Source organism: Ursus americanus, chromosome 21, assembly GCF_024610735.1.
Source record: "Ursus americanus isolate L20-20 chromosome 21, mUrsAme1.1.p, whole genome shotgun sequence".
Classification (NCBI taxonomy): domain Eukaryota; kingdom Metazoa; phylum Chordata; class Mammalia; order Carnivora; family Ursidae; genus Ursus; species Ursus americanus.
In genome coordinates this window covers 35958259-36029330 of record NC_142147.1, presented here as the reverse complement: position 1 = coordinate 36029330, position 71072 = coordinate 35958259, and the positions used below count along the sequence as shown (strand labels likewise).

Sequence of the window (71072 nt, the reverse complement as noted above, 5' to 3'; positions counted from 1 at the left end):
TAGGCTGGAGCTCAGGGAAGACTCCCGAGGAGGTGGTGCCGAGGAGCCTGGCCGGGGAGAAGGGGAGGAGATGCACAGGCCAGGAGAAAGGCAGTTGCACAATATCTCGGGCTCCCGGCTGACACGTCATCACAGCAATCATGCTCTTGGCCTGGCCCCGGAGGAAACACCTGCAGAGGCGGCCCTCCACCGTTCACCGGCGGGGCCATGCATCACACCGTCCCGTGGGAAGCCCTTTGTGTGGCCCGAGCACCCAGGCCCCACTCTGATGGCTTCTCCACTTCTTTGGGACCTTGGGCCTCATATCTCACCCTCTGAGCCTTGGCCTCTCTCATCTCTAAAAGGAAGAAAAATACACACACCTTGCAGGTGGTCATGAAGAACGACCAGGTTACGTGAGAATTACCCGGCCCTGCGTATACCTGGGACAGATCCCAGCAGGGCTACCCAGTCAGCTCAGACAGGCTGGGGAGAGGCTAGGGGGCACCAGCCACACCTTTATGGATTCGCAGATGCTCCTGGTGGTGGGGGGGGGAACGGGTGCCCTTTTCAGACCCCCACCTGTCTGTCCACCAATAGCTATACACAACAGAGGTTGTGTGCGGAGCCTGGAACGCGGGAGGCCAGCCCAGGGCAGAAGCTGCCAGGTAAACAGCCACAGGCATTGTCTACATCCGGGTATTTTTGATTAACCGTCTCCTCCCACCTCATTAAACCTTTTCTTAGTGTCTTGCCTTGGGTGAAGCAAACCTTTGTTTGAGAACAAGGGGTTTATCTGGGGGGTGACCCCTTGAAACTCCGGCAGAGGGAGCAGGGAAATGAAGCAGGGGAGGGAGGGAAGGAACCAAGAACGGGGCCTCGTGGAGCCCGTTGCCATGCTGGGCACCCAGAGCACCATCTTGCCAGGAAACCTTCGACAATGGCACAGGACAGTTGTCCCCACCATGGAGAGTGGCAGATGAGAAAAGAAAAACAGGTCTGCAGAGGTCATGACTCACATTGTGCCCAGGAGCGGGGCAGAGTGGACTTGTCAGCGAATGAAACATGGGTGGGAAAGTGGCCTCTTCCCTCTGTGCCATTTCTGTGCTGCTGGCAAAAGAAATCTCAGCAATGGGGCGCCTGGGTGGCACAGCGGTTAAGCGTCTGCTCAGGGCGTGATCCCTGCGTTATGGGATTGAGCCCCACATCGGGCTCTTCCGCTATGAGCCTGCTTCTTCCTCTCCCACTCCCCCTGCTTGTGTTCCCTCTCTCGCTGGCTGTCTATCTCTGTCAAATAAATAAATAAATAAAATCTTTAAAAAAAAAAAGAAATCTCAGCAAGATCGGGAGAAAAATGCCCATCTTCGGTGGCTGCAGACGAGGTCCGATTCTACACTACAAAACCATCCTTGCAAATGTTATGACAGTTACCATGTTAAGTGTAAAACAGAACAGTCTTAAAGAATCACACAAAACCAAGGTGCAGCCTAATGAATGATTATCAGACACCAGCCAGCTGGGACAGACAGCGGGACATGGTCACCCTTCCTGGGAGCTCTGCCACATGCCCTCCGCCAACAGCAACTGCCCCCCGCCCCACAGATGTGCCCATTCTCCTGACTTTTCATGTGCGAGTGTTTCTGGCTTCCTTACCTGCCCCTCTACCTTGGTCTTGTGCATGTTGCTAACTTGGTGTGTCCTTTGAATTTCTTTAAGCGACAGGTTTCCTACCTGTATTCCTTTCCTGTTGCCACGGTAAAAGACCATCACCAGCTTAGTGGCCTTAAATGACACAAATTGAGTCTCACAGTTCTGGAGGTCAGATGTCTGAATGAGTCCCACTGGACTGACATCCCAGGGTTGGCAGGGCTGCATTCCTTCCAGAGGCTCAGGGAACAATACCTTCTCTTATCTCTTCCAGCTTCTAGAAGCCACTGCATTCCTCTGAACACGAGGCCTCCATCCTCAAAACCAGAAATAGCTGGTCCAGTCTGGCTCGTGCTGCTTCACCTTGCTTCTGACTCTCCTGCCTCCATTTTACGAGGACCTTTTGATTACCCTCGGCCCATCTGGACCATCGCCCTCTCTCAAGAGCCTTACTGCAAGCACACTGCAGAGTCCCTTTTGCCACGTCACGTGGACATCTTTAGGGGCCATTTTGCAGCCTGTCACTCCATCTAACTTCCCCCCTTACAAGTCACCTGTTGGGGAACCCAGGCCGCATGGCTGGAGTCTGCATTTGTCAGATCACACACTCCAAGTGCAGCTCTGCACGGTGCTCTGAACTTCCTGCAAACTGGCAACGTGACTGTGAGCCGGAGGCTGGCTCAGGAGCCATCCCCCTGGCTCCTAATGTCTGCTTGTCTCTTTTTGTGATGTTGGGACTCACTGGCTCTCAACGTCTGGATTCAGTAATTCATTGGGCGAAACCGTGATATTCAAATCCCAACATTTCCTTCAAAGTATCACTGGGAACACTTTCCTAAAGCGATGCCTTCCCTCCTCTCCAACTGGGTTACCCACTGGAACAGCAGAGGCCGAGCCGCCCCTTGATCCCCGCCCTTTACCAGTTTGCAAGGTAACACGTTGATTCTTCATCATCCTCTGAAGAAGATCCGCTAGATTTTTAAAAATATTTTTGTGAACTCATGAATTTAAACACAGACTTTAATGGATAGATTCATAGATCTTTATAGCAAATATAAGTGTATTTTTTAAAGATGTAATTTATTTGAGAGAGAGAGAGAGTGAGAACACGAGCGGGGTGAGGGCAGAGGGAGAGGGAGAAGCAGGCTTCCCTGCTGAGCAGGGAGTCTGATGTGGGACTCGATCCCAGGACCCTGGGATCATGACCTGAACCAAAGGCAGATGCTTAACCGACTGAGCCACCCAGGCGCCCCTAAATGTATTTTTTTAATGAAATTCCTGAGCAAAAATAAATAAGTGGGACTATATCAAACTGAACAGTTTTTACAGTGAAGGAAAACTTCAACCAAACAAAAAGTCAGCCTACTGAATGGCTGAAAATATTTGCATATTGCATAAGGGGTTGACAACCAAATACATAAAGAACTCCTATGACAACATCGAAACCCAAATAATCTGATTTTTAAAAATGGGCAGAGGACCTGAATAGACATTTCTCCAAAGAAGACATCCAGATGGCCAACAGACACGCGAGAAAATGGTCCACATCACCCACCGTCAGGGAAATACAAATCAAAACCACAGTGAGCTTGTACCTCACGGCTGTCAGAACGGCTGGTATCAAGAAGACAAGAGGGAAGTGTCAGCGAGGATGTGGAGAAAAGGAAACCTGCTGGTGGGAATGCAAATGGGTGCGGCCGCTGTGGAAAACGGTATGGAGGTTCCCCAAAAAACTAAAAATAGAAGTACGGTATGATCTAGTAATTCCATTTCTAGGTATTTACCCAAAGAAAACAGAAACAGGAATTGGGAAGATACAGGCACCCCTGTCTACTGGAGCGTCATTTGTCATAGTCGGGATATGGGAGCCACTTGCGTGCAACGGTAGATGCATGGCTACAGAAGGGGGGTGTACGCGGACAATGGGCTCTCGCTCGGCTGTAAGGACATCCTGCCACTGGCAACGACGCGGATGGACCTGGAGGACACTGTGCTGAGTGAAGTCAGTCAGAGAAGGACAAATACCATACGATTTCACTCATACGTAGAATTAAAAAAAAAAAAACCAACCAAAAAACCAAAACAAGAAAACAAACAACAAAAAGAAATAGACTCGTAAGTACAAAGAACAAACTAGCAGCCTCCAGAGGGGAGGGGAGCGGAGGGTCAGCCGAACAGGTGAAGGGGAAATAATGACATCCCAGGTGAGCTCATATTGCGAACCTTCACGATGCCCACACATGGGTCTTACTTCAAAGCTCGTCCTGATGCTGCCACTGGGTTGGCATCTCCCCCTTCGCATAGGTTAAGTCCTGTGACTCTTCTCTCACATGCACGGACGAGGAAACAAGATTTCTATCACTCTGTTCAATTGCTCATTTAAACGAAGGATCCTCTTTAAATCAACAATATGTAACTCATATTTCCAAGCCTCGGGGACAGCCACACCCGGGGCGACTGTCCTCTGTGTTTGCACTGAACCCAGCCTCAGCCGCCTGGCCCCGAATCTTCCTGGAGTCCAGAGCCCCCCTAGGTCTCCTTGTTTGTCCCTGTTTCCCCGCTGGGCCCTGGAGGACTGGAGAACCTTCCTGGGGCTCCCAGAGGCATCACAGCTCATACAGCGGGACGGGCCCCTCCCGTCTTCTCTCTGGGACTCTGGGAAACCTATCACCCTGGGCAACAGTGAGCTCCTTCCCCTCCATCTCTTGCTACGTCACTGCCTTGCAGCCTTCCCGCCTCAGGGGGGTTCCTTGCTTTTCCCAGCAGCCCCCCAATCTCCTTCACACCTCCCCAGAGGCCCACCCCCAGCTCTGCCCCTGAGAATCAGGCTCCTCCTCATCCTATCTTGGCCTTGCCGCCCGTGTTTGGTAAGAACAGCTGGTCCTTCCATAACACTTGCTGTGCACCGGGAACCATTCTAGGTGCTTTCTAGACCTTTCGCCCTTCCCACAGCCAGCCCAGGAGGCACATGCTGTCAGCTGCACATTTTATGGATGACGAGGCTTTGGCCCAGGGTCACCCAGGAAGTGAGGGGAGGAGCCAGATCCCACCCACTAACCATCGGGCTCCTGAGCCGCCAATTCTAACCAGAAAACAACACTACTTAAGACCAGCCCCTCAGCATCCTTTGGGGGCAGGAGCTAAACCTGAATAAATAATAAACCAACAAAATGCAAGTATGCAATCACCTCCATGGGCTGTCCGTCTTTCTCCAGAGCAGAAGTTCTCGAACTGAAGCTGGCCTCAGAGTCCCAGGGAGGGTGTGTTAAAACACACAAGCTGGATTGTTTTCCCAATCTCAGAGTCTCTGGCTCAGTAGGTGTGGGGTGGGCCTGAGAATCTGCATTCCTAATGAGTTCCGTAGTGATGCTGCCGGCCCGGGGAACCTGCTTGGGGACTGCTGCTCTACTGACCTTGCCCACCTTGGTAGAACAGGACTTGGCTGGGACTGTCTGCCGCCTCCTGGGACACAGGGAGTGGTGGTTCCAACACGAACTTTCCCACCTAGTGGTCCTGTGACAATGAGCATATGGTTATGTTAAAAAAAAAAAAAAATCCTCATCTGTTAGAGATGCATTCTGGAGCCTTCACAGGTGAGGTATGGGATGTCCAGGATTTACTTCAAAATACTCCAGTCTCTGCCGTTGCAAAAAAGTTGAGGGTATGGATGCAACAATGGTAGTTGGCTGGTGAGTCCCAAGGGGTTCTTTATACCGCTTTTCTACACCTTGTTTGTATTTGAAGGTGTTCATGATAAATCTTGCTGATTCCATGCAGGAAAAAAAAAAAAAGCTCCGGCTCCCACATGTAGTAACTGGATAAGCTTGAGCAAGAAGCTAGCAGTATCTGAGCCTCCAGTCTTTCTGCTATCAGTGCAGATGATGGCATCCTTCCAACCTGGTGGTTGAGGAGGTGACGGATGTTAGGCAATCATCTTGGCACGTAACTCGGGAAATTACGACTACCCCGACTTACTCCCCTCTCGTACACGCTCCAGCCTGGGCCTAGATGTGTAGTGCCTAATGGGTAGGGGACTCTCCCACCTCAAGGCACCTGTTCAACAGGTTCCTGGGTTGAATATGGAACTTGCCAGAAGCCTGCCCATCTGGAGCAGGAGGTGTGGGTGTGGACTGTGGGGCGGCAAATCACATGCGTGTTCCTTGGGAGGTGAGGCCTCTCACCAGCCTCGGGGGCTGCCCCACAGTACACTTAAACTTGTTTCTTTATGTGGTAACCAAGTCTGGGGAAGGAATTCCCTGGCATCCAGTTCAAAGGCTGTTCCGGTGGATTCCAAGGGGGCTTCGGCTTGCCAAAATGTCCCAATCAAGGTGTTTGTTGTTTTGGTTGGTGTTTCGTATTGCTTTGTTTGGGTTTGGTTTTGATTGCAAATAACAGAAACCCATTTATGCCAGCCCAGGCCAGAGTCAGGGGCAGCGTGCGGCGGGTGACCGGCGGGAGCGGGGGAACCACGAAGTCTTTCCTAGGACCTCAGGACAGGGAGGGCAGCCAAAACTCTTATCTACTGGATTCAAGTCCTGGAACGCCGTCAAGAACCCCTATGGTGTCTCTCTCTCTCTCTCTGGATCTTTCTCCGTCTCCGTCTTCCTCTTCCTCCTCCTATACAACAAGGCAGCAGGTAGCCTCTGCACAGCCCCGAGTCCCCTACCTCTGTTCATACAACCAGCAGAGCCGGCTGCCATTTGCCAGGGATTCCTACATGCCAGGCCTTGGGCAAAAAGCTTCTCCACCAGGATTTCACGGTATCCCGCAGTAGCCATTGCAGAAAGTGCTGTTTTCATTTCCCGGACTTCCAGGGAAGGAAACTGAAGTGAAGAAAGGTTCAAGAAGTTGTGTGAGGACAAACACCCCAGAACAGAGGGAGAGCCCAGATGTGCGGGTCTCTCGGTCCTGAGCGAGGCTCCTAGGTTCCTTCCGGTGTCAGACTCAGGAGCACAGTGGGATAGGGGAGTCTGATTGGTTTATCTTGAGTCAGGTGACCCATACCTGGACCAATCAGCTGTGTCTGGGGCGGGGTCTCGGCATACCAACATGGCGTCCCCCAGACCCAGTGTGAGAAAACCATTCTCACATAGGGTGGTGGGCCTAGTGCCTGGCCGCTGCCTGATCCCACCTCTGTTACCCTCCTCCTTCCTGAACAGCCTTACGTGGACATGCAAAGCTCTGCTGCATTCATCTTCCCACGGAAGGCGTACATGATGCTCGATTTCAAATCCTCTTTCTGACATTTTTCTAATGGTCTGTTCTTGGGTAAATGACTTCACCTCTTTGAGCCTCAGTGTTTTCAGCTGTAAATGAAGATAGCATACTGGCCTCTCAGAGATGTAGGGAGAATCAAATGAGATAGTTAATGACCCAGGCAAACCCTTCTGTGGCTCCCCATTGTTTTCATGGTTGAGTTCAAACTCTAGCAGAGAACTGACTGGCACTCCCAGAGGCCCCCCTTTTCAAACCATGCCCAACTGCTTGAAGTTCCTTGAACTTCTCTGGTCTGTGCCTTTGCACATACTGTTCCCTCTGCCTGAGATGCCTTTCCTTTACTTCCCCAATCTAAGTGAGCTAACTTACTCCCTATAGTTGGTGAAATTGTGCTCCCCCCAAAAAGAGGTATTCACCTCCTAACCCCCAGAACCTGTGTATGTGGACTTATTTGGAAATAGGGCAGATGTACTTAAATTAAGGATGTTGAGATGAGATCCAAATCCAATGAAAGGTGTCCTTACAGAAAAAAGGCGAGGGGAACTTGACACAGAGGGACAAAGACACTGCAGGGAAGGCCATGTGAAGACAGAGCAGAGATCACACGATAATGCTGGAATTTTAGGCAGCAGCCCACAGGTGATTGCAGGAAATCTGTTTTGGCCTGGGTCACTCTCACCTTCTCATCCAGGGGCCTACTCAACTCTTCCCAGGTGAAAGCATGGGGACGCCTTTCCTGGGATTCTAAGATAGGATTTGGTCTACACTATCTTTACCTGAAGGGCCCCACTTGCCTTCTTTTTAGACTATCTTGCTGATCTCTGTGTGAATGTTCTTCTAGAAAAGGCTTGGGGTGGGGGAGTTTGTTAATCCTGGCAGCTCAGTTGGAAAATGGCCCCAGAAAAGACTGTAGCTAAATCGGTCATCCCAAGGAACAAGGGGATTGTTTCATGAAGTTTGCTGTTAAGGAAGAGCCTTCTCAGTGGGTGAGGCCCCTGGCCAAACCCCTGCCATCAGCCAAGTGCCCCCAGGGTCCAGCCACTTCTCAGGGGCCTTGCATGAGACCCTTTGTCTCCCCCCGGGCAAGCCCGCTGTTTCCCAGCTCCCCGCGTCTCTCCTTGAGGCCCTGCTCCTAGGCCCTGTTTGCTGTCCGGAGGGACTCAGCCCTTTCAGAGCCCAGGCCAACCCTGCCCCCGGGGGCAGTGGACCGGTTCTCAGGCAGCCACCGGGGTGGCCGCAGCCTCTGTTGCCTCTTCAATATGGCAAGAGAGAAAACTCCAGACTGGATTCGGAGAAGTGGAGCTGGCCTCCTCCAGTGAAAGAAGGAAAATGGGAGGTGGGGCTCCTGATAGGCCCGTTCCAAGCCTCGGGCCTTGGGCAAGCTGCTTCACCCTGTGGGACTAGAGCAAACCTCCAGAGCCGGAGAGGCTCCGTGCCAGCTTCCTGGTTCCGCTGTGTGCTAATTATGCAAGCTGTCTCCGCGGACGAGGTGGGCCTCCCCATACGCCCCCGTCTCTTCACACGTCCTGTAAATGTACCATTATTTAAAATAAAAAGTGTTAAAAAATTATTTTTCAAAAAGAAAAACAGGCAGATAACCTTAGTATAAGGTATAATCTGACTTTGACAATTAATGGAGGGGGAAAAAAAAGAACAAATGTGTTCTTTCTTTTCTGCAGTCTTTTCCAGAAAGGCTTCCTGTAATTTGTACTTCCAAGGAGAACAACAATAAGTATGTAATAGCTCTCTTCCCTGAATGACTGTAGGTAGGAGAATGTCATAATCAAGTCAACTATTTTATTCAAAACCCAGTACCTGTCAGGTATTCATATAATGCAGGTTATATGAGATATATTCATACATAATATATCATATTATCTATTCATATAATTCATGTATTCATATAACTACACAGATTACAGGCTTAGTCTCTTTGATAAAGAAAAAGAAAAAAATCCCTAGCTCCCAAAGTCTAGAATCAGATTACTTAGGTCTGCGTTCTTACCCTGCCATTTACCAGCTGTGGGACACTTGCTAAATGACTTTATTTCTCTGTGCCTCAGTTTCCCTGACCTGTAAAATAGGTGTTGATAGTGTTTTCCTTGTGGCTTGGGATAGTTCAGATGAGTTGTTTGCAGGCTCATAGAGGTACCCGAAGGCAGTAAGAACTCAGAAAGAGCTGGCCCCTGCGCGGAGGTTGCCGTGAGGAGTAATGTTATACCGTCGTAGGGCAAGGGCTGGGAACAGAACGAGTTCCTCCTAAGGATTCATTGCCCACCTATCACTGCCTGGCTGTGGATGACCTTGGACAAGTTACAAGACATTCTGGGGTCTGCTATCCTCCTTTGTAAAATGAGGTCTCTGGCGTGGACATCTAGGAGACTGCCTGCCTGCCCCTGATGTGTGCATTATCCTTGGACCCCCTCCCGGCGCACCATCCCACCTCTCCCCTCATCACCACTGCTAATGGCAGAGCTGCCAGTTCGTTCATCAGCCTTCCCTTGGCCTCGGTGGATGCGCTCAGAAATGGGTGACTTCCCCAGGGTGCCAGAGGGGCGGCAGGCAGGGGGCAGGTATGTAGGATGGAGTCTGGAGCTGCCGGAGCCACGTCTCACATCATGAGGAAGACGGCCACTCTACCCAGAGAAGACAGAGAGAACTGGGGAACTCTATCCCTGGTTCCTGCCTCCCCTGAAGCCCAGGCGAGGTCCCGTCTTTCCAAGTGGGGGCCATCAGATCTTCCTTAGAGGCAATAATAGTAACAATAATAGCAGGGAGCACTTACACATACGTACTACAAGCTGGGCACTGAAAGCCGCATATGTACTAACACTTTTCCTCCTCCTAGCAGTACCAAGAGGTAACTTCGCCCCCTTTTACAGATGGGGAAACTGAGGCATGGCGAATGACCTGTGCAGGGTCACACAGCCCGCAAGCGTCAGAGCCATCACGTACCATTCTTATGCATACCTCACAAAGAAAATACAAGTGAAATGGATGGAATAAGGTATTTCCTAGAACGTCATCACGTACGGATCCAACTCTTCCGGATTTTTCCACTCCAGGTTGCCAGTGTCCGAGTCTTTCTGCCAGTATGGTTCTGTGCATCCCCAAGAGTGTTGGTGACACAAAATTTCCCAGAAGGCCATTCCTCTGTTGTTCCTGGAAGTTTCCACCAAGCTTGCTTATGCCCAACCTGTACGTTTCGACATACTTGTGTGTGGGCAATGACGCATGCTGACACATCACAACTTCAGGGATGCAGGGAGGTGAAAAAACAGAGCATATTGGATTCACCAAACAAGCATGGTTAGTGCTTGGTAAATATTTCTTGCCAGAATGGATGTGTGAATGAGTGAATGAATGAGGGACAAGCAAGTGGGGAAGTTAGTGAATTTACCTGCACCTGAGGGGCAGTGTGCCAGTGCAATTTACAGATGGAGGAAGGGACACAAATTATAGTCTCATTACTTGGGCTTCCCCAGAGTTCTCAGTGGGGGTCAGCTGTGCTTCGAGGGGACCTCAGTGCCAGGCTGGTGATAAGGAATTATAGCCAGACCCACCAAGCACCTGCTGTCCATCATCTCCCATACGCCTCCCCAACAAGACTGATAGGCAGTGACTCCTACCACGCCCATTCCACCGAAGAAGAAACTGAGGCTCAGACAGGCTAAGTGCCTTGCCCAGGATGGGAACCCAGGCTGACCTGTCTCTACTCTCTGCACCCCTCCTCATGGGAAGTGATGGGGCAATGGGGGTGAGCTCAGCCCCGTCCCCAGAGCCCTACAGGTCTGCACACCAGCAGTGTCCCCTTTGGGGCCTCAGTGGCTGCAGAGAGTGGCGGGGACAGGCCAGAACTGGCGGAGAAGCTGGGTCTCTGGAGCCCGAGCTGTGGGAGCCATGGCTCCAGCACTTGCTACCTGTGACCTTCAGGTGTCTGGCACTCTTGGTCTCTGCTGGTTGTACCCATTTGCTTCCACTGTGTGCGGCCGGTACGGAGCAGACAGTCCCCCAGCCCTGTGCCCTCAGCCCTGATCAGCCTGGCTATTCAGTGGAGCCCCCACCCCCAGAGGCTTCAGCCAACCTCAGGTCCAGGTCCCTTCCAGCCCAGTAAGATCAACCCTCCAGGACAGGGGGGCTACTGGGGATTCCATGGGTGACCCAAGCTGCGAACCCTGCAATCCTGTGAGTAAATTTCACAAAGTGGCTCATGCCTGGAATGGACAGACATGAACCTCTCTCCCCAAAATGGAAACCGGATCTGTCTCTTATCGGACTTGCCATCCTTGCAGAAAGTTGTCCTTCTACTCCATCAATGGGAAAGTCAAAACCGTCACCCTCACCGTGTGACAAAGGCACACTTCATACAGCTTGCGTACGAATCGCTGGGCTTCTTCTCTTTCATGTTCCACACACAAAAACAACACAGAACAGAACAAAACCCCAAAAGAGTTCTTCAGCAATGTGGATGCGCTGAGGCCCGTCCGTCACCTGTCTCCACTTTAAAGTGGGCTTGGAGTGTTTTCTAAGAGAAAGCGTGCATCCGTGGTTGGGGAGGTGCACGGGGCCAGGGGGAGCCTGGGTGTTGTCTTCACACAAGCCCATTCTGGAATTTGAAAGGTCGAGCCCTCCAAATGACTGATGAGTACCAATCACCTCGGGGCTGTTCTGAAAGGGATGAGTTATTGGTCAGCGGACCCATTTCTCTCCACAAGCCTACGCGTGTGTGTGTGTCCGTATTGTGCAGCCACTGTTGAGATGTGTTCTCATGCTCCCAGGGCTCTGCCCACAGCCCCTTGGGGTCCCCGCCCTGGCAGGGGTGGGCTGCCCCTGGAAGTGACCATCCCTCCCCTAGGGGCAGCCCTTATCTTGTCACTGAAGGGTGCCGGAGACTCAAACACACTTGGCACCCATGCCCCTCAACGGGGCCATTTCCACAGTGTGACTCAGGGCTGCTTACACTCTTTGCAAAACGAACAGCCCCACCGCCCTACCCTTCCCCCAGGAAAGTTAGGAACTTTACTAACAAATCACTTTCAATGAATCCTCCTCCCAGGGTCTGCCTCAGAGGGATCCAACCCAGAGCACTGTGCACATGGCTGGATATTCCAGGGTTCCAGAAGCAGAGCTGAGAGGACACCTCATCCCAGGATCCCCTACCCCCACCCACCTCCAGGGTTCAAGGGCTTCAGCACATGCAATTTAAGATCATGGGGGGTTAAAACTATGAATCCGCCTGAGTAGCTAAATTTGTCTCCAATTTGTAAGGAGCAATTTATTTTGAGAACATTTGGAATGGGTACATGGCTCCCAGAGACAAATCTGGAAGAAATGTATAGTAAACAAGATGTTGAACTCTGTCTGAGAAAGGGGCTTCATACAGCTCACAAAGGCAGTGACCTCTTCCCGAGGTGGGGTCTGTGGGGCCGTCAGATCAAGTGGGACTGCTAGGTGTGATAAGGCAGGGACCTGGGCTGGTAAGGGGCTCCCACAAGATCACCCAGCCAGGCAGGTCATGCTGGCATTGAGAGCCAGGTGTCTTGTATCTCTGCAGTCATGCTCTGTCGAGCTGGGCATGACCTCCGGGGATCAAATCATGTTTTATCCAACTGTTTCCAAGACTTAGCAGAAAAATGGAGGAATGTTCTCACAATTGGCTGGAAGAGAAGCAGAGAAGGAAGGAACATGAGCCATTGCTGGGGCAGAACACGAGGTCACAGTCCGCGTCACCTACTTCCTTGTCACCCCCAACATACACTAGTAAGATGCCAATTTCCCTAAGACTGAATTCTTAACTTACTTTCAGTCCCTCTGGGTATCGTCTTGTTTAGATCCTAACACATCCTTCCCCATCATTCCCATTTTATAGATAAGGAAACTGGGACGTGGAGAATTGAAGGCATTCGCCTAAGGTCACATGCGGTGGGTCAGGAATTTAAGCCCAGTTCGGCCGGCCAGCAGCTCCCAGATGCCAGCGCAAACTGCCTCTCATGCCCGGCTCTCCCCTGCCGGCCCCCAGCGCTTCCCCGTGGAAGCTCGCCATCCTCAGTGGGTCAGACCCACTCCAAGGACGAGTCCTGTCATCAGCAGGTAATAGACATGTTGGCACCCATCCCCAAGGGCTCAAGGCTTTCCCAGGGGACTCGCACCAGAGTATTCTGGAATCTGAAATCCGATGTTTGCCTTTCAAGGACATTCTGGGGAAATCAGCTGCTTTCAAGGGCCTTTGTTTGCTGTGTGCAGATGTCTGGCTTTCACCAGGGTGGGGTGGGCATTCGGGTTTTCCTGGCAGACATGCTCCCAGTCTTTGGCATCCACAGGCATGCATCTCGCCCTGGAGAGTGTCTGAGAGCAAGGCCTGTGTCTTCTCTAGGACCCCCCTTCTGGGGCCAGCCTCACCGCCATCATTCTGTTCCTACCCCAGCGACCTCCCTGTGGCTCGTAGCCAAGATCTCTCCTGCTTGGAGACTTCTGCTCTTCCAGCTCCTTCTGCGTGGACCCCGCTCCCCGGGTCTTCCCAAGGCAGCTGCTTCTCCTTGCAGATCTTCACTCAGATGTGACCTCTGCATGGTCCCTCCCCAACCTGGCTACTCTTCCTCATGCCCCTGTCCGTTTCCTGCACAACACTTATTGTGGGCTGATTTCCTTGTTGACTTGTTTAGCCTCCCACAAAGAGGTGAGACCCTGGGAGCAGGAACTCTGGTTGTTCACTGTTTGCCTGTCAAGGAGTTGGCACTTGAGAGTATCATGTGACAGAGGGAGAGACAGAGGGATAGACTTCAGGGGACAAAGGAGAACTCATCTGCTGTTCATGGAGGCATTAAGACAAGGAATGGAAAGGAAAGTTGCAACCTGGTCTAGTGTTTGCGTTTAGGTCCAGATGGTATAGAAACTTCCACTTCTGGCCACACACCAAGTTCTCATATGTTTACTTTGATATTGTAAGAGAGTTTTTAAATTCTGCCCCCAGGTAAAACCCCAGTCTCTCCTCGCACTGGTTAACTTGGTGATTAAAGCTCCCGGGACACCTGGCTGTACAAACCCTTCCCCTGCCATCGGCCACCACTCCTCCCACTTACCAGCACCGCAGCCTTATTGAAAGTGCCTCTGGGGTCCTTTTCCAGGCTCTGCCACATTCTTGGAATCACCCTCTGCAAAAAGACCAGGGCTCTGTCAGGGTAGGCATGCCTTCTGTTGCTCAGATGCTCATAGCTCATCAGCCACTGCCAAATGAAGTCCAAATACTAGGTGCCCTGGCCCTGTCCCCTCTTCTCCCCCAAACAAGGTCACCCAACCTGCAGCCTCTCCACTCTCCTCACCATGGCCACATGTGCGGTGTGTTCCTGCCTGTGTTTCTGGCCCAATCTACTGCCTTTCCCCCCTTGCTCACTACACACCAGCTGCAGTGATGGCCAAGTTGCTTCCAACCTCAGGATTTTCACACTGGCTCTTCCTCTGTGCACTATTTCTTATTCTCTAGGCTGAGCTTAAAAATCCCCTCCTTAGGAAGCCTTCCTTGACATCCAAGTCTAAGGTGTCCTTTTCATAGTGTCCTATATGTGACCTCAATCACCCTAATCACTATTATTACTAAATAACTACTTGGGGCTATTCATGTTTGTATTTCCTGCTTGATATTAGCTGCCTGATGGCAGGGATTGGGGCTGCCATGATCACAAATGTAGTCCCAACTTCTAGCACAGAATAAAGGGTAATGCTTGATAAATGTATGGTATAATTTCTTAATAAAGATATGATGGATGGAAGGATGGATGGATAGAAGGATGCATGGATGGATGAAAGGATGGAAAGATGGATGGAAGAACAGAATACTGGATGGATGGATGGATGGATGGATGGATGGATGGATGGATGGACAGATGGATGGAAGAATGGAATATTGGGTGGATGGATGGATGGATGGATGGATGGATGGATGGATGGAAAGATTGGTGGATAGATGGGGGTGGATGAATAGATGATTGAAGGATGGATGAAGAATGGGTAGATGGAAGACTGGATGGATGGGTGGAAGGATGGATGGATGGAAGGATGGATGGATAGAAGAATGGATGGATAGATGGAAGGATGAAAAGATGGATGGAAGAATAGAATAAGGTCTGAGCGGATGGATGGAAGGATGGATAGATGGAAGACTGGAAAACTGGAGAGATGGATCAATGAATGATTGGATAGAACAGTGTCAGCCACATTATCAATACCCTGAATGAAAGTAGGAGGGACTTAAGTATATCTGGTCCCAAGTTCTAACATCTAACACGAAGCCATTTTTCTTATATGAGCCCCTCTTTGGTTCCCACCTCCTCTGCTCACCATCAGGAAACAGGGCTTCTACTTTATTTTCTAATCGTAGTTCTCATTTTGTCCCCAGTGAGACATCCCTAAGCTGCTGCCTCAGTCCTGGGCTGCAGCCTAGAATGGCTCCTGCCCATGTCAGATGCCACCTGGAGGGCTGCTCAGGATGGAGGAGAGATTTTCACACCAAAAGCATCTTGGCATCCCACCACCCAAGGGCCATTTCATGGCATAAAAGCGACTGGGAAGAATATGGGTATTTCTCCTCACAGCTGCTTCAGACTGTAGCTCTCGAAACAGTCAATGGGATTCTCTTTTTCTTTTTCATCCAAGAAATCCTTACTGTTCCTTTTAGTGCGCTCTGCAAGGGAAGAATGGTTTCTTCTCTTACCTGGGTATTCTTTGTAAAATTTGTGTCGGAGGAATCGCCCATCTGGAAAACACATGAGAGGATTAAACTCCTTCCAGTGAGTTCATACGGTCAAACTGTTTCATAATAACACCAAGGAGTTATTTGTGTTTTCATTCTCATTCCCTCCCAAGTGCGCATGGAGTTTCCAGAGGCTGTGTGACATGTGATGTCACGGCTGACTGATTGCAGAAGCAGGCGTGAGAATCTCTCTTCTCCTCACGCACACATTAGAACTGCAGAACAGTAAACCAATGCCAGTTTTCCATTTCTATGTGTGTTGGAAAGTATAGTCACTTGTAAAAAAAAAAAAAGTTATTTCTGTTTAATGCATAAGGAGTTTATCATTGTCATTCTTAAATGAATTAACACAGAAATATTTTTAATGCCTTGGCTTTAGTTTCTAATATGGTAATTACCCAGAGCCACACAAGGGAGACTCTGTGGGGTCCCTGAAGTTTTTTGAGTGTACAGGGGTCCCCAGGCCAAAAAAGTTTAGGAACCACTGTCTTAACAGATGAACTGGAGGCAGAATTTCAACGTATTATTCAGCAAGTGTGATTACAAGCTATGCAATTCACACGCGGAACACAGGGTACTTTTCTGAGTCTGTTCAAAGGAGTCCTAAATGTCCTTACTACATGTGACCAAGTAATGAGTAGCAATCTCACTGCACTGCTTCACTAAGCCTCTCTGGGCCTCAGTTTGCTCACCTGGAAATGGGCATAAAATTAGCACCTCATGGGGCACCTGGGTGGCTCAGCTGGTTAAGCCTCTGACTCTTGGTTTCAGCTCAGGTCATGATCTCAGGGTCCTGGGATTGAGTCCCACGTCATTGGGCTCTATGCTCAGCAAGGAGTCCGCCTGAGATTCTCTCTCTCCCCCTCTGCCCCTCCCCCCTGCTCGTGCACTCTCTCTCTCTCTCTTTCAAATAAATAAATCTTCAAAAATTAGCACCTCATAAAGTTATTATGAGGATGAAGATAAACAATTTCATGTAAACTACCAATATGCAAATAAAAGGAGGAAACACACGAAACTGCCATTTTTGTACGTGAAAAGTGGTCGACTCTTGGGACCTTCATAGTCTGGATTACTAAGGATTCCCACTGTTGGCTGTCATCGACCCCATGCCACCCCCTCTGCCCCCAGCCTATCACTGCGGTGAACCATTTGTGCCTGAGAAGCCTGGCCAGGTCACGCAGAAGTTTCTCGGGCAACACTGCCAGGGGTGAGCTCACTCCTCCACCTCAGCACGTCAGCCTTGTCAACAAAGACAACAATGCACCGGAAACTCATGTAAGGTTACAGGTCAGTTACGTCTCAGTTTGTAAAGACCGCATGTATGCAACAGCTAGACATTTTGTTTCCTTTTGTTTTGTGGTCATCCTAAAAAACATCAGGGTGTTTGGGGTCAGCACCGACATTTATAGTACAAGGTGCTAGAACCCAGCGGGGCTGATCCACACCCTCGGCCTGAGAACTTATCAGCAACTAGGGCCACAACTATTTTCTCAAGCAAATGGCTCGGTTTTTCCCAGCTGGCGGCAATGAAGCATTCCTGTGCCCTCCTTCTCTGGACGAAGGCTGGTGCCGCAGGAAGGAGACAGAGGTCTACGTGGAGTTGGACACCCCCCCCCTCACACCTCCACGTTTACCAAACATGATCACAGGTCATTTTAACAAAATAGATTTCCCTGCTCAAGGCTGCACGATCCTCTGTTCTTCCCATGCAGTGTCAGCAATGTTGCTCTGTCGGAGGCAAGCCTGGGGGACACGGGACGCTCAGCCTCTGAGTGACCCCAAACCCACTCAGAGAAATGCACTGACTCCCCGGACCCTGCTCTCCAAAGAGGCAGATTTACTGCCTGTGTCAACGCTCATTTTCCTCTTGGGAAAGACATGAACCCCTCAAATGTTGGGTTCCAAGCTGATGGCCCATAAAACCTGAACAGTCACTGGCACCCTGTAGACGCTGGCTCCCGGAGGAGACGCTGGCATCCCGGAGGAGACTGGCATGAGATCTGCAACCTATTCTCAAATAGTCCCCAAAATAAATATGCTGATTTATACAGCCAGACAGTGGGGACTGGGGAGAGGAAGAGAGAGAATGGTAAAGCCAATGTGACCATATTTTAACAATTGATAGGTCATTGGGGTGGAGGGCTCAAGGTACTAATCTTGCCACTTTCTTGAAGTCTGAAATTATTGCTTTTTAAAAAAAATTTTTTTAAAGATTTTATTTATTTATTTATTTATTTATTTATTTATTTATTTATTTGACAGAGAGAGACAGCACAAGCAGGGGGAGCAGCAGAGGGTGAGGGAGAAGCAGACCCTCTCTGAGCAGGAAGCCTGTTGTGGGGCTCAATCCCAGGACCCTGAGATCACGACCTGAGCTGAAGGCAGTTGCTTAACTGACTGAGCCACCCAGGAGCCCTGAAGTCTGAAATTATTTCAAATATGTAGTTTGAAAAGATAAAGCTTAAATAAAAGGCTTCTTTCAAGTTAACCTGGGACAAGTGCCCCTGTTCCTCCCTGAGGCTATTGTTCCAAGGAAGTTCTTGGAGATCACAACATGTCCAAACTCCCATATAATTACCAACAATTGTTGCTCCCCGACAGCCCCTGGGACCAAGGCTAGGAGGAATTTCGCTTACATTTCCATCTGGAGAGCTCCAATCACTCCTGAGGGAGGGGAGAACACACATACCCACACACACCCACAGGCTCTGCAGCCCAGGGACAGGCTCAGAACTCCCCCTCTGCTCCTTGTTAGCTGCGCACACTGTAGCAAAGTTCCTCTTCCGTAAGAAAGATGACAGCATGAAGTAGCCTATTATGAGCCCATTTTACAGGTAAGGAAAATGAAGCCCAAAAAGGTTAGGTTATTTGCCATACGCAGCCGTGAGGGGCCAAGTGGCCACTGGAGCCCAGGCTGCCTGGTTAGAGAACGAGCTCATAACCCCAAACAGCAGGTGGCGCGTAGGAGAAACCACCAAGATGCCTACTATGAGCAATTTTTTTGAGGGAGAGAGAATGGGGGAGAGGGAGAGAGAGAGAGAGAGTGAGAGAGCTCAAGTGTGGGGGGGAACAGAGGGAGAGAGAGAATCTTAAACAGGTTCACGCCCAGCACAGAACCTGATGCCGGGCTCAATCTCACCACCCAGAGATCATGACCTGAGCCGAAATCAAGAGTAGGATGCTTAACCGACTGAGCCACTTTTTATGGGCAATTTTTTCGAAGCTCAGCTTTCCAGGAACCAGACTTCTAGAGACAGTAGTAATGTGTCATAATTGTGTTCTTGGCAGTCATGATGGTGCTAACTGCATGGCTCTAAACGTGTCCTTCTTGAAACACTTCCGGGAAATACATTCTCCCATCAGGAAAAGAAATGCTCCCGCAGATCACGTGCCCTGTTGCGTTCTGTGGGCCTCAGTGTTGACCCAGGGTGCCAGCCCCAGCTCTCCGGGCTGCGAGATGCAGAGGGGGGACTGGACCCTGACTCTGGGCTCTCAGAGTCCCAGGAGCTCATCTGTGACAAGGCCAACTCACATCTCCCTGACAGTCCAGATTCTTCACTTGTCACGCATTTCTTCCAAGTCCTGTGGACATTACACCTTGCATGAGGCTCAGGGGGCTTTAGTTTGCTATCACCAGCAGTCTGTGCTCTGTGGTCCTGGCTCTCCTTGGGAAAATCATGCAAACTAAAGCAATGCCATTCATGCCCTTCCCTGATCGATTTGCTATTTACTATTCACGTCCAGGGACAAAGACGAGTTAAGTCACACCGAATGCTCCCAGCAGAGACCCTGGGAAGTCAAGGGTTCTCAGACAATTTAAAATATATATACATAGATGGATATAAAAATCTCTGATGTTTGCTGAGCACCTATTATTGCTTGGCTCCGCCCTGAGGGCTTTACATGTATGACTTACATGAATTCCCATAACAGCACACAGTGGCCCCATTTCACAGATGAGGAATACTGAGGCTCAGGGATTTGAAGCAACCGATCCCAGCTAGGAGGTGGCAGGGCTCAAAGCCCTGTGTCCCATGAGGCAAGGAGGGAAAGGGTGGGAGACTCAAAGGGAGAAGCACGAAGTAGGAGGACAGGAGGAGCTCTCGGCCAGGCTTGGGGGGCGCCGGTGCTTTTCCCTGGGACAGGTGTCCCACGTGGGGTGATCTAGGGAGACGGGGGCAGGAGCCAGGAGCACGGCTGGGGCGCCCACACTCACCTGCCTGCCGGCGCTGCTTGACACACTGCCCGCGGTTGGGGATGCCCTCAGCCACATCCCCAGGGCTCAGGATGTGGCACTCGTAGCCTGAGGGGCAGAGGAGGGGTTCCGCCCCATCCTCTGTGGTGCTGCAGGCCTCAGCTGTGGGACGGACATGCGCCTGGGTGTCAGGTGGAGGCAGCGAGCCAGAGGGCCTGCCTCTGATCGGCACCCCACCTTCCAGGCTGTGCCTCGGGTCTCACTCACAGCAGCGTGAGTGCACGCACGCACATATGCACACACACACCAACACACGGGGCAGCCCAAAGTCACACGATCCCAAACACCCTCATGGGCAGAGCGACCTACATACACGTTCACCTACACACATGCTCACACTTACTTACAGTCGTGTGTTCACGCACAAAAGGCTGACACACGCACACACTCACAGATACACACATGCTCACACACACGAATCCTGACACACACACATGCACTCACATTTATAGCCACAGGCGTACACACACATTCATACACAAATCCTGACACACACATTTTCACCACCGTGGCTCTTAACACACACATTCACACCTGCAGTCACACACGTCTGCATGCACGCAGATGCACCAACATTCACACAGCACAAGAACAGCCACACGCGTGCAGGCACAGCTGTACACCCTCATAGATGCGGTCGTGCTCACAGATGTGTGCAGAGTCACGGGCAGAGCCACATACACACAAGTGCACACACTCGTACTCCAATTCTCTACACCCCGGGGCGGCCTGCCTGCTCTCCACCCACCCAGAGAAAACCTCATCCTCAGGGAGCACTGAACCACTGATGATGATTGTAGGCATTTGAAAACCAACCGCAACCCCCTCCCTCTCAAGTCTCCAACCCGGTGTGGTCAGCGGGGGGAGTGAGGTTCCATCCGTAGGGAACGTCAAGCCCTATACAGTTCTGCGCATTCTGAGAGCCTGGCCAAGCCCCAGCCACCACCGTTCTACATCGGGTGGGGAGGGCTGAGTATTTGAGATATTTGAGTGCAGACGGCCTGCTGGAGCAGAGGCAGCCTGAGAAGGAGGGCCGCTGGCTCAGACGTCAGGGTGGGCTTCACCCTGTAGGTACCTTGCAACACCTCCTCAGGGCCGTCCAGAAGCCAGCCGTTGCCACCAAGCCATCGAGGTTTCGGCTGCACGAGCCAGTCTAAAACTAACAAAATAATACGTGGTTAAATTGAGCCCTCCCCTGCTCTGCCCCGGTCAGGCAGCTGAGAAACGCCCCAGCCTCTGGGACTGGGGGAGCCTACACTTCATGAACCCAGAGGCTGCCTGCCATGCATTTGCCCCACCTTTCAGCAACAGAAGTTTGAGTCTTCTCGAGGCACTGGGTGGCCAAGCTGGAGACTACATTTCCCGGCCTTCCTTGCAGCTAGGTATGGCCACATGACTGACCTCCAGCCAATGGGATATGAGCAAAGGTGATGCTGCGTCTTGCCAACGCATAGATGCCTGTTTGCTCTCCTCCCTCTGGCTTTCGCTCTTCCTGCAGCTGGGGAGCCACTTGGATCATGCAGAACAATAAGATGGAAGGAACCTAGGTACCTGGAAGACTGGTCTGGAGCCAACTACCTGCCACGGGCCACCTGTCTACACTGGCCTATTAACCAAGAGAGAAGTAAATGCCTAATAGGTTGAACTCCTGGCTTTATGGGTCTTTTTGTCATAGTGGCATAGCCTGCTCTGTGGCCAATACATTTTTAACAAGAAGAACAACCCACATGGTAGACTGTAAAGTGTTCAAAATCCCAAAGCAGGGGTGAAGAGCCCAAATGGTTCCAGGGAGCAGGGAGGTAACATAAATAAGAAAAGCAGGTCAAGGAGGACCATGGCAAACTGGAGACAGTCCCTGCCTCAGTGGGTCAGCTGCTGGTCAGCTCTGGCCAGCCCTTCCCCATGTTCCTACAGCCCGTGGTGGTTTTTTTTTTTTTTTAACTTTGTAGATATTTTTAAAAATACGAACTCCTGGTTTTTAAGTGTTGGCAATTAATTTTTAAAAATTTTATGCATTACAGGGGCACCTGGGTGGGTTAGTCAGTTAAGTGTCCGACTCTTGATTTTGGCTCAGGTCATGATCTCAGGGTGGTGAGCTCAAGCCCCACGTCGGGCTCCATGCTGAGTATGGAACCTGCTTGGGATTCTCTCTTTCCCTCTCCTTCTGACCTTCCCCCGTCAAAAAATCGTTTTATGCATTATGTAGATCAAATAAAACTGGTCTGGGATCACATTTATTTATGACCTCTGCTTTTGTTGAACTCCAAGATATGACAAAAGTAAAGAGGTTGCTGTGCTGTCTAGCGTTTTTGAAGTACGTAGGTGGATACTGGTAAAACTGCTGGTTAGCCTTTTCTTTAGAAGAGCACAAGATGATCGTAAGACAGTGGCTCACAGCATGCAAACTGGAACAGAGGAGCAAACGAGCAGTTTTCAGCTTCCAGGTGGAGGGATGAAATGAGGAGTTTCTGTAGGCTGATTTCCAGTCTTCTGCTTTTTCCCTCCTCCTTCCTACCACCTCGGACCATGTGATAGAAAATGTTTTCAATGCTAGTTTTTACCAAATAGGAAACTGTATTACTATTTCCTATTTGTATTCTTTGCCTTGGTCAAAGGCTTCTGAGTAGCAGGAGATGTACAGACACTGTGCTGAATTTTTTGAAACTGAAACTTGGTCAAGGTCTCCCCTTAACTTGCAGACTCCCAAAGGCCTGGAGGCGCGGGGTCTCCCCTCTCCGTGCCTCAGTAGAACCTTCTGGGATCACCTGCTAAATGAACTCCCTGCACCCACATCCTTATCTCAAGATATGCTTTGGAGGGAACCTACCCGAAGATTGCCGTGAAGTGTGTAAGCTGCTTTGAACAGTGCCTGGTGCATTTCAGGTCATCTGTTCACGTTAGATCAGTGGTTCTCAATTTGGGGTGATTTTGTCCTCACGGAACATACAGCAAAGTCTAGAGCTACTTTTGGTTGTCACAGTGTGGGGTGTGGGACTACTGGCATCTCGTGGGGGGGACGTCCAGGGATGCTACTCCACATCCCACAGTGCCCAGGTCAGCTCCCACCCCACCCCAAACTAGAATTATCCAACCCCAAATGTCCAGGGTGCCAAGGGTGAGAAACCCTGTGTTATATGTTATTATTATAATTGTTACTATGACTAACGAACAGCTGGACTGCTCTGCCTGGCCAGTGAAAGCTAGTCATTCACTGATTCATTGATTCATTCAATATTCATTGAGCACTTTTCAGGTGTCCAGAGAATAGTTCAGATGGTAGGCATACAGCAGTGAATGAAACCGACCAAAACCTGCCTTATGGGGCAGGTCAGGGGAGAACAGTCAATGAACAAATAAAACACAATGTTCTAGATTGTGCTATAAAGAGAAATTAAGCAGGGAAAGGAGGGTAAGGAATGGCTACAATAGGGCGTGCCATTTAGAGAGGGAAATCTTCCCTGAAAAAGTAACCACCTCTTGAGAAAAATCTGAAGGAGGTGAGGAAGTGAGCTGTGTGGGTGTCTGGGGGAAGGATGTTCCAGGCAGTGAGGGACCCCCATGTATGGGCCCAGATGCTGGAGTAGAACCCCACGTCCCTGCCCTCAAGGCCTAAAGCACTGGACACTTATCCACAGTCAGAAGATGGATTGAAATACCAGCTTTGCCTGTTGTGTGATCTTGGGCAAGCAACTCAGCTTCCCTGAACTTGTGTGTCTTCAGCTTTAAAATAGGGCTGATAACAGTCTCTCCACACTGTAGGGCCGTGTGAGCATTAAATGAAATGATGTAGGGAAAGGCTATTGGGAATGTCATGAACAGTTGTATAGTTCGTGCACTGCTCAAAAGCTCCCGGCATAGGTGGCGAGTGAGGCTAGAATCCTTGCTCACTGTCACAGTCTAGAGGAAGGGCCACCTTTTTTGACTTACCCACCCAGAGGGAAGTACCTTTATGTGCTTCCTCCACGAGGAGGGGGTGCCATGTTGTCTTTTTTTTTTATATATATAAAGGGCTCTATGGAAGCCTTCCTGGCCCTGCCTAGCCCCTGGCCAAGAGACAGTGCTCAAACGCAGGTGGACTGTAATTACCACCATTATTGAGGGTGTTGACTACCTTGTCCCCGCTGTGACCTCATCCCAAAGAAAACAAAGTGCGGTCATTCTTGCTTCGGCCTTGGGAGGAGGGGTTGGGCCTGCCGTCTCAAGCCGCCTGCAGCAATCTAGCCCGCAGCACCTAGAGGCCTCTCCCTGAGAGGTGCGTTCCAAGCAGGCTCTTGCTATCGAGAGGCTCAGCCCCAAGCAGAACTGAGAGGGGAGGAGACTTTACTGCCCCCATCCCACCCACTTAGGAGTACCTTTTCTCCACCCTCCGGTCGCCCTGCCACCCTCTCCCTCAGTATCCCCACAGGCTCCCTTCCCTCCCCTCCGACACCTCTCCAGAAGGATCTAAAACTCCTTCCCTTCAAAGATGAACCAGTCCCTGAGGGCTGTTTCTCCCAAAGAAATCGTCATTAAGATTCCACAAACATCTTACTGATGATCTGCTGCCTGCCATCGCCGAGAATGTTCAGAGACCTCCAGAGGCTGCACGTTCTCGTTTCAGTCCTGTTTCACCGCTGGGAGGATTTCAGGGGGATGACCTGCTAGCCAGTGGACTTGAACCCAGGAGCCTGCATCCCGCCCTGCCTCTCGGGGGCACACTGCATCCAGACTGCTGACGTCCCATGTCTCCAGCTCACATACTCCCGGGGCCAGGAGCGCGAGGGAAGTGGGCCCGGTGGGGTCGGGGAAACCTGGAAGACCCGCTGCCACCTAGGGGCACCTGGAGTCCCAGCAGATGGTGGCCCAGGGAATGCGGTCCAGGGTTTCTGAGAAAAGCCAGAGACCTGGATTTTTGTCAATGAGAAATCTCCCCCATCTTCTCAGGAGGGGGCATCTTCCCCGGAAGGGGCCTCTCCCGGGCTGTGCGCGCTCCGGTCGGTGGCGGACCGGCAGGCGGTGGGGTGCCTGCTCCGCGGGCTCCTCTGGCACGCGGCACCCCCCCCTCCCCCGGGGCCAGGGTGCCTACCTGGCGGGGGCGGCACGGCCTCCAGGCAGGCGTAGGCACAGCCGTTGTAGCAGCAGCGCCGGTGCCGCGGGCACTCGGAGTCGGCCTGGCAGCGCGCCACCTGGCAGGCGCCGGGGGGCAGCGAGCGCGGCGGCGGCGGGCAGCGGTCGGCGCGGGGCTGCCGGGGGCCGGCCGCCTCCTCTGCCTGCGGGGAGAGCGCGGTCAGCCGCGGGGAGCGGGGCCGGGGCCGCGCGGGGGTCGCTCGCCCCTGTCTCCGCCCGTCGGCGGGGGGCGCGCGCCCGTCCGGCCTCGCGGTGCCGCGTGCACGCTCGCGTCTGCGTGTGCGCGGGTCTGTGGACGCACGCACACCGAGACACACACACGATTTCTCTGTGTATCTCTTACAATCCCTGTGTTCGCGCGGCGCTGGAGGATTTCCCGATCACAGAGAAGATGGATACATCCGCACACTTGGATAAATCTCACACACAGAATACTGGGCGGGGGGGCGGGGGAGGCCAGCTCAAAAGACAACACACAGTGTGATTCCATTTACACTTTTAGTTCAAACACTGGCACAAGTGATGTCTGGTGTGAGAAGTCAGCAGAGTGGTCATCTGGTGGGTGGGGACCAGGAGGGGCACCCCTGGTCTCTGGGGTTCTGCTTCCTGATCGGGGTGCTGCCTACACCGTGTAGACTTTGCGGCAAGCTGGACACAAGATTTGCCCACTTTTCGGTATTTGTTCAATAAAAAGTTAAAAATCAGATACAGTACTTAACATGTAGGAAAGTTGGGCACATGGCCAATAAAATAAGCATTTTAGAGGTGAGGTCGGGGGCCTCTGTCACACCAGGCAGCCCACACTGGGTCCGTCTGACACCAGGCCCCATCCATGCCAGGGACACTGTTCTGCTTCTGGATTTGAACGTGGGCGGTGTGGAGGGCAGCTCTTACACATTGCTACACACACACACAGAGAGAGAGAGAGAGACAGAGAGACAGAGAGACAGAGAGACAGAGAGACAGAGAGAGACAGAGAGAGAAGAGGTTCATTGGGAGAAAAACACCCTGGCTTGCCCTGCCTCCTGGCCTGTGCCTAGAGTGCTCCTGTCATCTAAATCCCTATCTACCCTCTGCCCGCGCTCCCTGCAAATGTATCCGTATTTAAAATTCCTGCCCCTCTGCACACATAAGAGATGCTCGTCTGCACACTGGAATCTTGCGCCCTTAGCCCACTTCTGAAAGATTGCCAAGATACGGTGGCTGGTGAGGGATATAAAGGTGCAGAACAGTTTGCATGCTACGCGCCTAACGACATTTTAAAATAAGCATATGCACACGCATGTAATATGTATAGGGTTTGCCTAGAACATTTTTGGAAAGATACACAAGAATACACTCGTTATCCCAGACCGCCTTTAGGGAGGAGCATTCAGTTCCGAAGCCAAGGAGGATTTCTTTTCATTGCCTGTTCACTTGCCCTGCTTCGATATTATTTTTGCCATGCACACGCTATTTTTTCAATTTAAAGAACGCAATCAAAAATTTTCAAAAACAAGATTAGTACTTACGAAGCATTTTTAATGACAGGAAAAAGACTTCATTAGTTAAAACAACAACAAAATAGAGCAAGGAACAAAATGGCATATGTCTTCTGACCTCAACAGAGTAAAAAGAGGGAAGATCAAAGATGTGTCCACGTCTTCCCCCTGCCCATCCGCCCCCCCCCCGCCCGCTGTTAACGGTGGTTGCCAAGTCCATGCGCTGCTCCCGGGGCCCTGTAGGGGGCGTCGGGTCACCGAGGACAGGTACCCGACCAGGCACATCTTGGTATTGGTGCAAGCATACCGACCGGGTTTTCAAACTACCGCCCAGGGAGCGGCGGGGGCTTAGAGGGAGGGCAAGAGGGACAAGAAAGCAGTGACCAATTGGGGCAGGGGCAGCCTGAGGAGGGTGGGGCTCGTGGCCCCACCCCACCTTCTCCCAGAGAATTCATCTTTTCTCCCATAGATATGTCGGTCATTTAATTTGTGAAATGTAGAAACGAACACAAAGCCAACATTTGGCTTCTAAGGAAAAGAAGGCTTCAGGAAATTGGTGGTTCTCCCCCAGAACAAGGGGGAGACCAGAGCGTGGATTTTCAAACTGGTTCAGCCTTTTCACCACCCCCTGCTCAGACCAGCCCCTGTATTTCCTGTATCATCGAATAATTTTCAAGCTACAAGCAGGGGACATAATCCCATGCCATTAGCTCTTAGTTCATTTTCTTCAGAATTAACAAAATTGGACCCATGTTGGGGCCCGACCATTTTCATTCTAATCCAACGTGACAGCTGCCCGGGCCTCCTTGGGAGGGTGATGAGGCCGGTGTGCACGCGCTCGGGAGGCCCGGTGGGATTTTCCGCCCAGCCTGTTTGTACACGAGGCTTCATTTACAGGTCAGTTACTGTCTCCCCCCCAACCCACGGCGCCTCCCAGTCCGGCTTCCCAGTCCAGGGACATTAGGAGGGGCCCACCGGGGAGGGGGTGCAGTACAGAGAGATCGATTTTAGATGTGTCCCTGCTCTCCTCTCCCAGGAAAATTCAAACGTTGTTGTCTTGTTGTCGTCTCCCAGAATTCGGAGAGAACAAAAGAGATAAGCGCCTTAGAAGTCAAATCTCCCGAGTTATTTACGGTGTGGCCCAAACAACAGATGGTCATGGGTGATAAAGAACTGATTTCACCGAGGGGCCCAGATTAAAGGATTAAATGTTTGGGAAAATATTTCATGTCATACGAGGTGATGCTCAAAGAGGGTCCTGAAAAAGGATGTTTCCCAGAGTTCTGAGAAAAAACTGACTTTTATCAGAGAGATAAACAGAGCACCACCTTCCCGCCCCCCACCAGCCCCGCCCCCGGCCTGGGAAGGACAAAGGGTTAAAGGTCAGATGGAGCTGGCTGGCCCCCCTACCCCCAGCCCCTCCACTTCCCAGACTCACCGCCTCCCTTGCCCATTCCTGTTCAGCCGTCCTGGCCTCTCTGAGGTCTCTGGAGGAGTCCCATCCCTGGGCCTTTGCACGAGCTGTGTCTCCTGCCTGAGATACCAGCCTGGCTCGGCCCTCACTTCCCCCAGGTCTCTACTGACACGCGCCCTCCCCCTGGGTGTTGTTCCCACCTGTGTCCCTGGCAGTCACAGCGGTGCCTGGCACAGAGCAGATGCTCAGCACAGATCTGCGAAGGTTGCACGAATGACGTTGCTGAACACGAGGACCGCTGCTTGCCGGTGGTTCCCCAGGCCTCCCTGTAAGCGCTTCTGTGTGGGGACGGATCAGCCTGCATGCGCAGCGGCCCTGTGAGGTTGGCGCTGCTGTCCGGGCGGCCTTCACTGACCAGGAGCCGTCCCTTTGTACCGCATCCATGCGGCCTCTCTTACCCTGCACCGGAACCCTCCTCCGGTCATACGAGGCCAGCGGGGAAGTCCTATTACTATACACAGTAAACGTGAGGCCCCTGAGGCCCGGAGAAGGAAAGGTCTGCCCAAGGCCACAGGCTGAGAAGGGTCATGAGCCTAAGGATTCCACTCCTCTGTCCCAAAGCCCAAGTAATGGACCCCAAGTATAAATCTAGAATCAGCCACCTGGATTTCAGAAGGTTTGCTCAGATCCCTTACTCCTCCTGGCCTTCAGGCCTTCCACACACTGTTCCCCCACTCGGAACTTTCCCCAGCTGACGCCTCCTCTTTCTTTGGGACAAGAACTTCAGAGCTGCGTCTGACTCTCGAGTGTATCGAGATGGATGGGGCCAAGGCCTGTGGCCTCATAAACAGTACAGGCTGAGGTCAGCAGGGCTCTAACTCAGGCTTAGGAACTAGACAAGTCTGGGCTTGTTTGGGGTTTTTTTGGTTTTGTTTTTAATTTTTTATTTAAATTCAATTTAGTTAATATAGAGTGTATTCTTAGTTTCAGAGGTAGAGGTCAGTGATTCATCAGTTGCATACAACACCCAGGGTTCATTATGTCAAGTGCCCTCCTTAATGCCCATCACCCCATTATCTTATCCCCCATCCACCTCCCCTCCAGCGACCCTCAGGTAGTTTCCTAGAGTTAAGAGTTTCATGTTTGCCTCCCTCTCTGTTTTTGTCTTATTTTATTTTTCCTTCCCTTCCCCTATGTTCATCTGTTTTGTTTCTTAAATTCCACATATGAGTGAGATCATATGATAATTGTCTTTCTCTGACTGATTTTGCTTAGCATAATAGCCTCTAGTTCCATCCACATCGTTGCAAATGACAAGATTTCATTCTTTTTGATGGCTCAGTAGTATTCCGTTGTATATGTGAACCACATCTTCTTTATCCATTCATCTGTCAATGGACATCTGGGTTCTTTCCATACTTCAGCTGTTGTGGGCATTGCTGATCTAAACAGTGGGGTGCAGGTGCCCCTTCAGATCCCTACATTTGTATCCTTTGGGTAAATACCTAGCAGTGCAACTGCTGGGTCAAAGGGCAGCTCTATATTTAACTTTTTGAGGAACCTCCATACTGTTCCAGAGTGGCTGCACCAGTTTGCATTCCCCCCAACAACATGGGTCCCCCTTTCTCTGCATCCTCCCAACATTTGTTTTTTCCTGAGTCGTTCATTTTAACCATTCTGACCGGTGTGAGCTGGTCTCTCATACAAGTCTGGGTTTGAACCCTGTAGCTCTGTGATCAGCAGGAAAACTACTCATTTATCTGAGCCTCGGTTTTCCTCATCTGCAAAATGGGCACGAAGGTCACACCTCCTGCAGGCGTTTGTGGTGGGAGCCCATGAGCTCGCACCTGTGTCACCGGCAACACCAAACTGTTGGAATTATGCTTACTTCTCTTATTGTCGACTTGGCAGCCTTGGAGGCCTCTTTCCCCACAGCCAGTGTTCTGTCAGCTCATGGTAGCTTTGGTCTTCACCTCCCCAGGTCTTCCGTTCTTCCTGCCTCCTTTCTGCCCTCCACCGCTCACAGGATGGTTTAGGGCTGAGGCTGAGGCAGATGCTAAAGAAACCTGAGAGCTTGTCCCGGCCCCCGAGGAGTCTGGACCTAGCTGGGAACTGAAGACACACCTCCAGGAGATGTTCGAGCAACAACGCCATGTGGCACCTGGCAGCCTCATTGCGTCTATGTTGGACGAGGGCAAACCACCGGCAGAATTCCTAAAAGGAAGGGGGCATGTGGAAACCGCCATGCCCAGCACCGAGGATGCCCTAAAGTACTGTCTGCCCCTACCCTGTAGTTACAATTGCCGTCCCCATTGTACAGGTGGGGGAACTGAGGCACCCACACAGTCACCACACCGGGAGGCGCCAGGTTCGGAACCTGGGTACTCTGATCCATAATAAGAGCAGGGCAGGCAGCATTTACGAAGCTCCTACTGTGTGCCAGTGCTGAGCTAGGTGCTTCCCTACAAAATCTCATTGAATCCTCACATAAGCCTCCAAGGCTGCTGCTGTTATTAACACACTTGACAGATGAGGAAATGGAGGCACAGAAAGGGGACGGGCACTTGCCCAAGGCCACCCAGCTGGCGAGCAGCAGAGGCGGGATTCACATCCGGGTCTGTCCTGCACCAGGAGTTTGGATCTGAGGAGCGGCTTCCCACCCTTGCCTGTGAGTTCCCTCCTGCTTGGTCAGCTCCGGGGGCCCCCCACGCACACCCCCACCACCTGCCCGCCCGTGGCCAGCCCCAGCTCAGGACGCAGTCATGGAACTGCCTCCCCCAGGTACATATTCTAGAAAGAACTCATCGCAGCCCTCATCCTCTGCAACCCCATCAGCCCTGCCCCCCGCGGCCACTTAGCTGAAAATAAAATACTGGCATGCCAAGTCCCCCGGACAAATGTGGCGGCTCGCCCCAGACTGACAACATCCTTCATGAAAATCCCAGGGCAACCTGTGATTTCCATCTCTTATTTTCGTTCCTGCTCAGGGAGTGAGTGATCCCAAGTCCATTTCCAAACAGCTGCTGAACACACATTTACGGTACAGCGCAGACAAGAACTTACCAGTGCTGTGTGCCTTACTTAGATAAAAATGACTCCCTTAAGGTTTCCCACCTGGTGGCCATGTTTCTCACTCCTCAGGGAGATCGTTCTGGAAGCCTCTGTGGGTCTGCAGAGCCATTGTGCTTCCGATACCCTCAGGAAGCGGGTTAAGGAAACGCCAGGTCTGGACTCTTTCAGTGGAAAGCCCAAGTCTTCAAGTCTGGTTTCTACTGAGGCCAACAGCCTGGTGTCCAACCAGAGGAGGCTGGATAAAGAAGTAATTGCCCACCAGTACCGTGGAACACCACAGAAGCCTTCGAGGAGAGGACAGAGAGCTACCGGGTCAACATATCCACCCTATACTGTTCAGTGAAAAACACAAGGTAGAAAACGCAGTAGCAGTAAGCCAGACTCAAACTCCACAGAGTGTAGGACTGCGTTCACACGAACTGTCCAGAACCGCAGATCCACAGAGACGGAGAGCGGACTGGCAGCTGCCAGAGGCTGGGGGGGGGGGGGGAGTGGGGGAGGGGGTGCCGCTGTCCGTGGGGACCGGGCTTCCTTTCAGGGGGAGGGAAGTGCTTTGGCACTAGATAGAGGTGGTGGTCACACAGCATTGTGGATGTGCTCTGTGTCACAGAACTGCACACTTTAAAATGGTTAATTTTACATTATGGGAATCTCATCCCAATAAAAAACTTCTTCAACAATAGGAACAAATACCATTAAGAAAAAAATGGGTGAGTGTAACTGTTTCGTGGAAAAGTCTATGCGCACGCACACCAAAATGTCAACAAAGCTTATGTCTTGGAGGAAGAATTTAGATCTTTTTTATGCGGTTGTAACTTTCTGTATTGTCTGAATTTCTTTTACAGTAAACATTATTTTTATAATGAGGAAACAATTTTGCACCATTTCCATTTAAGGAGAAAGAATCCAATCTCCAAAGCTGCCCCAATTTACCCGTATCCCTCCCTCTGTGGTCTCCACCCCACTTCATTCCGCATGCAAGAGCTTTACCCTTCTTTGGAATTTCCAGCCACTTAAGGGTCAGACCAATAAAAATGCACCCCAGGACTGATTTGCTCGGTGCCGGAAGAAAGCCAGTTTTCCTCCAAGCATTACTTGCTCTTCCTCTGGAATTTGGACGTCAAAGTTCTAAAAATATGTCTCTCCCTGGAACAGAGGCTTCGAGTTCAGTGTGCCTTGATGAATGCCATTTCCTGACGCCCTGGGACGTCAGCGCTGGGCTCCGGGAGCGGAACTGGGTGCACGGCTAAGGGGACTTCCTCAGGGAGGCACTCAAAAACCCGGATCTCACGCCAGGGACAACCCCATCTCGGTGCATGACGAGAGCAAACTGGCATTCCACGTGCACCGCTGTGCACAGGAAGTCTTCTGGAACTTTCCATCCCCTCCTATCCTGTTCTGGAAGGTTTTAACGTAATTTAATTCATTCACTTCATGGTACATTCATAGTTCCCAGGCCGACTACATGCCAGGCACCAGGCTGGCTCCAAGGGCAGCTGAGCTGAACCAGAAGATGTCCCTGCCTTCAAGAGGCTCAGTTCCAGGACAAGTGACAAACCCCAAACCAGACCTCACACAGATAAAGCAAATGAACTGCATTGTGTTTGTTTTTGTTTTTGTTTTTTTGTCACCTGCAAAAGTAGTTAATGAAAAACTAAAGCCATACTAACACAATAATCACGCAGGTAATAGTAATGCAGCTAAAGGCTATGAAGAGGTCAGGACACCATGAAAACCTTTAAGGGAACAGCCTGAGGAGAAAAGTGTGAAGCTAAGACCCACTATGACCAGGCGATGGGTGGATGCCCAGAGCAAGCACTGGGAACACTCACCTGGGGTGCTGGGGACAGAGGGGACCACTGTCCAGTGCCCTGGCCACATGGAACCCATGGACCCTCAGAATCCCGAAGAGTTACCTTGAGTTTCCACTGTCCCCTTTCTTTAAAATTAATGCGGTAAAATACAGATAATACAAAATTTGCCATTTTAACCATTTCCGAGTGTACGATTCAGTGGCATTAATTCACAACATTGTGTAACCAGAGCGTCTATTTCTGAAGGGCTTACATCACCCAATCAGAAATTCTGTTCTCATCGAGCAGTTCCTCCTCACCCCCTCCCCCAACCCCTAGCACCTCTAACCTACTGTTGGTCTCTATGGATTTGCTGCTTCTGGATGTTTTGTATGTCAGATCATATGGCATGTGGCCTTTTGTGACCGGCTTCTTTGACTTAGCCTATGTTATCAGGGCTCACCCATCCTGTAGCAGGTGTAAGACTTCATTCCTTTTTCCTGCCTGAATAATATTCCACTGCACAGAGAGGTCAGACTTCGTTTCCTCGCTTGGAGCTTCTGGACCCTGGGGCTGTTTCCAGCTGTGGCTGTTCTTGACTAGTGTTGCTCGCACAGTCACGCATTTTCCCTCTGCTTGCCTGCCTCTCTCTTGCATGCTCCCAGATCATAACCACACACGGCCTGGCTGCCTCATCCCTTACTCACTTCCACCTGGGATTCATTTCAGGACTGGAACCCCAGATGGGGAAGTCGGGTCAAGAGAGGAGAAAGTGATTTGCTCAAGGTCACTCCCCAAATCACACTATCCAGCTACTCTTTCTTCTTTCCTTCCATCTACCCACCCAGCCAGCCAGCTCACCACCTCCCCGCCACATTCTTAAAATGTTTCACATGTCTGTGATGTGTGCCTGGTTCCGTGCTAGACACCAGGCCATGGCCAAGCCCACGGTGGGGTTGTCTCACCTCCGCATACCACCTCCCCTCTCCCGCCCCAGGCAGGAGCCACGGGGCCTGAGCCAGGAACACCCGAGGGCCCACGAGCCACACCTGCTCCTCTAGCTGGAGGCACCCTAGAGATCCTGACGATGGGGTCCTGCAGGACTGTGCTCTCACATCTTTCAAGGAGCAAGGGAAGTCCCCAGGACCCTGAGGGTGTACTGATCACTTCACCTATCCCCAGCCAGAACACTCCTCACCAGGGCCTCGATTTCCTTGTCTGGAAATGTCTGTCATCAGGGGTGCTGGTTGCGACCCCAGCAGCTGACCATGTTGGTGCCCAGAAGTAGCCTGGAGGAGTATCCCAGGGCTGCTCTGACAAAGTGCCACAAGCTGGGGGCTGAAAACTACAGAAACGTACGCTCCAGCAGCTCTGGAGGCCAGAAGTCGGAAGCCAAGGTGTTGGCAGGGTTGCTTTCTTCTGGAAGGTCTGTGGGAGACTCTGTGCCACACCTATCTGCGGGCTTCTGGGGGCTCCTGGCGACGTGACATCGCTTGGCCTGTGGACACATCCCTCCGATCTCTGCCTCCGCCTTCACCTGCCTTCCCTCCATGGGTCTGTTTCTGCATCTCTTCCCCTCTTCTCAGCAGCCACATCAGGTTAAGGGAGGGCCCGCCTTACTCCCATACGCCCTCATCTTTTGTAACAACCTGTTTCCAAATAAGGCCAAATTTACACGTAGGTACCAGGGGTTAGGATTCGAACGCTTCGTGTTTGAGAGACACGGTTAAACCCAGAGCTGAGACTAGGATTCTAGTGCAGGGCATATACTCCAGCAGGCGGGGAAGTAAGACAGGGAGGGGGTAGGGAGGGGGCAAGGCCCACTAAGGGGGGTGAGGACGCAGGAGACTGGAGGGACGCCTGGAGCTCTGAGAAACCAGACAGACCGCTCTTCAGAGGTGTCCCACCCAAGGATGAGGTGCTGGGGCCGTCCTTCAGTTCCATTTGCTCCCACAGTGTGAACCCCCAGGGTCATGGCCAGTCCTGGGTGCCAGCGGGGCGAGCCCCCCACTGGAGAGATACAGTCTTCCGACGATGAGAGCAGACGGCAGGTACGCACAGCTCCAGGCCTTCTGTCTCTCCCACTCTTGCTAACTTAGCAAAAAATAAGAGAGGCAATAGAAGGTTCTGGAGCTCACAGAAATAAGAAGGGGAAGGAGAACCAGCTTGGGGAGGGCAGGGCAGGGGCTGATGGCCGACTCCTACAGGGCAAGAGCTACCCGAGCAAAGGGGTCCTGGTGAGGCAGCACGCATCATGAAGCGGCCCCCCTTGCTCCTGCTGCTGCTGCCCCTCACGGCCCCTCTGCTGGGCAGGCCCGCTGGGGCAGGCTGCAAACTGCCCAACTGTTTCCAGCTGCCTTGGGTGGGAGCTGAGGGGATAAAGGAGACTGAGCCACAGAGACACGCAGAGACCGCTGGGCCCCAGTTCCTGGGCCGACACAGTGGCGGCAACGGGCCCCACGCGGTAGGATTTGTCGAGAGGCTCGTGAGAGTTAACGCACTGTGAACGCCTGTCCCGACACACAGCGAGCGCTCAGTAAAGGACTGTCACCAAATGCTAAGAAAGACAAGCCCCAAACACCAGCTCCACAGAACGAACTGAGCTCCCCCACAAAAGGCCAGTGGGCTATTTACAAACATTCTGCTTCTGTTTTCTCCAGCCTGGCAAATATTTGGTTCCGTGCATTTGTCTGGTCTGGTTTTATTTTTAATAGCGCGCACGTAGGGAAGGGGGCTCTGGGCCAGGCACGGAGCAGCAACCTCCCTGGCGCCTTGTCCCTGGAGGGCCCAGCGGGGCCTCCGCTCCCCACGCTGCAGAGGAGGAGGCCAAGGCTCAGGGAGGGGAGCCCCCTTTTTTACAACAAGCCCCCCAATGGCCTCCTTGGGGACAGACGCAGTGCCTCCCTCTCTGCCGTGTCTCTAAGTCCTTGTGCATCAAACAGACACAGGGTTCAAGAAGGGCCCTGGGCCCGCTCTGCCCAGGGCTGGATGACCAGCTTCACCCGCTCCCCCCCCCCCCCCGCTCCTCGTGCTAAGAACGGCCACTGTGAGGACGGCTGGGGGGCCAGGAGCAGGTGGGGCCGCGCGCAGCCCCTTGATACCCCGTGTTTCAGCACGCAGGCGCGCAGATACTAAGAACCACCGGAGCAGATGGAATTGTACGAAGTAGCAAAACCATGAGCAAGTTCTAATAAGGAGCAAGTTCTAATAAGACGGTTCTAATGAGAAGCACCTACTTCCTTTTTAATATCAATTGTATAATGATAAGCCTATAGGATTTAATTTTAATAAGGGCACCGTTGAACTCCCCAGAGTGGCTACGAGCTGGCTTCAGCACAGTGCTGGACACCCGCCCCACCCCCTCCAGGGGCCACGGCCAAGGCTGCAGACCTGCCTCAGGGTGGGGTGAGGGGGGTGCTGCATGGGAAAGTCATGCTTCTTAGTGTGAGGGAGCTGTGTCCTATACTCCTAATTTCCTTGTTGGACATTTGCAGGGGCCCTGAAAGTCATCTGGTTCTCTGCCTCATTTCCCAGAGAGGGGCAGTGAGTGGCCCAAGGCTGCACAGCTCATTAGAGATGACACTGAGATGACTCCCTGGGCCTGGTGCCCACAAGTCAACAGCCTGTATCCTTCCCCAGGTGCTTTCTCTGAGGCCGGTTCTTGGCACAGCCTCTCCTGGGTCCAAGCACTGGGGAGGGACACTGGTGCCTGCTGATAACCGGGGGAGCGCCAATCCAGGGAGGGGCACGCTCAAAGCCCTTGTGTTCCGGCAGATGGTGGCTAGAAGCAATTTGGTTTCAGAAGCCCACCTCCCCGGCCCCCATGCACATCATCCCTGACTGCCCCGCCTCCCCATTCCTCCTAGAGAGGTGCCACAGAGATGTCCTATGACACGCTGTGACGAAGCAGGGATCAGACCGGATGATGTGCTGGAAATCCCTCTATGGTGCTAGAACCAAAGTGCTAACTACCTGGAGGACTAAATCGTCCTGTTGGGCCAACAAAGAGCACGGGGGTGTCAAACCCGAGAAGGGTCTCTCGCCCTCCTTGCACAAACAAACCCTCTCCTGTAGTGAGGGGCTCCCAGATGCACCGTTTTTGCCTCAGTACCTCTGCCTACATTGAATCTTCTTCCGGGAATGTCCTTCTTCCTCCTAATTCTTAATAGTTCTTCAAGATCTGGCCAGGGTATCACCTCCCCCAGGAAGCCTTCTGTGATTACACTGTCTCATATAAGCTTTCCCTTCTCCAAACATCTCCCATCTTTTCACTTGCTACGATTCTGTTCTGCTCTCAGCAGCTGCCTGCTTGACCTGTAGAACGTGAGCCCAGGAGGCTAAGATTAGCCTCAATACATTTCATGCATCTCACCATGGCAGTGGTCATTAAACATTCCCACTTCTCCCTATCTAGCTGGCAAACTCCTATTCACCCTGCAAAGCCCAATGTTCAATGTCCCCAAACCTGGAAAACCCTCCCCGACTTTTCCGGGGTGGAGCTGAACCCATTTTTCTGTGCTTCCGATGCATTTGCCCATAATTTACTCACAAGAATGTGTCGAGCGCCAAGTTAACGGCAGGCACCTGGCATGGCACCAGGAACACTGCACTGAATGAGACAAAATCAGGCCTCACCCTGAGGAGCCTGCATTGCACCTGGGGAGGCAAGCACTAGCCAATTTCCCAATGATTTAATGAAGTCACCAAAATGCACTGAGCTTTTGCTAGGTGTTAAGTGCTTCATGCATCGTGAGTCATTTCACCCTGAGAGCACCAGAGTCCGTTCCCTGAACCCTCCATGCCTCTGTGCTCCCTCTGTGTGTGTGTCGGGGGGGGGGGGGGGACACTAAATTTACACCCTCCCTCTCCCACTGTCTCTCCTAGTCCTCTCCCTGCTTTATTTCTCTCCTTGGCACTGGTCACCAAACACACTATGTTTTCCTTATTTCTTACTTACTCTCTGCCTCTCTCACTAAATCGTGAATTCCCCGAAGCAGAGATCTGCAGTCTGTGTGCCCACAGCCTAGAACAGTGCCTGGTCAACAGCAGTGATCAAACACATTTGTCAAAAGGAATGCATCGCTCTTTCTTTTTCAGATGAGATCACTGGTGCTCAGAGATGTCAAATAACGCACCCGAAGTCACACAGCTGGTGAGCAGCAGAGGCTGGAAGCAAACCCGGACACCTGGCTCTAAGCTGCATGCCTCTTGCCACTTGCTACATTGCACTGTCCCTTCACACCACCACCATGTGTCACCCGACTGCCTCCCCCACTCGACTATGTCGCCCCAGAGGGTGGGAGATGGTGTCTCCATCTTGTCCCCACAGGACCACACACAGTGCCTGGCCCAGAGCAGTTTCCACTAACTGTTTACTGAATGAATAAATAACTGCATGAATGTCTAATTATATTTTATAAACATTTGGTTATTGATTGTTGAGACAAAAAACTCAGTTTCAAGTCCCTGGAGTCTTAAATTGGGTGCTGTCAGGAGGAAATACATTGGGTAGGCAAAAGCATGTCCCAGTCCCCCTGCACAGTTTTGGTGTGCCCCTTGCTTCTCTGCTTACAGACAAGGAGCCTTCTGAAGGCGACCTCATCTGCCCCCCTCCCGACCCTGGCATGCTCCGACCAAGATGCTGCCCTGACCGAGTCTGGGGGGAGCACTTGCAGAACATACAGCATCTGGGGGTCGCCTAGCCCCTCCCCACCTCCCCCTCCCAGGCACTTACGTAGGACTTCTCAGCCAGCCTAGTGTGCAATGCTCGTTTCCAGAGATTCTTGGCAGAGCCGGCTTCAAGGAGAAGCAGCAGGAAGCACAGAGCCCAGATGACCTTCCTTCTGCCGCTGCCCACCCCGCGGCTGGAAAAAGGCGTTTCCTCCCACATGTTCAGGGAAGAGGGGCCCTCTGGCCGGGTGGGTCCTGTAAGTGGGGAGCAGAAGTGTGCACGGTCTGCCGGACTCTTAGCTCCAGTCAGCCGGGTCGCTCAGATCATGTGTCCGCGCCCAGCACATGCCCCCACCCCTACCCCCACCCCCGATGGTGGCCCGCCCGCCCGGTTATTTTTAGCTGGCCCCTATAACATCTGGCCCCAGAGGCTCTACCACAGACGTCTGCAGCCGAGGCAGTTCAGATGGTGGAGGCAGGAGGAGGGGGCACCGGGCTTGCTTGGAGACGTGGCCGGGAGTGGCCCTGTCCCACTGGGATAATGAGCATTTCCTTGCAGGCTGGGGCGGGCTCTCCTCCCCAAGGAGGTGTGCTGGCTGCGGGGCTGGGGGGCCCAGTGCCGGGTGGGGGCGGGCATATAGGGGAACCAGCCCAGCAGGGTGGGTGGGGGTTCGTGGCTTCTACCTCGTCCAAGTTTTGAGCTGAGCCGACAAACCGTCTGCCCATGGAAGCTTCTTTGGGAGAACATTGCTGGATGGGGACTGGCTGATCACGTGGCCGTGGGAAGAGGACTCACCCCCTTGAACTCTGGTGTCCTCCTCCCTCATGTGGGTGTGCCAAGAGTTACGTCGTGTGTTCCTTGGGAGACTTCAGTGACGTTTTGACTGTGACCCAGGTCACACGCATCGTGTGTCGTAAGTGTTGGCCTGTATGTGTTCTGTACACATACATAAAGCGCTATGCTCCGTAAATGACAAATATTCTGCCGCCTGCCGGCAGCAACCCCGACTGTGATGCCCATTTCACAGATGGGGAAACAGAGGTACAAACACTGGGTGAGGTCAGGCAGCAGGTAGCCAAGTTGGGGCTCGGCCCCAGGCCCGTCTGACCACTGTGACCTACCATCAGGAATGTGGAAGGGACTCAGGCCCCAGACTTAGCCACGCCTGGGCGGCATCCCAGCTCACCCGTGTCTGTGTGGTGCTGGGAAAGCCTCCCCGAGTTCTTTCACCTGTAACACTAAGTTTGTGATCTTAGCTACAGTGCCAGCAGCAGCTCGGACACCCCCAAGAGGGCTGTCAGCTCTGCAAGGTAGACATCTCTTACTGTCTACGCAGGGCCTGGCCTGCATCAGCCCTCAGCAAGTCCGGGCTCGGGGCACGGAATAAGTTTAACCATCACGATGACCCTACAAGGAAGTATGCCTCATCTACAGGTGAGAGATGGAGGGCAAAAGTCAGTCCCAGTACATGCACAGGGCTGGCACACAGTAGGTGCTCAACACATGTTCTTCGGCTGAGAAATCAGCTCCACAGCAGTACTCGGATCCCAGGGACCAAGGGCACCGAGCTGGGACCAGCTCGGTAATTTCTTGCAAAGATAAACTTATAAAAATGACTGTGCAAAGTCTTCAGGACAGGAGAGGGGACACCCAGGGACACATGCGCTCCAGGTTTGATGTGAAAGGAGACAGGCTCTGAGGAGTGAAGTAAACATGGAGCAAATCTGCCCGGGAAACCAGCCGCTTTCCTTTGATCAGATACGAGGCGGCACCCAGGCCTGACAGCCAGGCTGGACAGCCCCGCGGGCGCTGATGGGACCCGCCAGGGCCTGGGGCCTGCCGTGCCTGCGGGGCCGCCAGCCCCGCCCGGGGTTTCTGCCACGCCTCAGAACTTTATGTTCCAAGCGGCGGAGGTCTTTCTAGTTTATCTGAGCTCTGGAGACCTGGATTTGATCCCGAGCTTCGTGGCCTGTCCTCCCAGGACTCACCGACCCATGAGTGTGACTTCCTGCAGATCCGGGGCGGGGAAGTTTCCTCTGGGAAAGCCTTGGAGCCAAGGAGGCCTCTTATCAAGTCTGAGTGAGGGGCCCCCTGGGGTCTGACAGCGGCTGCCTGCCAAGGGCTTCTCTCCTTCTGAGAAAAGAGGAAACGGTCTCCTTTAGAAATATTAAGGGCACAAGTATGTAGGGGCCTCCCTCTCCGGAGCAGAGGACGGGGCTCACAGTTACAGGGCCTAGGAAGATATCCTGCCCCACCACCCCTGTTAAAACTCCCCCACCTGATCACTGAAGCTTTTTGTGGAAGGCAGAACATGTTTTCCATGGCGATCAGATCAAGCAAGTAAGTGCTATAGGAAAGGGGCCGGGGTGGCATTCATCCATAAGTCATACTGAAGTGTGAATGACTTGTAGCAGAAAGAAATATCCTGGCACAAGAAAGAGGACCAGGATACATTCATTCATCCATTCAAACATTTGAGTACCTACTATGTGCCTGGCCTGGGGATACTGGGGACAGTAAAACCAGGCCCAAGCCCTGCCCTTCTGGGGCTTCCTGCCGAATGGACAAGTCAGGTATTAATCCAACCATGATTTTCATTAACAGTTAGATGGCACTTTTCAGTGCCTTTGAGTGCCTTAAAAATATTCACTCATTTAATCTATTGGGTACACTTAGTATCCCCATGTTACAGACAGGGAAACTGAGGTCGGAGAGACGAACAGCTTGCCTGAATATACATCACGGACAACTGGCAGAGCTGGGAGTCACTCCCAGACATTCCCTTCAGAGCCTGTGCTCAAAACCACTAAACCACATGCTCACAGGGGAGCCAAGCTGCAGGCGAGGGCCGGGTGTGGGGTGCTGGACAGAGGAGCCCTCGCGGGGCTCCCTGGGGAAGCGGTCACACACCTGAGCGCTGGTGGATGAGGCTGGACAGACGGATTTGGTTAGAGTGCTTCTGCGGGGCCCACCCTCAATATAAAATAAATAAATAACAAGGATCTATTGCAACTGCATTGATGAAAAGACAAATAGAACCCAAGCTGGAATACATTCTTTGTTTGTTTGTTCTGATTTTCAGAGAAATTAAGACACTTTCCGGAGCCCCTAAAAGTCTCGTGGGCCCTAGACAGTGTGCCTGAGAATGGCCGTGGGTCCAAAGAGCGCTGTGTGACATGGGGCAAGTCTCTGCACTCTCTGAGCCAGAGAGCTGGGTAGTGTGGATGAGCCCACTGGGCCCCTGGGAGGTGCCTGGTCCTTGCCAGCCCCTCCTGACCATGTCCTCTGTGAGCCAGGGCGGCCCTAAGTGGAAGAGGGCCTCAAGTTGGCAGTCGGCCGTAAGCACAGGCCCGCCCAGCTCTGCTCCCGGCAGTGAATGAAAACAGATGTCCCCTGAGCTGCTTGCTCTTGGACAGCCAGACCCTGGCCTCCGTTCACCTCCCCCCGCCCAACCGCCCCGTTACTGACCTCCTCTCACTGTCTGTCTCCCCCTCCACTCACAGCTCATGCCCTCCCCCTTAGGGAGCTCCCAGCTTCTGTCCCCCCTCCAGCAAGCCTGCTGGCCTCCTCCCCCTGCCCCAGAGTGACCGGTCCTCTGGGGCCAGACCTTCCAGGAACTGACCCTTTGGCTCTGGCCAATGGGACCTCCCCCACTTCCTTCCCATTCCGAGTTGCTGCAGGAGAAAGCATCCCCTTTCAAGCAGTAGGAATCCCTGAAGCCAATGCATGAGGCTCAAAAGGTCAGGTTTGACCTGGCTCTCTGCACCCTCGACCCCTGGCTGACACTCTGGTCCTATTAGCGCCTCTCTAGCTGCCAGGCCAGGTGTTCACCGAGCTTCTCTGGCTTCTTCTCCATGTGACTTGGCCACGTGTTTTTGTTTCTCCCTCCAAAGCAAATCTGATTGTGAAACCCCTCCACGCCCCACCTCCTAGGCCGTAGACCTTGGCATGGACCTGTTAGGACAAGGACAAACAGGCACAACCCCACAGGTCTTGCAGGTCTAACCTGGACTCACGCAACCGGATGCATGTTAGCATCTCCCGCAGGAGGGGGTTTCAACCAGCCCCGCACCCAGGTCAAGCCCAGACCAAAGTCAGAACCCAGGTCCACGAGATCAGAACAGGTAGTTTGCAAAGGTCCCTGGCTGATTCCGGTGAGCAGCAGGGGCCAGGAGCCCTGATGCATCTGGTGTCTCCTGGATGGGCCCCCAGCCCCACCTCCATGCTCCCACTCTCCTCCCTGCTACTGTAGCCTGGCCTCCCCCACAGGCTATTCACCTGCCCCTTTGCTCTAGGTCTTTGCATGCACTGCTCCCTCTCCCTGACACCCTTCCCTATTGTCTTTGCTGAGGAAACTGTTCAGGCTTCCACCTGTCTCCACTCCCAGCAAAACGTTCCCTGATCTCCAGGTCAGCTTGGCTCCCCTACAACAGGTTTTCATGGACCACGTGCCTCTGCTGGAAAGGACCCACGCCACGGGAGAGTGGAAGTGACGTTTCTTGTGACAATGCCTGAATCTCCCAATAGATGGTAAGTACTCTAAGGGGAGGGACCATCTCTTCATTGTTTGGGTTTTCTTCTTTTTCACCTACTATGCCCACAGCACATAGTAGGAGCTCAGCGAACATTCACTGTGTGGTTAAAGAGATGTTCCCACGCCCCACTCAGGGCTCCTCCCAGGTGACTTTGCTGTGACTTCCTAACGGCAGTCAGGGACCCTAGAGTCCCCCACCGCCTGGCACCAAAGTCTCCTGACCTGATCGGACAGATGTGAACACCTACAGCCACACCTGTCCCCAAGGTGTCATCATTCCCCAGCCACAACCTGTGCTAGACGGTGTCCTAGGAGCCAGGGACACACCTGCCCTCTGCCAGCCGGGCCGGAAGTCTGCTCGGCGTCCTTGACATTTGAGGCTGGCTCATTCCCTGTCATGGGGACCGCCCTGTGTGCCGAAGGACACTTAGCCTCTACCCACTAGATGCCAGTGGTGGTCTCCTCCCCACCAGCTGTGACAATCAAAAATGTCTCCAGACATGACCAAATGCCCCCTAGTCTGGGGACCAAATCTCTCCCAGGTGAGAACTCCTGCATCACTGGAGCCGACCACATAGAACAGAGCGGAGTCGGGGCGTTGGCTTATGGTCATGGCCGAACCGAGCACGCGTGCATGTCTGTCTGTCTGTATAAATCACACACACACGCATAAACTCACACTCGTAATTAAAAGAAAAAAACAAAAAGCAGTACCCAGTAACAAACCGCAGAAGCATGAGCGGAGGTTACGGGCTCTGAAGTCGGCCTGAGGTTCTGCGCCTGCTGTGGCTGGTGACCGCAGCGAGGCCCTGTTCTTCCCGGGCCTCCGCTTCTCGTCCATAGTGGAGCCACAGCCGCCCTCGTCCCTGGGTTACTGAGCTCACGGTGGGGTGCGAGCGCGACTTAGCATCCCCACCACCAGCGTTCCTCCAACATCCAGTTCTGAACGTGCTCTAGTTACGGAGATGTGCCATTCCGGCAGAGCAGACGACGACGACACAACTGGGGCCAGGTGCGAGCTGCTGGCGGATTCCGGTGAAGGGTGTGTGGATGTTTCCTGTAGTATTCTCACGTCTCGGCTTGACCGGCATCAAGATAAAGAGGCCTAAAAAATTAAAAGGGCAGAATATATAAAGAGCTCCTGCAACTCAACAAGAAGACAATTTAAACCCAATTTAAAAAATGGTCCGAGGTCTTGAACAGACATGTCCCCAAAGAACATATACAGATGCTAACAGGCGCACGAAAAGACACTCAGCATCGCTAGTTGCCAGAGGAGTGCAAATCAAAGCCACAGTGAGACATCCCCTCCCGCCCACTGGGACGGCGAGCACCCCGCATGCACGTGCACACACACGCACACACACACATGCATGCACACACGCATGCACACAGCACGCACGCACACACATGTACACACATGCACACATATGCACACACATGTGTCCACACATGCACCCAGACACACGCACACACACATGCACCCACACATGGGCACATACGCACGCACACATGCATGCAGAAACAGCAAGTCTTGGTGAGGATGTGGAAAAACGGAACCCGTGTCCATCACTGGTGAGAACGGAGCATCTGCCGTGCAAACATCTGGCGGTTCGTCAAAAAGGTAAACACGGAATTACCACATGACCCACCAATTCCACTCCCAGGTAAATACCCAAAATAACTGAAAACAGGTGTTCAAATAAAAACTTGCAAACAGATATTCATAGCGCTATTTACAATGCAGCTATAAAATAAATCAAGTACTGATTCGCGCCTCAACACGGACGAGCCTTGAGAGCATGATGCCATTGAAGGAAGTCAGACCCGCACAGAATATCCAGGACGGACAAACCTCCAGAGACAGAAAGCAGACTGGTGGTTCCCGGGGGCGTGGGCCGTGACCGCTAATGGGGATGGGGCCCCCTTTGGGGGTGAGGAAGATGTTTTGGAACTACACGGAAGTGCTGGTTGTACAACCATGTGAATGTGCTAAATGCCACTTAATCAAACACTTTAAAATGGTTAAAAAAATTTTTTTAGAGAGAGCATGAGCAGTGTGGGGGAGGGGGAGAGGGAGGGAGAGAATCTTAAGCAGACTCCATGCTCAGCGTAGAGCCCGATGCAGGGCTCGATCTCACAACCCTGAGATGATGACCTGAGCTGAAACCAAGAGTCAGACGCTTAACTGACTGAGACACCCGGCACCCCTAAAATGGTTATTTTTTTAATGCAAATTTTACTTCAATAAAAGCAAAGTGGAAACAAAACTAAAAAAGACTAGGTGAGCAGAACCGGATTTCAGCTCCGTGTGCAGCCGCCGCTTCTGGCTGGCCACTCGGCCCTCTGCTTAGGGCCCACCCCCTCACCCCCTCCTGCCTTTGTGGTCCAGGTGGGGGCTCAAGGTCCCTGATGGAGGGGGTCAAGGTCAAACAACCCCAGGAGATGCTGATGTTGACTCCACAAAACCCGAGCCAGGCCAAGCCATCCATGATGGTATTTGCTAAGATGTCCTTAAAAAACACAAAAGCAAAAAATCTCTGGCTTCAGACCAGCTGGGCATCAGACCATTCCCTCTCTGCTGATAGGATTCACGGCCTGGGGCTGAGCTGGAGGTTTCACAGCCCTGCCCCAGAGGGAACGCTCAGCCCTCCAGGGAGGTAAACACTCCCCCTGTTCTGCATGCAGCCTCATCTTGTGTTGTCCTGGGAAATCTGGGACATGGAAGTCTCTGGTGACAGGTCCTGCTACCCAGTGGGACCCGGAGAAGATGTGAGAGAGATCCCCTCTATCAGGAAGGAGACAATCCAGTGGGAAGACACAGACCAAGAAAACAGGTAAATTATGCTAAATGCTCTAAGGACTCAGAAGTCTAAGGAAGGCATGCTGGGTGCCGTGTCAGATGGGGGACCCTCTTTAGAGAGGGTGGAAAGGAGCAGCATCCAAGGGGTGACATCTAAACCCAGAGATGGGAAGGAGCCCAGCAATTTGAGGGGGAGAGTGTGGTGGGAAGAATCTTCCAGGCAGGGGCCACCTGCTCTGGCCCCAAAACCGCCGCACTGTAAAATCATGGGGGTCTAAGGGGCAGGAGGAAGCTCTCACTGCATCCAGAGATTAGAGGAGGAAGTGGAGAAAGGGGTGGTGGGAGCAGGATTACAAAGGAAAGTCACCTAGGGCTGAGGGTGCCTGACTCCCCCGGAGGCCAGAGCCAACCATGTATCCCACCTACCCTCTTACTGGTGATCAGTTCAGGAGTGGGTTAGCCATCTGGTCTGGACCAATGAGGTATCAGGGAAAGTCAGGTGCAATACTTCTGGGAAGGTGGTCCTTACACCTGACAGACATGCAGGAAAGTGATGTTTCCTCTGTGCATCTGGACTTTACCCGGTTAGGATGCAATGCCAGGATCTTCAGCAGCCACTTTGCCACCATGAGAAGACAGTTGGGAGAGGGAGGCCAATACTAAAATGGCGGTGTGGGGGGAAAAAAGCCCTGAGTCCTTACTGACTTTGCTGAACCGCTGAGTCTGGCCAGTCCTAGAGCTTTCCACCTGGGCTTCATGCTATGTGGGACAGACTCATCTTGCTTAGGGTTAAACTGATTGAGTTGGAGCTTTTTATTACTGAGTGCCAAATATATCCTGACTGATACGCACCAAGTTCACATCTAACCTGGCCGACCAGCATCCATGAAAGCCAAGACTGCCATGGAAAGAGTAGAGAAAAGTAGCATTTCTTGAGCACCCACTACATGCCACACTTGTACCAGGCACATTACGTAGGCCCCTCCTTAATTTTCAGATCAGTCCTTCGAGCTGACCCAATTATCCCCACTTAACTGAAAAGGAAACAGGCTGAAAGCTGATTGCCTAATTCCAAGGAGCGGGACCAGGTCGTGAACCAGGTCTGCCTCGGTCCGTGGCCAGCCTCTCTCCAGAGGTGGGACTGTGCTACCCCAGCAGGGGAGGGGCCTCAGCTTGAGCCGAACACTGTTTTCTGCCAACATCTGTCCTCACCTAAAAGGATGCTGATCTGCCAAATGGCCAGCAGCGCCCCAGAGCCAGAAGCCCACCAAGAGAGACGGGGAACTTGACTGGGTCCCATCCGACTGTGGAGACACCGTTGCCACAACCCACATGTTCATTCCATGTGAACCCTTCCTTCTTCCTTCTTCCTCCCTGGGGTCAACAAGTCAGGCAACTTGGCCAGGAGTGGTCAACAGGGACAGTGTGACACCCTGAGCTGCTTCTTTAAAAAATTTTTTTATTTATTTTAGAGAGAGAGAGAGAACGTGAGCGCTTGAGTGGGGAAGGGGCAGAGGGCAAGAATCTCAAGAGACTCCCTGCCGCTGAGCGCAAAGCCCGATCTCAAGATCCTAAGATCATGACCTGAGCTGAAATCAAGAGTCGGATGCTTAACTGACCCACCCAGGCATCCCAGAACGCTCTGAGCTTCTTGCTCCCTTCCTGGCGGGGACCCTGGAGAATGCTTTAGCTTGGCAGAGTTTGGGAAAAGAAGAGAAAGCAAGAATACTTGACCCTTATTATTCAGTGCCCAGTGCAAATAAATCTATCACTTGGCAAACACAAGCTGTCCTGCCATAAGTCACCGTGTGACGGGCACATAAATTCAGAAAGTGATTTCTGCCTGGCTGAGCATGCAGGGTCCCCAGTCCTGGCAGGCAGAAGGGAAAGGTGACAGCACCCCTCGGACCCATGTCCCACCGTCTTCTTCGTCCGTTTCTCTACTATCAGTAGCCAACTGCTTTCCCAACTTTTGTTCACTTATCTTTCAGTGGGAAAGTGGAAACGACAGTGGGGATTTAAAACAGGGGGATTCCGGCAGGACCTCCTTTACGCAGTACAGAAAGCAGCTCGCAGACTGACAACAACAAGATGCCACTGCCCCCAACCCCAGTGTGGGGTGTGGGGGGCGGCAAAGAGAGGGGGTGATGTTTCTCAGGCTCAGGCCTGGGGTCACCCCAAAGAAGCCTGTCTGGGATACTGGAGCCACAGAGGAGACACAGCCACCACCCGAGTCCCTTCCACGGCCCAGAGACGAGGATAAACCTCCTGGCTTCTCCCTTCCTTCTGCCCTCCAGCCACCCATCGGGGCCTCCTGCAGGCTAAGCCCAGTGACATGAGAGCAGGGGACATGCTGCCTGAGGAGTCAGGCCTCTGGGAACGTCCCCCAGAGGGGGGAGAGGAGGGCGGATCTGGGGGCAAAGAGGCCCAGGCCCAGTGCAGGTGGTCACACCCCCAGCCACCCAGCCACACAACCACCTGGCCACACACACAGGAGACTGCATTCTCTCCCTTCCCTTGCCTCCTCTTTCCCTTCCTCTAATGAGCCCAAAAGCTGATAGAACCCAGAGTGATGGTGGAAATTTTTCATTCATTGGTTCAACACTTATTCACTGAGCATCTACTAGGTGCTAGGCATTCATCCAGGCCCTGGGATCTGGGGAGCTTGCATTCTAACTGGGGGTGGGAAGTAATATACGACAAACAAGAAGCAAATGGTTGAACAAGATAATCCCAGAGCAGTGGGCACTATGAAGAAAGTAAAACGGTGCTGAGCAGTGAGAATGAGTTGGCTGGGGTGGTGGGTGGGAAGATGTCCCCGAGCAGGTGACACCCTAGTCAAGACTGGAGTGATGAAAATAAGTCACCTGTATAGACAGAAGGTCAAGGCATATTTCCAAGCAGGTGCAAAGGTCCTGAGGCAAACACTAGGTTGGCTGTTACAAGATTCATAATGTAATTGACCCTGTCGGAGAGTCTCGACTTAATGGTGCAGAAACAAGAAACAGCTTCTTGACGGCCCCATGTGGAATCTCCCTGCTCCACACTGTACAATATTAGGACACTTTGTTATAAAATCCTGTGCAGGGGTGCCTGGGTGGCACAGCGGTTAAGCGTCTGCCTTCGGCTCAGGGCGTGATCCCAGCGTTCTGGGATCGAGCCCCACATCAGGCTCCTCCGCTATGAGCCTGCTTCTTCCTCTCCCACTCCCCCTGCTTATGTTCCCTCTCTCGCTGGCTGTCTCTATCTCTGTCGAATAAATAAAAATAAAATCTTTAAAAAAAAAAAAAATCCTGTGCAGGCCTGTGCAAACTCCAAGCTCACGCCGCTGAGCTCTGAGTTCTCCTGGAGAGGAAGCTAGGTTTGAGGCTCAAGGGGACCACACAGCAGGGCTGTCCCTCCAGGCACTCAGGCCCTTTGTCCGCTGGGGGCAGCTCTTCCTTCCAGAGACTCTGGTCTCTCTTCTCTCCACCCAAATAGCAAAGCCTTTTCAACTACATTAACAAATGCAAACTGCTAAGGGGTGGGTTTGAGAGTCGTGGTGTTAGCGGGCACCCAGCTGCACAGGCCAGAGCACCCTGTGATACAACAAATGGGCAGAAAGCAGGTCCCAAGTGAGGGTGCACGGCGGATTCCCTTGGATCTCCCATCAGAAACGCTCACGGTGACTTTTTCTGGATGGTAGAACTGGGGGGAATTGAATCTTATCTAAAGTTTCTGATTTGTGTACAATGGATCATGTGTTACTAAGAAAATGGATGACCATGTGTTCAAATCCCAGCTCTGCCACTTTCCAGAAACATCCCCTGAGCGCTGAACTCATCTCCCACTCTAGCAAACGGCGCAGGGATGGTACCTGCCCCAGGAGACTGCTACACAAACTAAAACAGGAACCCCTCGGAAGTCCTCCGCATAGAACACGGCACATGGTACTTCTGTTAGTGTCAATCATGGTAGTGTCATCGTAGGAAGCTCTAAAGAGACTCTAAATAACGGGCGTTCACGGTGCTTGTGATTTGGGGGTGCACAGTGACTCAGTGAGGACACCGGGAAAATTAAAGGCCGAGGAGTGATCTCGTGCCTGCAGATCAGCCAGAAGGCACGGGCACCAGGCGGGGGTGAGTGACAAGCCTGTCTGGGACTAAGAGACGTGCGCGTCGGTATCAAAGGCAGCAGCCCGCAAAGCAGACAGCTTCAGCACAGACAGCGAACGGCGGCTGAGCAGAGGGTCCGACCCCCACCCCCACAAGGAGGGCAGGTGGGGCCCTAGGGGCCTCCAAGCTGATAGAAAACGTAAGAAGTCCCCACCCACCTCTTGTTCCTCTGAAGGTGAAGCTGTGAATGCTGCACCCACGGGGCCTGGGGGCAGGGCAGAGGAGGAGGGGGGTTACAATAACTGATTCCAGCCACAGAAGTTATCAGCACACTTCGTCTTCCTCTAAGCCAAGAACTTCACACGCTCACTTAATGCATATAAAAGCTCTAAGACGCAGGCACTGCTATGATCCCCATTTCACAGATGGAGAAACTGAGGTTCAGAGGTGGCTTGCCCAAGGTCACCCATCTGCCTAATGGCTGAACTGGCTCCATTATAATCAGAATCCCTCTGTCACCTGGGGTTTCTGTCATTTGCTACCCTGACATCTCACTTGGAGATAAGCCCCAAGTCACGTGATGGCCCAAGGCCCGGATGAGCTCCCCCCCCCCCCCCCCGGGCAAGCGCGCGCACACACACACACACAGACACACTCAGGTACTTCTGGTCACCTGAGCCCAGGATTCCCTGAAACAAGCACCCCACTTCAACACAACCGCTCAGACCTGTACGCTGGGGCCAGCCTGGCCTAGCTGAGGAGAACTTTCTCTCCCAGAGGCTGGCAGAAGAGCCCACACCCTGCCCCGCTCCCCGAGGACATCAAGGACCCTCCCTGAGCATCTCCGTGGTGAAGCCTCGGTGCGCGTTGTGTGGCAGGCACGCTCCCGCCAACTTGCTTTTGCTGGTGCCCCTCCTTGCTCCTCACTAAATCCTACTCCCCATCGTCAGGGCCCAGAACCTCCTACGGTTGGGGAAAGGACACAGCAGCTCCTGGAGGACAAGTAGGTGAGGCCCTCAGCCCTGAACCATGAGCCCCCTTTCCTTCAACCAGAGCAGCTGTGCAATCACCTCCTTCCAGTGTCACCTGCTCACTGAGCGAGGACCCTTCTGGGCAAGCACCAAGCCACCTGTCTCCAGCACTTCCCAGCCCTGGAGAAAACTGGGCAGTTTTCATAACCTTTTTGAGACAATCTTAGTAATTAAAAACAGCCTCATGTATTTTTCAACAGTGCTTCCGTGAGTCAGCCACTGTTCAAGGCATTTACGATTATGACCTGATTTAATTCACCGTGTGTGTTTTTAAAGTCCCCTAGCGATCAAGGAGCAACATCTCTGATTCTTGATAAATGTGTCTAACAGAAGTCTGGGAAAATTGGTCCAAGATGGGTAGAGGGAGTGAGCACAATTGAATTTGCAGAAAGAATAAGAGAAAGAGAAGGAAGGGAGGAAGGGAGGAGGGAGATTGATCTGAATTGGAGTTGCCAACAGATTCTGAAAGAGCCAGTGGCCCCAGGTAATACCCAGTGGGGACAGGAACCTACCATTAATTACAAAGTCGGTGGCACGGGTCAAGGACTAAGGTGGGGCTGGCTCACGACACCCCCTACTGGAAGCGGCCAGCCATTGCAGAAGAAAGGAGTGGGTATTCCCACTAAGGGCAGGTAACACCGTCTGGTTCCAAGCTGGAGGGCCTGGTCAACTAATTTTCTACCTTAATAAAATGAAATCCGTCATGCCTTGGCTAGCGCTGGTCTACCTTTTATCTATCACCTCCACCGGATCTGCGAAGCACAGACGACTAGAGGGAAAGATGACGTGCTCAAGGACACCCATCACCGCACGGTATGTTAACGGTAAAAGGTGGTGGGGGCAGGAGGGACAAAGTATAAGAGAACTGCTTAAGAGAGTTAGATATATGTAGGCAGTGGAACTCCATGGCCCTATCAAAGTGGTGCGTACCTCCACTGACTTGGGGAAATGTTCATAATATATTGCTAAGACATAAAAAAGAGTTAAACAACAGAATGTATATTTCAGCTTTTGCAAAAAGAAAAGTGTATTTTTATGAGTGTGCATAGAAAAATGTGGAAGATGTCTCTGAACAGGTGACATCCTAGTCAAGCGGGAGTGATGAAAAAGAATCACCTGTGCAGAGAGAAGGTCAGGCATATTCCAGACCAGGGACACAGCAGGTGCAAAGGCCCTGAGGTGAACACCAGTTTGGCTTACTGTAATTGACATGTCGAAGGGTCTTATTTTAGTGGTGCTCTCAGCCCTGGCTCCCTCCTCCTCCAGCCCATCACCTTCCCAGTTGCACTGGCCTTGTTGTCCCTCAAACAACCAAATCCATCTCTGGACCAATCATTTTCACTCGCTATTCCCTCCACCCAGAATGCTCTTCTTCCCCTACCAAAAAAAGTGTTTGCCTCTTTGACCCCTTATCATTTAAGCTTTGGTTCAAATGTCAACCCCTCAGAAAAAGAGGAATTCCTGCTCACCCTAATGAAAGTAGCCACCCATCACTTCTACTGCCTTATTTTAATTCTCCTGCCACACCTAAGACTCACACATTTTCCTGTTTATTTTGTGTGTTGCCTGTCTCCTGCTCAAGAAGGTCGGCTGCTGAGAGAAGACCTTGTCTATCTTGCACACTGATAGCTAGAAAAGAACTTGGAATACAGTAGGCATCCATATACTGATGGATGGAGGGATGGATGGATGGAAGGAAGGTAGGAAGGAAGGGTGGGTGGGTGGATGGATGGAAGGAAGGAAGGAAGGAAGGAAGGAAGGATGGATGGAAGGAAGGATGGATGGATGGAAGGAAGGATGGAAGGACGGACAGAGGGATGGACAGAGAGATACAAGCATGGGTAGATAGTTGGATAGAAGGATGGATGGGCAGAAAACTGGTGGATGGAAGGAAAGATGGAAGAATGGATAGGATGTCGGAAGGGTAAATGGATGGAAGGGGGAGAGATGTAAAACCCCCAAGAGGTGGCTGCCAGACTGAGCTATATTGTGGATGCTAACCACCTCCCATCTGTGTTTGAAGAGGTCTGGCTGCTCTATACCTTTCTGATGGGGACTTTTGTTTCCAAGTGACAGAAGTCAACAGGCTGTTTGTGCCCCTAATCCTCTGAATCAGACTCCATAGTCATCTTAATTCATCAGCAAATATCTATATTTCATGAACTCCCCACCCGATGCCTGGCTCCCCACTCCCAGCTATTGATTTAGCTGCTTTATCACAGGGCTTGAGAATCCTGGTTCAAAGCATTAGCACCAACTTCTCCCACCACCAGCGGGGTCCCTCTGGCCTTCTTCCAAAATAAAAACAAAACCCCTGTTCATATCACTTCCCTGCTTGCAACCCCAAGGAGCAATCTGTGGCTCAAAGAACAGTTGCAAAATCTGGGGCACTCGAAGTCCTTCACATCCTGGCCCTTGCCTACCTCCCCAGCCTCATTTCTCAGTTGCCACCATACGAGATTCCTCTCTAATGTGAGAACAGACCCTGCTGCCCCAGGCCTCCAAGCACCTATATGTACTGTTCTCTCAAGCTAGGACCCTGTCATCCCCTCTCTCCAGCTCGGCAATGGCCTTCACTCTTGAGGCTCAAGTGTCATGGCGTGGCAGCACCACTGGTCTCTTAAAGACAGTATCTTCACAACAGGAGCCACTGTCACCCCTGACCAAGGCTGGTCCTCCTGCGTTATCCATGTCCTGGAAGGATCCACCCCATCCCCCAGACCAGAGACCCAGGTGGACGCCATCAAATGCCAAGTGTCAGCTGCCCCAGCTCCTGCAGCGCCTGAGCCCCCCAGGCTCCCACCCTCTCTGCCACCACCAGGTGCCTTCCCTCTGACAAGGATGAGGCAGAGGTCCCCACACCCACTGCCCCATCCCCATCCTGGCTCTGTCCACTCAGCCCCACTGCAGCCAGCCAGCCAGCCAGCCCGCCCTCAACAGAGCCTTAACCTGGTCCCAGCAGGCCACTGCTAGCCATAGAACAAAACCCCTAAACCTTTCCTTGCCCCACAAGGGCTTTCTGGTCTACCCCATGCCTACCCCTCCAGCGTGTGACCACCATCCCCCAAACTCTGCCTGTTGCTACACCGGCTTCCTGTGAATTCCTTCTAGACTTCAGGTTCTTTCAGCTCCCGGTGTTAGCAGAGGCTATTCCCTCCACTCAGAACACTCTTTCCTACGCATCTTAGCCTGGGTAATCCTCCTCGCCAATATCACGTCACCACTGTCATGTTCACCAGAATAACAGCGATGACAACTTACGTTTGAGAACTTCTATGTGCCAGACATGGTGCTAAATGCTCTACAGGCATATCCTGTATGCCTGACAACACCTCTGTGAAGCAGGGATGATTGTTCTCCCCATTTTACAGGTGAGGAAACTGAGGCAGAGAGCTCAAGTGACGGGCTCAAGCTCTTGGCAACAGAAACTGGGATTGGAATCCAACAGACAGTCGGACCCCAGAGCCCCCCTCTTAGCCCCTTGGCTCTGGAGCCACCCCAGGGGAGGCCCTACCTCCTCAGGAAAAACGGGGACACTGATTCCTACTTTTGGGGGGTGATATGAGGAGTCGGTGAAAGTACCTCGCAGGTGATGATGGTCAGTTGTTGGTTGCCAGTTTTTACCTTCGGATCGGCCAAGGGAAAACCTGTTCCTTCCAATACAAGACCAGGCTACTCTTAGGTGCCCAAATTGCCCAGATCTACACTCGCTGCTCCCTTGCCTGCCTTGTCTTCCTGTGTCCTGCCTGGTGCTGGGCTGTCCCGGCCAGGCACACGGGGGTGGGGATGGGACAGACGTCTTCCACTCACCCAGAGCAGCGGGCCCTGGGGGGCCAGGGAAGGAGTCCAGGAAAATGACTCCATCCAGATGCATGTCCTCCGTCCAGGGAAAGTCACGGCTTGGGTGCAGGAGACTCACCCACGTCAGCAGCTGGCTCTAAAACGCGTCCTCACTCAACTCTCTCAATGAAAGGATGATTTGACCCAGACCTGCTCCCACGCAGGAGAAATGAGAGAAGAGGGATTTTCCCACTGGAAAACACTCTCAGGATCGTCTGTTCCCGAAATCACAGTTTCGAATGGCTACAGGGCCAGGCGGGTGATTGCTTACGCAACACAGACAAATGCTAGAAGTTAGGAGCATAGCGCAATGCCTGTCAGGTGTCCTGGGTTATTTCAGTACCTCGTCACTGTAAATTCACCCTATACACACACATCAAGAGCGTGTAACCCGTACAGTAGATCAGTGACCGCCCGGGGTTGGGGGGTGGGGGTAAACGGGGAGTGACTACTGGCAGGTACCTGCTTTCTTTTTGGGGTGATGAAAATGTTCCAGAACTGGATGTGGGGACGGTTGCCCAACCCTGCGAATACACTGAAACCCACGGAATCTTACCCCGTAAGTGGGTGGATTTTATAGTAGGTGAGTTACATCTCAATAAAGCTGTTGGGAAAATGAAAATGATATAGAAGACAAAGGATGGAGCTCGGTGAATTTTCACAAAGTAAGTGCACCCAGTTCCCACCACTCACCTTAGTGGCAGTACCTTGCCAGCGTCCCAAATCGCCCCGATATTCCAGCTCGTTTTCTGCCCTCTCTCTGTACTCTTAAAAGGTCATCGCAATCCTGACCTCGAACCGTCTACTAGTTTTGCCTGTTCTAGTCCTTCCTACGAACGGGATCATTCAGCGTGTGTTCCGTCATGACCGGCTTCTGTCACTTGGCGCTGGTGAGACGCACCCATGTCGGTATCTGGCTTCATGGCTGCACAGTACTCCACTGTATGAACACACGATAATCCATTTACCCGTGTTGACGGGCATTTGGGCACATCTGTGTTGGCGCTACTCTCAGGAGAGCTGTCGCGGACTTTCTTCCAGGACGTGTCTGTTGGAGAGAGTACTCACTCTGCTAAGAAGGCGGGCGTGGGATTACTGGCCATGGGGTGGGCGTATGCTCTGCTTAGTGGATACTGCCAACGGGTTTTCACGATGGTTCTCCCAAATTCCACTTCATTCACTTTGTGTTTTAATAACACCGCAAGGGCCAACCCAACACACTCCTGCCTGGGCACTGCCGGGGTCCAAGTCTCATCGCTATACCTTCACAGCCACGTAAGAAGTGCAGCCAGGAGTTGTGTCGGGCCACAGGGCAACACACTCGCAGGCTGCATGTTCACAGGCGCGTTGTTGGACTCTCCAAACCTCAATGGACTCATCCGTAAAATGGGGCAGTAATAATGCCTCTTCCATGGGGCTGTTGGGAGGATCAGGCGGGATCCTGCCTGGAAAGCACCGGAATGCTCAACAGATGGGATTCATCATTCCTGCTGCCGCCGAAGCTGCCGACAGGACGTCTTACCCTGAGTCTGTCCCCTTCCATCAAAACCCAGGCACGCTGGTACACACTAGCTGCTAAAGATGAACACCGATTGGCACTGACAGCTTCTTACTGAAGAACTCACAGGGCTGAGTTATAGTATCAACCCGCGGAAGGTCAGGCCCCACCATGTTCATCCAAACCCTGAGAAACTGCATGTGGCTGGCTGCGTTCTGGGATGCCCACGCCACTTCCGGAACAGTTCCGTGAATCATGCGTTCCGTCTCGAAGCTGTTCTGAATCACACATCTGTTGTTTCAACTTGTCATTTTCCCATTTTACTAAGGTCCAAGTCAAGCGTGAAAGTTTAAAAGTTTGTAGGTTATGCTAAAAGCAAAAAAAAAAAAAAAAGTAAGTCTTTAATTTTATTAAGGTCAAATTTACATTAAAATCAAACACCAAAAAGAAAACAAAGAAACAAAGGCATTCACCCTCCAGCTTCGGAAACCTGAAAAGCCCTGAGTCCTGTCCATAGTGTCCCTTCTACAGAAGGTTAACGTTGGAAATGGCTTTCTAGTTGCATTTTTGAAATGGTTTCATGCACCATTAACCACTTTGTAGAGGCACGAATTTTCCCAGGGCACCGTTTTTGCCACAGGGACTGATAGCCTGCGAAGGGAAATGGGAAGCCGGAGGCTGCGATGTCCCATAAAACCTGGGTTTCATGACCACAGAGAAGATTAAACTCCTGTGCGCCTCATTGTTCATCTCAAGTGGAGGAGGGGGGAAGGGGGGAAGCGCCTTTTAATCTCCAGGTGAAAGCTGCTGATTCGAAGGGTGATAACAAGCAATCCTGTTCCAAATGGTCTAGAAAGGAAACGCAGCCTGCCCCAACGGCTTGCCTATTTTTTTTTTTTTTTTATTCCCTCTCGTTGGAGGCATCTGATGAGGACTTAGTATAATTAAAGTGGTGGCACGGGCCGGAAGATAAAACAGCTATCTGAGGGAGGGAATTTTTCCAGCTGAGCTTAAAGGATCAATTAAACCCCTGGGCTGAGATATCAAATCGTCAGCACCTCCCTAAACCAAAGGCGGCTCAATCCCACCAGAGAGTGTAGAGAAGGGGCACGAAGACCCTGGGGCTAGTGCTGACCCAGGGAGCCAGTCTGGGAGTGCAGATGGGGCAGGCAGGCCCCTGGGGTCAAGGTCCCAATGATCTGTCTCTTCCCCGGTGAAGTCTAGGTGCCAGGCCCACTGAACGCACTTACTGAGCCAAAAGCATGCTGAGGCCAGATCGTTTCCCCATTTTTCCTGAGGGGTAAACATTCCCCGACTACACAAATCTCTGATGGCCTCAGACCCCAAATCCCACCCCCCTGCCTTCTGACAGGATGGTTCCATAAATGCCTGAGTTCACTCACCGGCTCTGAAATCCTGGAAGTGGTACCAGTCCCTCCGGTCGCTGTTCCCTCATCTACAGAATGAAAGCAACTAGTAAACCCCCAGCCCAGGCCAGGGGAGGGTAGTGAGTACCATAGCAAAGCCCCTGGCCTAAGGTGGAGCTCATCAGGCAACAGCTCTCTCCGTAATCTTTCATCTGAATGGTGCCTGTGTTTTATTTCTTTAAACTCACAGCAGTGGGAGAGCTTGGAAGTTAAAGGAGACTGGCTCTGCAGTCTCATTCTTCCAAACCTTCCCAACCTGAGCAATTTCTACATCTCCCTACTCAAGCTGACATGGGGCCCGTGCATACCAGAATGGCCATACCTGTGGTTAAAGTATTGAAATCTTACCATATCAATTAGCAAACGGCCCATCCCCCTCCATCCCCAGTGCCCCCCCACTCCAGCCTCCATGATTCCCCCCCCTCGGATTGCCCATGGAAACAGAAGGGCTCACCCTGGACAGAAGGAGCCTCTGGGACTCTACGGTCCACCGGATCCACTGATTGGTCAGTGCCATGTTGCTGGGCTCACCAATACTCTCAACAGTGACGTGGGCTTGATCATCCCCATTCATAGTGTGGAAGTAACTGGGGGGCGGGAGAGGTCACCAGCTCAAAGTCAGTCTTCCAGGGAGCAGCAGAGCCAGGACCTGAACACAGGAGCTGCTGGACTTCTGGACAGGAGGTGGGAACATGCAGGGTATTTGGGGAACCTACTGAATGCATCCCATGCCTTGCTCATGGTGCACACCAAACTTCACCTGGTCTGAATCCTGACTCTGCCATTTACAAGCTATGTCACCAAGGCAAGTGACTTAAGCCCTTTTGCTTTAAATAGCCTTCTTTGTAACAAAACAAAGACCAGAGCTTTATAACCTCAGTACTATTGATATTTGGAACCGCACAGTTCTTGTCCTAGAGGCTGTGCTAGGCATGGCGGGACATTTTGCCGCTTCCTGGGCCTCCACCCCTAGGTATCAATAGCACACACCCCACCCTTTGGTCAGGACCATCAAAACTGAACCCAGACGTTGCCTAACGTCCCCTTGGGGCAAAATCACCCCCCCCCCATTGACAATCCCTACTTTATTAAAGTATTCTGAATGTTAACAGTTTACAGAGAGGGCCTGATATATAGTTACCCGCGGTCGCTACTTTGTTCATCAGTGAAGACCAGATTTACGTGCAAATAACAGTGGCTTGAACCACGCAGCAGCTTGGTTCTCTTTCACATAAAACGTCAAATGTTAGCAGTTCAGGGCTGCGTGATGGCTGTTCTCCATGCCTCCATCCCTAACCTTCGACCTCGTCTTCAGGAACCTAGATGACAGCTACAGACAACAGTACAGGAGAAAGGGATAAGGGAGAAAGGGAGAGGCAGGCCGCACTTGCCTTCCAGCTATCTCTTAAACTAGATCCCCAGGTGCCTCCATGTTGACCCTCTACTGACATCCTATTGGCCAGAACTTGGTCACATGGCCACATGTGGCTGCAAGGGAGGCTGGGAAATGTAGTCTTTATTCTGCACACCCTCGTGCGTAGCTGACATAATGTTACTGCGCCAGAAGAGAGAATTGGCTGAAAGAGGTCACAAAATCTCGTGAGCCTGCTGCAGTCAGGAAGCTGATTAAAGCTAAAAGCTGTCAGAGCCACCAGGCCATGAGGGCGATATAATCCTTGGAACATCTGGTCCATTACATTTAATAAACCACTAGACAAGAAATATTAGCACAGCCCGTGGGAAACCAACACACAGGTTACTCGTCTTTAAAAAGCAATCCTGAGAAATGCTGTGGAGCCTGTACCCTTTGTAACCTACTCCCCCCCTCACCCGTCTCCGTATTTCATGGGAGCTTGCGGTGAGATGCTGGCCCAGGAATCTGAGGGACTCTGCTTTCCATTCTGCCACCCAGACGTGGCATGACTTAGATCAATCTCTGTGGCCTCCATGCCTCAGTGTGCTCACCTATAAACAGGGCCAATATCGAGGCTCAAGCGTCAAAATGAGACATATTTGCGTGCATGCATTTTGTAAATTCCATAGCAGCACTGTGCAATAGAACCTTCTGTGATGATGGAATGTTCTGGATCTGCACTGTCCAATATGGCAGCCACCCCTCCCCCACGTGGCTACTGAGCACTTGAAATGTACTGGTACCACCCAGGAACTGGATTTTTAGTAACATTTATTAGACAGCACAGCTCTGGAGCACTCGTGTCATGTGACTAAGTGGTTTCTACTGCTTCCTCTCAAGGACTTCTTCACAGAAGGCTCTTCAAGGGCCTTCATGGTCTCTCCCTCTTCCCTTTATGTTGAGCCTTAAAAAAGGACCCCGTCACACTCATTAGGATGGCTATTATTTTTCACAAAAAGGAAATAGGAAGGGTTGGTAAGTATGTGAAGAAATTGGAACCCTGTGAGTTGCTGGAAGGAATGTCAAATGAAGCAGGGGCTATGGAAAACAGTAGGGCAGTTCCTCAAATAATTAAAAATACAACTACTATAGGATCCAGGAATCTACCTTCTAGGTCTACCTCCAACAGACCTGAAAGCAGGAACATGCACTGCTGTTTGCACACCCATGTTCACAGCCACGTTACTCACAACAGCCAGAAGATGGAAGCAGCCCACGTGGGCAGCGACAGATGAATGGATAAACAAATGGGGTCTATACATACAGTGGGGTAGTATTCAGCCTAAAGAAAGCGAGAAATTCTGACACCTGCTACAACACGGATAAACCTTGAGGCCCATAAAGCCAAGGGAAATAAGCCAGTCACAAAAAGACAAATACTGCATAATTCCACTCATTGGAGGTACCTAGAGTCATAAGATTCATAGAGACAGAAGGGAGAATGGTGGCTGTCAAGGGCTGGGGAATTTAATGGGGACAGAGTTTCAGTTTTGCAAGTGAAAAAGTCTGGAGAAGGTTGGGGGTGATGGTTGCACAACGGTATGAATGTACTTAATGCCAAAGAACCAGACACCTAAAAATGGTGAAAATGGTCAATTTTACGTTATGCATATTTTTATTTATATGGTTTGTAAATATGTATTTATAGATATATTTTTCTATTATTTTTTTTAAACACCCCAAAGGACTCTGAAACTCATCAGCACTAATGTAAAAATGTCTTGTAACAGACTGAGGTGGGGGACCCTGTCTGGATCCAAGGAGGCTGGAGGCACCAGCACAAATCGTGGAAATGCGGGCGTCTGAGGAAGATTTAGGGGCGCCAGGACCGTTCAGCTTCCCTGAAACACTCTGCATAGAAAAGCAGCCCTGCAGAATGATGTCGTCGACCACGCCGAACCCAGGAGCTAAAAACAGACGAACCATTTCTAGGAGAGTGACCTTTTTCATCTCCCCCTTGGTGCTATTAAGGCTATAATGTGGGTCTTAATGTTAAAATAAAACAATGTTAAGATAAAAGATCACCCAGTCCTCGGGGTCATCTTGCCTGGACATGATGCTGGCCTGGAGATGTGGCTGCTGGGGAGGCCACAGATACGGGCTGATTCTGAATCTGATGCTCAGACAGCTCTGTTTGGGATCTCGGGTCTTTAAATTTTCATTTGAACTAACTGCCAGCATTTAAAAATGCAAAATTTCACATAAAAATCTGTCTTTCCAGTTCTCTTGAACAAACAAGAAAATTTGGCATTAGGGAGCCAGCTCTTCCACATGGCAGCTCCGAGTAGTGGCGACCCCTTTAGATGGGACTCACCCTCCTCCGTTTACCACAAACCCCACCCCTCCCTATCGCCTCCCAGTCCCACACAGCCCATCTGTGTTTGTAATGACCAGCCCCTCCCCCACTGGTGAGGTTTTTGCCAACTATATGAGAGGCAACAAGAACGGCAGATTCTACGAATGTCTTATGTAGACAGGAAACTTAGAGATAACCTCAATTAAGAGCATTTTATAGATGGGGAAACTGGAGACCAAAGAAGATAAACTAGGTGCCCAGGGTTGCAGAGTCCTCGATGAGCTGTGCATTTGAAATGAGAAATCAGGTCTCTGGGATCCCATTCCTTATTTCTGGCTGTTTTCACAGCCTCGAAACACACGTGTGTGCAAGCATGTGTGCACACAAGCCAGTGCTACTGGCAACAGTAGCAGCCGTTGAGTGTTTACTGATCACCTGCTAAGAACCCAGGAGGCACCCATCAGACCTCCCCCTGCAACACTCCTAGCATCCCAAGGGGAGCACCGGGTGATGGAGGCTTAGCACAGAAGCCGAAGAGTCTTGCCTCAAGCCACACCTCCCGGGGCGGGGGGGGGGGGGGTGTGGAGGTTTCTGTGTGGGTCTGTCCAATTATCCAGTGCTTAACCACAGTTGCAAATTCTGCCCCATTAAGAGACAGTTACCATCTCACCCTCTAAAAATTACATCAACCCCAGGCGTTTAATAGCTTCGAGGCTGGAAGACAATTGGGCTTGATGATTCTGAGCTCAGATGGAAATCTGGCTTCTCTGTGCGCCCAGGATCAGAATCGGGCTGTGGAAAACCATTCGGTCGCCTGCTTATGGTGCCGTTATCAACCGTTGACCGTAACTAGCAGCCCACGTTCTACTTAAAGCAACAGTAAGTCTTCCGTGCAAATCCTGATAGCTTAAGTGTACCCATCGACATCCTGGGATTTATTTTTCTTTCTAAATACACTGGCAAATGGTTGTTTCTCAACCACAAATCAATATATCGTGAATAGGAAAAGCCAGAGTCACGGACACCCTCACTGAACACTTCCTGCGATAATGAATATATTCTTCTATTGAACTGGCCTCAGAGAAAACAGTGGACCTTCGAACTTGGGGTCCATTTTTCTCTTCTGGTCTTTTGAAGCTGTGTGACCCCAGGCCAGGCACTCAACTTCTCTGGGCCTGGGCATCCTCATCTGTCAGATTGGAGTGCTACCACGGTATCAAACACCTGCCAAATCCAGTAAGACTGAAACACATCGTCCAAGTTTGTAAATTATAACGCATTATGCAGATGTCAGCTGCTACTCGTCTTTTGTCAAGCATGAAGAGCATGCCGCCCCGTGTTTGACAATTTGGACCTCCCGGTTTTTAATCTAGGTTTATCCTGTCTCCAGTTCCAGCGCTTTTCCTTAAATAATTAATTTCTCTTCATACTTGAATCTTCAAAGCCCTCAACACCTGCCGTCGGAGTAAGGCGGTGCAACTTCGCACACTTACACTCCTGCTACAGCTAAGTTAAATCCCACCCGCACAGCTTGGGAAACAGCATCTGAAGGTATCAAAATGATTACTGACCCTCTTGAAGGGAGCTCCATCCAAACGACCGAGAGGACGGGCAGAGACCTAGGGCTCAAGACTTGAGAAAGTGCCATTCCTCTGCCCTTTAACCTTCCCAGCCAGTGAGCCACGTGGGCGCCGGCAGCACCCGGGCGGGGCGGGGCAGGGGGGGTGCGCGGGGCGGGGCTGGGGGCGGGGGAAGGGGGGACGGGGGACGGGGCGCGGGCTAGGGGCGGGGTTGGGCATTCCTCCCTCCGGAGCCTGGGCAGTGGGCTGAGCTAGAACCTTCCATTCCTTCTTCCCCACTTGCCTGCTTAGCCACCGGGAGAAGGCCCGCCCAAGGGCACTCTGTGACATGTGCCTTTTGGTTGGAGGGGCCACAGAGTGCACCAGGAGCAAAGGAGAGCCTGGAGAGAGTTCCTATGCGGTGGGACTTAGAGTTGACAAAGGACAGCCTGGTGTGCCAGGGAGAGCAGGGTCTCTGGAAGAGGGGGCCATCCTGGTCTTCCCAGCCCCAAGGCCCACCGGTATGTTTATTTCTGTGCTTTCTGTGTTTTCCATGGTGACCATAAAAGTCTAGTTCCAGGGTGTTCCAGAAGGCTCCTCTGGGGCTGGTGGTCTCACCACTGCCATTTTCAGCCACGAGAAAAGAAGTCATCAAGTCCTCTGCACCGATCAGCTGGCTCTAATCCTGACCTTTGCTTGCAAAAAACACACAAAGGCAAACAAACAAATTCACCTTTTAAAACATAAAAGAAATACATTTGCAAATTAATTTTGCTATATTATGTTTACAGGGATGGAGTAGTATAGCAGGATTTTTAAGGGCAAGGACTCAGGTGTCAGACCCACCATCACCCTGTGTGACCTCGGACAAGTTGCTTAACCTCTCTGAGCATGTTTCCTCATCTGTAAAATCATATCTCACAGTTGCTGGGAGAGCTGAGGCCGTGCTGAAAGGCGTGCAGCAAGCCTCAAGGCTTTACTATGAAGGAAGTGTGTTCACACAGGTCTGGAGACACGCATGACAAGATGGGAGTGGATTCTTTTTTGAGAGGAGGGTGTATATTTGGATTTTTTTAGATAGACATATTTTGTACGAATATATGAAAACAACCTATGCTCATTGTAGAAAATTTAGAAAGTGTGGAAAATTATTTGGAAGAAAATAAATCTTATTTCCTGTAACCCCCACCACCATCTCTCCAAGGGAGAGCTGGGGGGCCATTAATTAAGTATCCTCATCGTTAGCCTGGTAAGCCCTACATGGGATGCAGAAAAATGAACAAAAATGTCCTTTCCTTTGGATTCTGGTCCTAGCATGTAAGCACGATCCCCTGGAGAGGGAGGTCACGAGTGTCCCCCACTCCATTCAGTTCCTCTGTGTATGCATCTATCCAGGGCTTACTGGACGCCATCCCGTGTCGGCCCCAGGCTGGGGGCACAATGGGCAGACTTCCAGCTCTGGCCCAACTTTCTGCTCCACAACCGAGCTAGGTTCGAGTGCGCCTCCTCAGACCCAGGCCAGCCCGGCTCCCCGACACAGTGCTGCCGGGGGCCCGGTCTTCCCTCTTGCTGGCAGAGGGGACGATCCCCTACTTCTCCTCCACTGTTTGCTTGTCCAGACTTGCTCTAAATGAGCGACTGACAGTGCTGTCTGCCCCTCCTATTTATTTAGCCTTGAAGGGTGCCGAATGCAAAAGCCAAAATTTCTGCTGACATCAGGGCAAGTCAAAGAAATGTTTCTTTTTAGGGTAACAAATGTTTCTGTGTTCCATCAGAGAACAAAGCTTTTGCACTTTTTAAAAAATCAGGTCAATTATTCTATTGCTTTTAGCTTCTCAATCTTGCCTGATTGAGTACTTACTCCAGAATATTGAGGATCCGTAGGACAAGTCGCTTTCCTGGTGACCTTCTCTCTCCCTTCTAAGGAAAATCACTGCCCTAGATTTTTCAAAATCTTCATGAAAGCAGAATGTCTGGAGCAAACAGCGCTTAAGAGATGTGAAAGCAAATTATGAGGTTTTTCCAGCAATACGATGGGGTTTATGCTTCTGATGAAACATACACACACACTTACACAAAATGCTGTTGTCTGGACATTAGAGACAATTAAGATTCTGTTGTCTTTCTACTTTTAAAGAGTTCTGGGTGATTCTCTTGCTTGTTTACCTTTTTTGTTTTGTATGATCGTACAACCTTTCATCAGTCATCTCATTAAAAAGTCGTTATGAATAATACCACTAAGAATAATCCCTAACCTTGGTTGCTCCCTTTCTGTGGACACTATGTTAAGTACTCCAGGTACTTACATTACATACTCCAGGTACTTACTTACAATAATCCTCACCTGGAGGTAGGTACTGTTGGCCTATTATTAGCCCCATTTTACAGATGAGGAAACTGAGTCTCAGAGCATCAAAGTAAGTCTCCCAAGGTGACAAAGTTAGGAATGGAAAGAACTGATCTGCGAACCCAAGCACTCTGACTCTAGAGCCTGCAAACTTAATCCCCAGGCGGTACTTGAGCTTTGTATAAAAAAGGAAGAATTATATATGCAGCAACTAGATTGAACTCACGTCTAACCCTTCTACCCGGAGAGAACCACTTAGCACCTTCATATTCTTCTATTTCAGTTTTCCTTGGCTTTCTTCACTTCCCAAATGCAGTGTGAGCTCTCTCTCCCGTCAACATAGGCATGTCGTCTGCTGTGTGAGTTCCACGGGCAGATGTTACTGGAAGCTCCACACCCCGCCCCCAAGATTGGAGGAACCAAGAAACAGCGGGAATATGATTATATAAAAACCCCAAGGACACACTGAGAGCAAAGATCAGATGTGCAGGTCTGCTCTTCCCTTGGCTTCTGTGGGTTGTTATGAAAACATCATCATTTCTGAAAACATCAGAAATGACCAAAGAGGAAGGACACTGTAAAGGAGCAGTGGTAGCTTTGCCATGACCACAAATTCTCTGACACTCCTCCCATTGGCAGGGGGGTGTGGCCCCTCCCCTGGTGCGCACACGGGCTTCTGACTGCTTGGGCCAAGGAGTAGTACAGCAGATGTGACACCCTGTGACTTTCGAGGTTGGGTCATAAAAGACCCTGGAGCTCCCACTTGGCTCACAGGAGCACTGAGCCGCCATGTTAGAGAAGGCCAGCCACCCACTGTGGCCACCATGCTGGAAAGGCCAGCTGGAGGCGCGCTCTGGCCACCTGTCGAAGCTGAGCCCAGCCTTCTGCCAACCCCACCATCTTGGAAGTGGCTCCCCCAGCCCCAGGTGTTGGAGTCACCCCAGGCTTCGGGTTTTTCAGCAGAGACCCTAGATATCAAGGAAGGGACCAAGCCCTTCTTGCACCCTGCCCAAATTCCTATCCCACAGGACCCATGATTCTTTTTTTCCATCCATAATGTGTAAGTTCGGGACAGTTGGTTTAACAGCAATAGATTCCTGGACTAGAATTTGGTACCTGGAAATGGGGACTGACCTGAGAAAAGTTTGAGCTGCATTCAGGGATTGCTCTGCCTCCCTCTCAGGCACCACAAGTGTCAGGAGACCAAAACCCCTCAAAAATACCGACGGCCCCATTGGCCTTTCCTACCTGGGCCTCCAGGAGCAGGCTTGGCTAGGAACGGGCATCAAAATGTAATTTTTTAAGATTTTATTTATTTATTTAACACAGATAGAGACAGCCAGCGAGAGAGGGAACACAAGCAGGGGGAGTGGGAGAGGAAGGGATCACGCCCTGAGCCGAAGGCAGACGCTTAACCGCTGTGCCACCTGGGCGCCCCCAAAATGTAATTTTTTAAAAGATTTTTTTTAAAAGTCTCCCACACCAATATAGAAGGAACGTGTGCCAAAAACCTACTGTGTCATCACAGAGGGAGCGGTCACGGTGGGAGCTCGTGGAGGAGCCCCCGAGGCCCCCCTGCTTGCGGGCACCCAGGACTGCTGGGGGAGGGGCCGAGTGAGACACAGAAGCGGGGAGGGTCCTGCAGGGAGGCCAGGGGAAGCGCAGCCTCTGGTTTTCTTTGCCAACGGATGGAAGTCACGGTCACCTGGGCCAGTGAACATGTTCACTTCAGAATGGGGCCCTAATGAATAGTAAAAGGAGTCGAACAAAAGCAAGCCTCCCTGGAGGGTGAGGTATAAATAACTCCCCGCCGGCCGGCCGGCCAGCCAGTGGGGCTGGTGTCACATTGAAAGGACATGCAGGCATCCATTCGCCTTATTTTCAAGTTTTTCTCCTCACTTTCCTGTTGAGGATCCTGGCAGTGGAGCCCTTACCACCTTGTCCACCCACTGCCAGGTGGCCCCGGACCCTAGCACCTTCCTCGAACATCCTGACCTTGGACAGGAGCCAGTGGCCCAGAGACTCGGGCTCTCGGCCCCTCCTGGTTCCCAGGGCCCCCAGTCCGCCCCCGCCTTCCCTTCCTGCATTGGACGCCTCTAGCCTCCAGGACCCTGGAACCCTCGCGCTTCTCAGAGACCTAGTAAAAGATGGATGATTCTGGAGAGAAAGCACCCACATCAGGAGAAAAAGCCAGCTGCTATTAATATGGTTAACGCATCCATTTGTTCACCGGCCAATTTCACAGCCAAAATAGTTCATTACATTTAAAAACACTGGGTCGCTGTGCCGTCTCATTTTGAAGAGGCCTGTCTGGACCAGGTGCCGAGTGCGGGGGGCAGGGGCCTCGCCGATCATAAATTAAATGAGCTCCTAAAGCCCAGTAATAAACAGGTGCACATCTTTGCAAACCACAGCACCTGGATGTGGGGTGAGGGTGCATGCAGGACGTTGGAGGTCACGTGACATGAGACCTCCAAGGCAAGACCGCCCAGCAATGGGCATCTCTGCTTCCCTGTGCCCACCCCGGAGCCTCTCCGTGCCAAGAGCGCAGGCAGCCTTGGGCCCCAACAGTCCCATTTCCTGCCATGGGGCATTTTCACGTCCTGCCAGCTTCATCCCTGGACAGACCTTCTCCCGCAGAAGGGCGTGGAAACATCGGCCCACAGCCTCCCCGATATTCCAACTTATCCCCCTGTGCGGGCCCAGGGCGCCGCCCAGCGATCCTGTCAGGGGGCCACTGAAATCCAGCGTGTCCCAGGTGCCCCCAGCAACAGCAAGCAGAGAGGGGCCTGTCCCCGAGGGGGCATGCAGGAGGCAGGAAGCTGGGGGCGAATGACGCTGCAGCCAGCCAGCCTTAGTCTAGAAGAGGCATTTGGCACATCTGCTTGTTCATGGGGCTGAGCACATATCCCCGCACTTGACCCGGTTACCCCAAACATACCTGGAATAACACCATTGTCCTTAGAGGCCTTGTGGCCACGTGCCCAGGGAGGGTCGTCAGACCACCAGCCACTGAGGACAGCTGTGCAAAGCACAAATGTTTCCTGGGCTGGGGGGATGGAAGGGAGGGAGCGAGGAGGAGGGGACCCTCTAAAACCCCTTTCACCCTTTACAGGAAATAATTGTGAGCTGAAAGTGCTGTGACCCTGTGGGGGTTTCATCGGCTGCTCCCAGACTCTCAGTCAGGCTGCACTGAGGATCCCTGGGAAAGCCTACCAGGACGGCAGGCGGCTCTTCAAGGCAGAGGACCCCGCCCGGCCCCCCATGAGCAGGCATGAGTGCGGCACCGTCCCATGGGGGATATGCCGGGATCAGCCTGCTCCCACGCCCTTCAGGCCCAAACCCAGCTCACCCCCGCCTCTCAGCCTCTCCCTCAAGCGCCCTCTGCCCCCTCCCCAGCACCCAGAGGAACACCGGCTTCCTTCCCCATGGGACCCCAGGACCCCAGGGAAGTCCCTGCTTTCCACACAACCAGCCTTCTGGGTCACCTTCACTTTGCACACACACCCCCCCCCCCCCCGCAGCCACAGCTCTACGGCTGCCTCCCCTCCCTGAGGGGTGCTGAGGACACTGCTGTCGGTACTTCCTGCCCACGTTCTTCTCTGGGCTCTGGACTCAAATTCCCAAACATCTGTAGCAGGGTGCCTTACTTAACCCAGCAAGTTCAGGGCTGACATGCTCTTCCCCCCAGACCTCCCCTCCTCCAGCGCTTCCCATTTGGGTTACCGGACCCCTTCTGCTCCCCCATGCAGACTGGCAATCATGGGGTCATAGTCACTTCCTCCCACTCCTTCACACCCTGCACCCCACCCTCCCCCCAGTCCGCACACACACCCCGTCCACGCTCCTCCTGAACCGTGCCCATCTCCCTCCCACTGCCCTGTCCTGCCCGTCCTTACCTTCCCCTCACACACTCCTTCCCTGGTCTCCCAGACCCCATCCCGCCCTCCATGTGCTGCCCTAGGGGAAATCTCATCTGAACATCTTCTTCCAGGAGTTCTTTTGGAGACTCTGTAATGTCTTTGGAATAAGATTCAAGTGCCCAACCCATCATTCAAAGCCATGTTCCCTCCGATCCCTAGTTCTTGCTCTAACCTAATCTTTGTCTGTCCTTCCCTACTGGGCACCTACCCTACTGCCCCGACATGCCTCCCCCTGCGCATGTCAGCCCTCGATCCAGCAGCGCCCTCAGCCTCCAGGAGGTCAGTGTCAGTGTCACAGCTCAAACTCCTATTCATACTTCCACACCCAGCTCCAATGCCCCTGCCTGCAAAAATCTCCCTTGGATTCTCTCACTTAGAATCAATCTCAAATTGCCTTGTACTCCCAAAACTCAAGTAACTTATGTCTGTCTCCCTGACACGTAGTCCTTAAGGCTACGACTGTGTCTCCCCACCCCCACCCTGGCCCCAGGCATCCCTCAGCTTCCACCTGGAGCAGAAGTCGGCGGGGTGTGAACTCTGGCGGGGAACTGAGCGCCTCCATAAGATGTGTGTGGACATCGCTACAGTAGGCCCAGGGCGCTGGCCAACCGTCCGGACTAAAACACTCATGAAACCATAACTTCATTACAGTCACCAATCATCTGTTGTATTGGGTCATTACGATAAGAAGGTTTCCAAACGATACATGAAATTGAAAATGGGTTAAGTGAACAGTAAAATTCAGGATCCGAGTAACCTTAAGGTTACCAAACACAGGTTAACGTTCACCTGGCCTCACCTCGCATTTCTTTCTCAACCTTGAACCTCCGTCCTGGACTCTGCCCTCCCGAGGCAGGGACACAGCCCCAGAAAAACTAGTCTTGGTGGAATGTGAAATGATGGTGACATCTGGCAGAGCGGTTTGCAGGAGACAGACCAGGTGTGGAGTCCTGGATGCCGAGGGCAGGTTCCTTAACTTCTTCAAGCCTCAGTGTTTCCGTCTCTGAACTGGGAGAATAATTGGATCTGCCTGGTCTCTGGGCTGTTGGAAGGGTGAGAATGTGTATTTGGTTCAGTGTGGGGTGCGTAGGAAGAGTTCAGGGATAAATGGCGGTGACGATGTGCTGGCTGTTCTCCGCACCGCAGCCTCGCCCTGTCTGAGCCTGGAAGGAGAGACCACTAGACCTGCTGTCTCTCGGCTGGGAAAATCATGTCCGTGAGCACTGAGCGGTCACATTTTGGAAACACAGAAGTCTGATGATGGACAGGACATCAGATGACATGAGGGAATTGTTCGTTATTGTTAGTTACATTTGATGTGATAATGGTTTTGTGCTTCCATAGAAAATCACCTTTATTTTTCCGGATGACTGCGCTGAAGAATTCAGGGTGAAATGTCACAGTATCTAGTTTACTTTGAAATGCTTCGGGGGAAAAAAACCACACATTCATATATAAAGTCAACATGACAAAATGCTAGTAATTATGAGCCGAGGCGGGACTTGTCTTGCAATTTTTCCACCTGTTTGAAAAATGTCGTAAGAAAAAGCGACCAGCACCTTGGTGGGGGTGGGGGGCTGAGGTCCCAGCTCGTGTTGGATCTGTAACCTTGCAGTACGGTTCCATCGCTGGCTGGGGCGGGGCCGGGGGGGCGGGCAGGCTTCCTCCTGCAGGAAGGCCTCAGCTGCCCGGGCTCAGCCGTCTGGCATGCGTGCCCCTCTGCAGCACCAGTCCACAACTTCCACAAACTGCCTGAGGACAGACTCGCGCACCGAAGGAGCTTGCATCGTTTGCTGGGGATAATTACATCCTGAGCAATATTTTCAAATCGAGAGCTGAAATGGCTGTAAATGGCCCAACCATCTCTCTCGTCCCTTCCAGGAAAGGTAGAGGGAGGTGGAAGGGGTGGTAGGGCTGACCTT

The 71072-nt window shown here is 52.0% G+C and overlaps 1 protein-coding gene across 2 annotated transcripts; it reads right to left on the bottom strand.

Moving 5' to 3' along the window:
- Positions 1–12084: 12084 nt before the first annotated feature.
- WFDC1 (WAP four-disulfide core domain 1) lies at positions 12085–39149 on the bottom strand. 2 transcript variants are annotated; one of them, XM_045796112.2, is made up of 8 exons: positions 39068–39149; positions 38448–38638; positions 24913–25096; positions 20923–21006; positions 19809–19949; positions 15551–15592; positions 13923–13994; positions 12085–12500 (listed from the first exon to the last, which is right to left on the bottom strand). In XM_045796112.2, the coding sequence occupies exons 1-7, from the start codon at positions 39129–39131 to the stop codon at positions 13936–13938; spliced, it is 765 nt and encodes a 254-aa protein (XP_045652068.2). In that variant the 5' UTR covers positions 39132–39149; the 3' UTR covers positions 12085–12500; positions 13923–13935. The 2 variants fall into 2 exon arrangements, with proteins under 2 accessions (XP_045652068.2, XP_087726776.1); XM_087870650.1 differs by lacking the exon at positions 39068–39149 and adding an exon at positions 38821–38945.
- Between the last annotated feature and the right edge of the window lie 31923 nt (positions 39150–71072).

Excerpts from the sequence above, each read along its gene's own strand:
- WFDC1 (XM_045796112.2), bottom strand. The coding sequence starts at position 39,131 with ATGTTCTCCCAAAGAAGCTTCCATGGGCAGACGGTTTGTCGGCTCAGC. Across the intron at positions 21,007-24,912 it reads GGCCGTGCCGCCCCCGCCAG|TTTTAGACTGGCTCGTGCAG; the intron begins GTAGGCACCCTG and ends TTATTTTGTTAG. Across the intron at positions 15,593-19,808 it reads CAAGCAGCGCCGGCAGGCAG|ATGGGCGATTCCTCCGACAC; the intron begins GTGAGTGTGGGC and ends TGTGTTTTCCAG.